The 72,089-nt window shown below is 42.3% G+C and overlaps 1 protein-coding gene across 1 annotated transcript; it reads left to right on the top strand.

The window, feature by feature from the left end:
• The first annotated feature begins 34,890 nt into the window (after nt 1-34,890).
• On the top strand, nt 34,891-42,515 carry LOC132111838 (bone morphogenetic protein 4-like). The gene is made up of 4 exons (XM_059519465.1): nt 34,891-35,157; nt 37,951-38,073; nt 39,340-39,695; nt 41,501-42,515. The coding sequence occupies exons 3-4, from the start codon at nt 39,347-39,349 to the stop codon at nt 42,352-42,354; spliced, it is 1,203 nt and encodes a 400-aa protein (XP_059375448.1). The 5' UTR covers nt 34,891-35,157; nt 37,951-38,073; nt 39,340-39,346; the 3' UTR covers nt 42,355-42,515.
• Nucleotides 42,516-72,089: the final 29,574 nt, after the last annotated feature.

Here is a 72,089-nt window from a genome sequence, read left to right as displayed (position 1 = left end):
AGCAGTCTATTTAAATTCCCATTCTTCAGCGTCTCTTCCATTGCATCACTGCTTGCAACTAACTCCCTCTTCCAACCCCAACTCCACTAACTTAAACCTGTAATCCGATCTGACTTTTGTTCTTCCTTTATAGTCACTTCATCAGAAGCATTCTCTATCATGCTTTGTGTTACAACATATGTAATTGTGAATTGTAATCATATATGCATATAACGGTTCTGTTCTGTACCCCAGGGGGGTTGTCTTGCTGCTCTCCCTGCTCTGTTCAAGCATGGCTGCATGGAAAGGCGTGCGGAGTGTGGCCCAGAACATAACCATACCACTAACACTAACTGAATGCAATATAACTTTAATAAATATACAGTACTTGACGAAAGTAGTCCTAATTGAACTACACTTATCTGTCCAAAATAAAAATAAAAAAGAATAATAAATGCAAAAGCTGCTTTTGAAATTTGTTACTTCTTAACATATTTCCTATTTATTAGAATCAGAATCAGAATCAGAAAGAGCTTTATTGCCAAGTATGCTTGCACATACAAGGAATTTGTTTTAGTGACATAAGCTTCCAGTAAACAGAGACAACAACACACAGACAAAAAAAAAAATAAAAAAAATTTCCAGGAGAATTACAAATTGGCAAATAAATAAGTGTATAAACAATTGTGCTATAAATGATAATGGAATAGGATTGAGTGAGATGCAGGAATGTTCTAGGATGGAGGGGTAACAAATAAACATAAGGATATTGCACATTTTTGCATAAGCATAAGTTTAAGTGGGAAACATTTAACTGTTCATGAGGTAGATTGCCTGGGGGAAGAAACTATTCTTGTGCTTTGCTGTTCTTGTATTTGCGGCTCTGAGGCGCCAGCCAGATGGCAAAAGTTCAAAGATGGGGTGACTTGGATGTGAGGGATCCAGAGTGATTTTCTGAGTCCTTTTCCTCACTCTGGATGTGTACAGTTCTTGGAGGGTGGGCAGGGGAGCACCAATAATCCTTTCAGCAGTCCGAACAGTTCTCTGTAGTCTTCTGATATCTGATTTTGTAGCTGAACCAAACCAGACAGTAATTGAAGTACACAGAACTGACTCAATGACGGCTGAGTAGAACTGTTTCAGCAGCTCCTGTGGCAGGTTAAATTTCCTCAGCTGGCGAAGGAAGTACAACCTTTGTTGGGCTTTTTTCACAATGGAGCCAATGTGATTGTCCAACTTCAGGTCCTGAGAGATGGTGGTTCCCAGGAATCTGAATGACTCCACTGCAGCCACAGTGCTGTTCATGATGGTGAGTGGGGAAAGTGCAGGGGGGTTTCTCCTAAAGACCACAGTCATCTCCACTGTTTTGAGCGTGTTCAGCTCCAGGTTGTTAAGACTGCACCAGACAGCCAGCTGCTCAACCTCCTGTCTGTAAGCAGACTCGTCACCGTCCTGGATGAGGCCGATGACTGTAGTGTCTTCTGCAAACTTCAGGAGCTTGACAGAGGGGTCTTTAGAGGTGCAGTCGTTGGTGTACAGGGAGAAGAGCAGAGGGGAGAGAACACATCCCTGAGGGGCACCAGTGTTGGTGGAGCAGCTGTTTGACATGAATTTCCCCAGTCTCACTAACTGTTGCCTATCTGTCAGAAAGCTGGTGATCCACTGACAGATAGAGCTAGGAACAGAGAGCTGGGTCAGTTTGGTCTGGAGGGTTGTTGGGATGATGGTGTTGAAAGCCGAACTAAAGTCCACAAACAGGATCCTCACATAAGTCCCTGTTTTGTCCAGATGTTGCAGGATGAAGTGCAATGCCATGTTGATTGCATCATCTACGGACCTGTTTGCTCGGTACGCAAACTGCAGGGGGTCCAGTAAGGGTCCAGTGATGTCCTTCAGATAAGCCAGAACCAGTTTTTCAAACGACTTCATGACGACAGACGTTAGAGCCACAGGTCTGTAGTCGTTAAGTCCTGTTATCTTGGGTTTCTTTGGAATGGGGATTATGGTGGAGCGTTTGAAGCAGGAAGGCACTTCACACAACTCCAGAGATCTGTTGAAGATCTGTGAAAAGATGGGGGCCAGCTGGTCAGCACAGATTTTCAGACAGGCTGGTGTAACGCCATCTGGGCCTGGTGCTTTTCTTCTTTTGTTTTTCTTGAAGACCTGGCGCACATCATCTTCACAGATTTGAAGAGCAGGAGGTATGGAGAGGGGGATTGCAGGAGGTGTTAATGGTTGTGTAGGGAGATGGTCAGAGTGGGTGTTGGGGGTTTCAAATCTACAATAAAACTCATTCAGATCGTTAGCAAGTCGTTGATTAGCCTCAGTGCAAGGGGATGGTGTCTTGTAGTTTGTGATGGCTCTCAGTCCTCTCCAAACTGAAGTAGAGTCGTTGGAAGTAAACTGGTCTTCCAACTTTTTAGCGTAGGTCTTTTTAGCCGCTCTAATCTCTTTGTTCAGTGTGTTCCTGGCCTGATTGTACAAGACCCTGTCCCCATTTCTGTAGGCATCCTCTTTGGCCTGACGAAGGTGTCTGAGTTTTACTGTAAACCATGGCTTATCATTGTTGAATGTTAAATAAGTCCTGGTAGGAATGCATATATCCTCACAGAAACTAATATAGGATGTTACAGTCTCTGTGAGTTCGTCCAGATCGGTGGTAGCAGCTTCAAAAACGCTCCAGTCTGTGATGTCAAAACAAGATTGTAAATCCTGCTCTGTTTCGCTGGTCCATCTCTTCACAGTCCTTACTACAGGTTTAGCAGATTTAAGTTTCTGCTTGTAGGATGGTATAAGATGAACCAGACAGTGATCAGAACGTCCCAAAGCTGCTCGTGGAACAGAGTGATATGCATCCTTTATTGTGGTGTAACAGTGATCCAGTATATTACTGTCTCTGGTGGGACAGGTAACATGATGTCTGTATTTTGGCAGTTCACGGGAGAGATTGGCTTTATTAAAGTCCCCAAGAATGATTAAAACAGAGTCCGGGTGTTGTTGTTCTGTGTCTGTGATCTGCTCAGCGAGTTTCTGTAAAGCTGAGCTCACATGCGCTTGAGGTGGAATGTAAACACTAACCAGATTGAAATTCCCGCGGCAAATAGAACGGCTTGCAGTTGATAACCTGCGTTTCTAGATCAGGACAGCACATCTTCTTTAACACAGTTACATCTGTACACCACCGTTCATTGATGTAAAAGCATGTCCCGCCGCCGCGCGATTTCCCCGTTGATTCTGCGTCACGATCCGCTCTGAACAGCTGAAAGCCCGGCAGATGGAGCGCGCTGTCCGGTATGGCGTCATTCAGCCAGGTTTCCGTTTTGTTGGGTAGAGAGCGGAGATTTGCGAGATGGATGCTAGGCAACGGCGTTCGAAATCCGCGCTTCCTGAGTCTGACGAGCGCTCCCGCTCGCTTTCCCCGCCTGCGCGTCCTGAAGCGCTTGATCAGCGCCGCTGCTCCTCCGATAACAATGTTCAGTAAAACGTCTGTATAATAGAAATCCGGAAAAATATCATGTGGTGTGTTCTGCCGAATGTTCAGCAGTTCATCCCTGGTGAAACTGATCGTGTTTGTTGAACAAAAAACAGGAAAAACGAACAAAAACAGTACAAACACTGGAGAGCCAAGCACTGAAGCAGCCATGTGCGGCGCCATCTTGGATTTTTTCTGGAAAATTGGCCTATTGTGTGTTGTATAGGGAATAGTGAACGATTCAGACAGTGTTAATATGCTTTCTGTTGGGGTTCTTTCTGAAGTGTGGCTTCGTGTCACTACCACTTGGTCTGGTTTTCTGCAGAAGTGTATGTTTGTACAACACATTTCTGTTCACAAAGATAAATGCATACATCCTCATGCACCTTCTGTTTGCCTGTGTAATGGCTGGTATATTTTGTGTTTAGCTCCTGGGAGGCCAATAAATGCTTGGCCATAGTGTTGTTATCCACCTTGCTGAAAAGCTGCTATTGACACCATGCACTTTAGAGGAAGAATAACACAGTGAGGAAACTTAAAATATCTGCACTTGCTTTTGTTATCATGCACCTTCCTTCATCCCAACTAATTCCTATCATGTACTGTCAACGTACACCAAATTACTTGCTAAGACTGACAAAAGTGTCTTAGAGAGAAGCTGATACCTTCAAGAATCTCTCTCTCTCTCTTTCTCTCTCACACACACACACACACGCCAGACGAAACCAGCAGTTCAATTCCAGGCTGCAGCAAAGTCAGATTGTGCAAAAGAATCATCTGTTTCCTGTGGTCTTGTCCCTGTGGTCATTTGAGACAAGGTCTTTACAGGGGATCTGTATCTGGGGCTCTAGTTGTACTGGTCTTCGCTGTCTTTTAGGGCTGTAAAGGTCCTCTCTAGGTGCTGATCCACCATCTGGGCTAGATACATACTGGATCCAGGTGACTGCAGTGACCATCTTATCTGGATGCAGAGTGGATCTGGTGGCTACGGTGACCTCGGAATAAGAAAGAAACACACTAATATTAGCGTAGATGCCATTCTTTTAACGATGTACCAAGTACATCGGGTGTTATGGGAAGTGTTCTCTGTTCCGGTTTACCTTATTAATGCAGCCTAAAAATAATTTAACGGATTTGGATATTAGAAGCGTATTAGTGTGTTATGTGTAAACCAGGTTAAAGAGATGGGTCTTTAATCTAGATTTAAACTGCAAGAATGTGTCTGCCTCCTGAACAATGTTAGGTAGGTTATTCCAGAGTTTAGGCACTAAATAGGAAAAGCATTTGCCGCCAGCAGTTGATTTTGATATTCTAAGTATTATCAAATTGCCAGAGTTTTGAGAACGCACGAACATGGAGGACTATAATGTAACAAGCTCGTTCAAATACTGAGGTGCTAAACCATTAAGGGCTTTATAAGAAATAAGCAAGATTTTTAAATCTATACAATGTTTAATAGGGAGCCAGTGCAGTGTTGACAGAACCGGGCTAATATGGTCATACTTCCTGGTTCCCTTTCAGTCGGTCACATTCGATGTTACGAATGGGATCTCGTCCGAGAGCCCAATCACCTTCGAGTGGTACAAAACGAGCCAATGGTACACAAAGTACCTTGGTCTGCGGCATTTGCATCGCGAGCTCCGCCCCGCAGAGCGGGTATATAAGGAGCAACTCGAGCAACTCGCATTCAAGCTTTCGCTTCGGAGCCGAGCACATCGTGTGCTGCTTTCACCGGAGTGCTACAAGCAAGAGTCACTGGTGTTGGTGTGACGGCGTGATTCAGCGGTTCGTTTGGGTTTCCTGCGACAGCTCCCGCGTTCCCCTGAGCGCTTCAACACCTCTGAAAGAGCAAATTTCTTTCACAAAAGAGATACGGGCCGATTTGCGTCTTTTTGAAGATGTCATTTCGCCCGTGTGTTTCTGGGTGCGGTTGATACATCGCTCCTCATGACGGCCACGATCATTGTGTCACATATCTGGGCTTCCAGCACGCTGAGACTGCATTCGTGGATAGCTCATGTTCTCATTGCGGGGACATGACCATCTCGGCGTTGAGATCGAGACTCGATTACCTTAAAGGTATAGAGTCCCCTCTGCCACACCCCATTCTAGCTCTTCTTCTCGTAAGAGGGCTACTTTGGCTGGTGGCCAGGGTGGTTTGCAGGGATCTGGTGCGCAGACACCTTGCCTGACTGGGTCTTCAGGTAAACTGGGGAAAGAGCAAGCTCTCCCCTGTGCAGATGATCTCTTTTCTCGGTATGGAAATAGACTCGGTCGCCATGTTCGCGCGGCTTACGAACAAGCGCTCGCAGTCACTGCTGAATTGCCTGAGACAATTCTAGGGCAAGAGAGCGGTTCCACTGAAACTGTTTCAGAGGATCCTGGGGCATATGGCGTCCGCAGCGGCGGTCATACCACCCGTGCTACTCCATATGAGACCGCTTCAGCACTGGCTTCACGACCGAGTCCCGAGATGGGCATGGCAACAGGGCACGCTCCGAGTGACCATCACTCCGGCCTGCCGCCGATACTTCACCCCATGGTTGGACCCCTCGTTTCTATGGGCAGGCTCAATCGTGCAGCCGAAGAGCTCTCATGGCAGCAGTCTCGCCCCGGGGAATGGAGACTGAACTCAGTCGGTTCAGCTGATTTGGGAACAATTCGGAGACGCTCAGGTAGACCTGTTTGCCTCTCCAGAAAATTCCCACTGCCAGTTGTTTTTCTCCCTGACCGAGGGCACTCTCGGCACGGACGCCCTGGCACACAGCTGGCCGCTGGGCCTGCGCAAGTCCTCATGGTTGCGCCTTTTTGGCCCAGCCGGACCTGGTTCCCCGAACTTGTACTCCTCGCGACAGCCCCTCCCTGGCCAATTCCTCTGAGGAATGACCTTCTTTCTCAGAGACGGAGCACCCTCTGGCACCTACGTCCCGATCTGTGGAACCTACATGTGTGGGTCCTGGACGGGTCACAGAAGGTTTAGGTACCTTGCCACCACAGGTGGTAGCCACCATCACTTCAGCTAGAGCCATGTCCATCAGACACGCCTATGCTTTGAAGTGGAACCTCTTCGTCAGTTGGTGTTCTTCACGGCGTGAGGACCCCTGGAAATGTCCGATTGGGTCAGTGCTTTCCTTTCTTCAGGAGGGGTTGGAACGAAGGCTGTCTCCTTCCACCCTCAAGGTCTATGTGGCCGCCATTTCGGCTCACCATGACCCTGTTGAAGGTAAGTCTCTGGGGAGGCACGATCTGATCATCAGATTCCTGAGAGGAGCAAGGAGGCTCAATCCGCCTCGCCCTCAGCAAGTCCCCTCTTGGGACCTCGCAGTGGTTCTATCGGCACTGCAGAGGGTTCCCTTCGAAGGAGGAGGCAAACCCAGCCTTGGTGCTGCTCTGTCCAGTACGTGCGCTCCGCACCTACGTGAACAGAACTCAGTGCCTTAGGACCTCAGACCAGCTCTTTGTCTGTTACGGAGGCCAGCAGAAGGGAAAGGCTGTCTCCAAGCAGAGGTTATTCCACTGGAGAGTGGATGCTATTGACCTGGCTTCTCAGACTCAAGACCTGCCATGCCCCCTAGGGGTGAGAGCTCACTCAACTAGGAGTGTAGCTTCCTCCTGGGCGCTGGCACCTCGCTAACAGACATCTGTAGAGCTGCGGGCTGGGCAACACCTAACACATTCGCGAGATTTTATAATCTCCGTGTAGAGCCCGTGTCCTCCCGGGTACTCGCCCCTTCGGGCCAGTAAGGACCTGCTCTGTGTCAATCCGCTTGCTGTGTCATTCCACTCTGCGGACTGGATGCGTGCGCTATTCCCCTCAGGTGAGTTCCTCAGTCAGAACCCTGGGTTCCTCCAGCACTGTTAATGTTCAACACTTGTGTACATGCCCCTTGGTCAGCCCTGTGTGGGACTAGGTGCCTCCATGTGGTGTGATTCCCCTTTCTGGGCAATCCCACGTGTGTATGTCCACAGTAAGTCTCTCCACAGCATGTGACTTTCCCTTGGCAAGCCCCTTGCCACCTCTGTCGTTGAAACTTCCACCCTGTGGGCTGGGTACCTCAGAGTTCTTATGGATCACCACCTGGGTGGATACCTGCCTTCTGTAAGTCCTCCCATGGGCAGGCAGCCTGATAGCATATGGCCAGCTGGAATATTCTACCCAGTGTATTCTGTGTAAGTTATGAGCCCTCACTCGTGCTGGCCTTGTGACAGGGTGCTATCACTCACACGGGTCGCTGGAAGACAGCCATGTGGCGTTTTGTAAGGGACCCCATTCATAACGTTGAACGTGACCGACTGAAAGGGAACTTCTTGGTTACGTATGTAACCCTCGTTCCCTGAAGGAGGGAACGGAGACGTTAGGTCCTCTTGCCACATTGCTGTTCCGCTGAACGGCCGGGTCACTGGCTCGGCTCCTCAGCGAAGACTTGAATGCGAGTTGCTCACGTTGCTCCTTATATACCCGCTCTGCGGGGCGGAGATCGCGATGCAAATCCCGCAGACCAAGGTACTTTGTGTACCATTGGCTCGTTTTGTACCACTCGAAGGTGATTGGGCTTTCGGGCGAGATCCCATTCGTAATGTCTCCATTCCCTCCTTCAGGGAACGAGGGTTACATACATAACCAAGACGTTCTAGTAAGAACTCTAGCAGCTGCATTTTGGACCAGTTGGAGTCATACTGCTTTTGTGATCAATATGATATTCACTGCTACGAATTGATGGCGGTCATATATGTATGATTTAAACCATACTAATGCACTTCAATTAATGCCAACAAAGTTTTCTAGTCTATGCAAAAGAATGTTGTGGTCAATAGTGTCGAACACAGCGCTAAGATCCAATAGCACTAATAGAGAGATACAACCACGATCAGATGATAAGAGCAGGTCATTTGTAACTCTGGGGAGAGCGGTCTCAGTACTATGATACGGTCTAAATCCTGACTGGAAATCCTCACAGATACCATTTTTCTCTAAGGAATATATTTGTGAGGATACTACCTTTTCTAGTATCTTGGACAGAAAAGGGAGATTCAAGATCAGTCTGTAATTTACTAGTTATTTGGGGTCAAGTTGTGTTTTTTTGATGAGAGGCTTAATATCAGCCAGTTTGAAGGTTTTGGGGACATATCCTAATGACAATGAGGAATTAATAATAGTCAGAATAGGATCTATGACTTCTGGAAAGCACCTCTTTTAGGAGCTTAGATGTAATAGGGTCTTACATACATTGATGGTTTAGATGATTTAACAAGTTAAACAATTCTTCCTCTCCTATAGTAGAGAATGAGTGGAACTATTCCTCTGGGAATCTATAGTCTTTTCTCCATTTTCCGGGCTGCTCTCTTTAGGGTGCAAATGTGCTCATTAAGCCACACTGTCAGACTATTTTCCCTAATCTTCAAGTTCAAGTTCAAGTTCAAGTCCGCTTTATTGTCAATTCTTCCACATGTACAGTACATACATACAGAGAATCGAAATTGCGTTACTCTCAGACCCCCGGTGCACACAGATAACATTAACATTAAAGCCTAAAAATCTAGATCAAAATATAAAATGTAGATACAACTATACAATAAGGGAATGTTAAAAAAAGACATATAATAAAATTTAAAATAAAGTTAAATAAAGCAGCGCAAGGCAAAAGGCAGATAGAGTGCAAATCAATGAAGTGAACAACAGTGCAGATAAAAGATTATTTAGTGCAAAAACAAAAGCTTATTAAGTCTGATTAAAGTGGCAAAGGGCTCAAGAGCAGTTATTTTATTTAACAATAAAATGCTTTACAAAGTGACTGGTGCATGTCAACGTATATTAGTGGGGGGGGGGGTCTGGGGGGCAGGGTTTCAGTAGTTCAGTGGTGCCTGGGACAGAAGAGGGGAGGGGGGGGGCAAGTTCGGGAGTGAGTTCAGCTTCCTGACATCCTGGTGGATGAAGCTGTCCTTCAGTCTTCTGGTCCTGGCCTGGAGACTCCGCAGTCTCCTCCCTGATGGCAGCAGGCTGAAGAAGCTGTGTGATGGGTGGGTGGGATCACCTGCGATGCAGAGGGCTTTGTGGGTGAGACGGGTTCCATGTCCTGGAGGGAGGGGAGAGAGACACCAATGATCTTCTCAGCTGCTCTCACTATGCGTTGCAGAGTCTTTCGGCAGGACGCGTTGCAGGCGCCATACCACACAGTGATGCAGCTCGACAGGATGCTCTCGATGGTGCCTCTGTAGAAGGTGTACATGATGGGGGGTGGGGCTCTGGCTCTCCTCAGTTTGCGGAGGAAGTAGAGATGCTGATTTGATTTCTTGGCCAGTGCTGCTGTGTTTTCAGTCCAGGAGATGTCCTCTGTGATGTGCACACCCAGGAACTTGGTGCTGCTCACTCTCTCCACAGTCGCATCATTGATGGCCAGAGGAACGTGCTGAGTGTGTGCTCTCCTGAAGTCTACAACAATCTCCTTCGTCTTCTCCACGTTCAGAAAGAGATTGTTGTCACTGCACCACCCGGCCAGGCGGCTCACCTCGCTCCTGTAGTTTGCCTCATCTTTGTTGCTAATGAGACCCACCACAGTCGTGTCATCTGCAAACTTAATAAAAAGGTTGGAGTTGTGTGAAGGTGTGCAGTCATGGGTCAGCAGAGTGAAGAGGAGGGGGCTCAGCACACATCCTTGGGGGGCCCCAGTGTTTAGTGTGATGGTGCTGGATCTGTTGCTGCCGACCCGTACTGCCTGAGGTCTTCCAGTCAGAAAGTCCCACAGCCAGTTGCACAGCGAAGTGTTGAGCCCCAGTTGGATCAGTTTGTAAATGAGCTGTTGAGGGATGATTGTGTTGAATGCTGAACTGAAGTCAATGAACAGCATTCTGACATATGAGTCCTTTTTTGTCCAGATGTGTGAGTGCTGAGTGGAGGGTAGTGGAGATGGCATCATCGGTCGAGCGGTTGGACCGATATGCAAACTGGAAGGGGTCCAGGGAGGGGGGGGGGGGGCAGACTTGATGTGGTGCATGACTAGCCGTTCAAAGCACTTCATGAGGATGGGGGTAAGTGCAACAGGACGGTAGTCATTGAAGCAGGATGGAGATGGCTTCTTCTGAACTGGGATGATGGTGGTAGTTTTGAAACATGTGGGAACAACAGCCTGACTCAGTGAGATGTTGAAAATGTCTGTGAAGACATCAGTGAGTTCTGCTGCACAGTCTCTCAGTACACGCCCAGGGATGTTGTCAGGACCCGGAGCTTTGTGTGCATTGATCCTGCTGAAGGATCTCCTCACGCTGTCTGGGGTCAGCGTCATCACCTGGTTGCCGGGAGGAGGTGGAGTCTTCTGTGCAGTGGTGCTGTTTTGTTGCTCAAAGCGAGCAAAGAAGGTGTTCAGCTCATTTAGCAGAGAGATGTTGTTGTCACAGGTCAGTGGTGGGGGCTTGTAGTCCGTAATGGTCTGTATCCCCTGCCACAGGTTCCTAGTGTCTCTGCTGTCGCTGATTTGATGAGCTATCCTCCTGGAGTGTTGTCTCTTAGCCTCTCTGATGCCGCGGGACAGGTTGGCCCTGGCTGTTCTCAGGCCCAGCTCATCTCCAGCTCTGAAGGCAGCGTTCCATGTCTTCAGAAGTCTGTAGACCTCCCCTGTCATCCACGGCTTCTGGTTGGCACGGACAGTGATGGTTTTTGTGACCGTTACATCATCAATACACTTGTTGATGTAGGCAGTGACAGTCTCCGAGTATTCCTGGAGGTCAGTGGTGTTATTGAATGTGGCAGCCTGCTTAAACATGTCCCAGTCAGTTGTGTTGAAGCAGTCTTGAAGAACCTATGATGATCCTTCTGGCCACACTTTAATCTGTTTGTGAACTGGTTTGGCGACTTTAATGAGTGGTCTTTATGCAGGCATTAGCATGACAGTGATGTGGTCTGAGGCTCCGAGGTGGGGGAGGGGGAGGGCTTTGTAAGCTTCTCTTTGTGTGGTGTAAACAAAGTCCAAAATGTTATTACCTCGTGTTGGAAAGTTAATGTGTTGGTGTATTTTTGCAAACACACTCTTTAAGTCAGCATGGTTGAAATCCCCAGCTATGATGAGAAAAGCATCGGGGTGTGCTGTCTGCTGCTCACTGATGTGCTGGTACAGTTCATTTAGTGCGTCGTTCCTGTTGCTGATAATGTTGAACGGGGGAATGTACACCGAAATGAGCAGTATAGCATTATATTCCCTCGGCAAATAGAACGGCCGGCACTTAATAATCATAAACTCCACCAGGGGTGAGCAGTGTTTGCTGATCACAACAGTATCACGGCACCACGCGTCATTGATGTAAACACAAAGCCCGCCGCCGCGGGTTTTTCCTCCCGCGACGAGAGCTCTGTCCGCTCGATAGCACGTCAGCTGGTCGAGCTGAATATGTCTGGAACGCTGTTGCTGAGCCATGTTTCCGTGAACACAAAAACACAACAGTCTCTTACAGTCCTCTGAGTTGAGCGTAGTAATCGAATGTAGTCCAGTTTATTGTCCAACGAGCGTACGTTAGCCAGTACGATGGTGGGGATAGATGGCTTGTGTGGGTTAGCCGTTAGCCTAGCCCGGATACCTCCGCGCTTCCCCCTCTTCTGCTTCCTCTCACACCGCTTGTGGCACCTCCGCTGTGGGCGAGATGCAGTAGTGGGGGTCGGTGATGGTGAAGGCCTCCGTAGCAGACCAAGATCCCGTAGCTGTTCCGCTTGCGCGGAGTCTAACTGTAAAAATGCGGTTCTGCCGACATCGAGCAGAAACTCGCGACTGTATGCGCGCTTACAAACAGGTAGACGCGATGACGACGTACAAAAACACTGCGACTCACAAGACATAAAACACGAAAACACCGTTCTGTCGGGACAGAGAGAAGCCGCTGCGTGTGGACGCGCCACCATCTTGGTTTAGTTATCTTCCTTAAGCATAAAGGAGCAACTGTATTTAAAATGGTAGAAATGAGAAAGTCCATAGTTTCTGTTACATCATCAAGCTGTTCTGAGGTTTTGGATATGCTAAGGAATTGGGAAACATCAGGAAAATAATTTACAAAGCAGTCTTTTGTGGTAGAAGTGATTGTTCTACCATACTTGTAACAAGAAGTAGAATTTACAGTTTTAGCTATATGAAGTTTGCACAAAACTAAATAATGATCTGAGATATCATCACTTGGCTGCATAATTTCAACACCATCAACATCAATCTCATCTGAAAGCACTGAATCTAGAGTGTGATTTCGACAATGAGTAGGCCCTTAGATGTGTTGTCAAATCCCAGTATAGTTCAGAATGTCTATAAATGCTGTTCCCAATGCATCTTTTCAGTATCATCATGTTTATTAAAATCATCAACAATTAAAACTTTATCTGCAGCCAGCACTAACTCAGATATAAAATCAGCAAATGCTTTAATAAAGTCTGTATGGTGTCCTGGAGGCCTTTATACAGTAGCCAGTACAAACATCACAGGAGATTTATCATTAACACTTGTTTCTCTGGATAATGTTATATGAAGCATCATTACTACAAACGAGTTATACTTGAAGCCCGCCCTCTGAGAAATCCTGAAAACATTGTTAGAAATTGAAACAATACCTCCCCCTTCACCTTTTGGACATGGCTCGTGTTTATAACAGTAATCTTGGGGGGTAGACTAATTTAAAATAATTTAATCATCAGGTTTTAGCCAGATTTCTGTCAAACAGAGCACATCTAGGTTATGATCAGTGATCATATAATTTACAAAAAGTGCTTTCGTAGAAAGGGACCTGATATTCAATAAGCCAAGCTTTATCATTTGTTTATCCACATTGCATCATTTTTTTATTTGTTGTTTTTTTGCATTTTCTAGTTTGGGGAACAGACACAATCTCTATAGTGTGATATCTAGGTGAAAGACTCTCTTCTTCTGTGACATGAGGCGGCTAGCAGACGGTCGGTTTAGCCAGTCTGTCTGCTTTCTGACCTGAGTCTCTTATGCTCACCAAGGCTCAAGACGGAGCTGGCGGAGATGGAGAGTACCATGGGGGATCAGGTGACCATGGTGGAGCCGGCAGCTCTGAGGACCAAGGCAGTGGTGGATGAGACCATCACAGTGGTACTGGCAGTGCAGAGGATCATAGCAGAGCTGGTCCAGGTGGGACAAGCTGTGCCCTTTTAGAGAGGGAATGAAGGGATAGAGGTGCCAATGTAGCATGGGGAACACCAGAGAGGTGCCAGAAAGGGTAGGAGTACATCAGGGAGGCACCAGCAGGGCAGGAAAACACCAGGGTTGCACCAGTGGAGCAGGTGACCAAGGCTGAGCTGGCAGAGATGGAGAACAACACAGAGTGGGAAATCAAGGCTGCACCAGCACAGATTGAGAAGGTCAGGTGACCATGTTGGAGCTGGCTGTACACCTTAAGTCCTAAGAGGGAACATGTGGACAAATCGCACAATTTTTTGCAATGGACATACCAATAGACCAAGCCCAGGAAGAGGCCATGCCTCTAGTTTAATAGGTTCTTACTCCAATGGGGCATTGAAGGCCCAAAGAAGAGTATGCTAGCCTAATAATGTCAATTATCCACTTGGAAATTCTTTGTTTGTGACCGGAGACCCTTTGGTGCAGCCACCAAAGCATACAAACAGCTGATCAGACCGCCTGAATGGGGCGGAACACTAAACATAGACTTTCAGCGCCTTAATGGGTCATAGTAACTCTTGGTCTTGTTCTGAAGGATGAAGTGCCGATAGAGTTAGACTCTAAATGTAGTCAAAAGCACTTTAGGAACATAGCCATGCCTTGGTTTCACGATGACCTAGGAGTCATGGACCTGAACTCAAGGCAGGTGGGGCTCACTGATAGTGCCTGCAAATCTCCCATAAGCTTTACCAATGCTACTGCTAGCAGCAGAGCAATCTTAAGTGTCAGAGAACAAAGGTCAATGAATTGCAGTGGCTCAAATGGGTTCAGAGCCCTCAACACTGTGGGCAGATCTTATGTAGAGAAAGTGATGGGGCGAGACGGGTTGAGCCTTCTAGACCCCTTCAGAAAACAAGTTGTTCCTGCCCATTGATTGGCCAGCTATATGAACGTGAGAGGCTGCTCTGGCTGCTACATAGACCTTGCGCATGGAAGGGGAACAACCCTTATCCAACAGCTCTTGCGGGAAGGACAATATCAGAGATATGTTGCATGAGATAGGGTATATGCCCTCCTCAGGCTGAGAAGAAAGACCAATCAAGGGCGTAGAGGCATCTTGTAGATGATATATACATCTGAGATATAGTGTTTAGCACGCTCTCAGGGAGGTTCACAAGCTCCCTCCGAGAGGCCAAATGTGCAGGGCTCACAGCTCGGGCTGGGGATGCCATAACATAACAACGCCTCCCTGTCCTTTGAAAAGTAAGTTTGGCAATGAGAGTTGTCTTCTGAGGTGAAGAGGTCGATCTCTGCTCTGCCGAAGATCTCCTAGGTTTTATGAACCATTTGGGGTGGAGCATCCACTACTCCGAGGAGACGTTGCTCCGGCACAGCATGTCTGCTCCTAGCTTCAACCTGCCTGGTATATGCGCTGCTCTCAACGAGCACAAGTTGAGTTGAGCCCATACCAAGAGGTGCTAATGTGAAGAGGTGCCTCGAGGAGAGACCGCTGGGCGATTTATATAGGACACCACCTTCATGCTGTGTGAACGGACCAGGACATGGTGACCTTTCAGGTCTGGCAAAAAGGTTTGAAAGCCCAAGCATACTGCCAGAATTTCCAGGCAGTTGATGTGAAGCCAGCCTTCTTCGGTTTGCCATCATACAGCGCTCCCCGACCAATGTTGGAGGTATCCATGAGGACCACCTTCCTTCTGCAGACCATTCCTAGGGGCACGTCCTGTTCCATCCACTGACGATCTTTCCAAGGGGCCAGGGCTGCTATACAGGCCCGGTTTACCCTGATGCGAAAGCATCCAAGATGCCAGGCATAGGATGGAACTCATGGTTTCAGCAAGTACTGAAAGGGCCGTGTACAGAGCAGGCCCAGCTGTAGTAACGGAGACACAGAGGCCATGAGTCTGAGCAGTTTCTGAAATGCTTTGAGAGGGCGAGTGTCTCCAACTCGGAATGATGCCATGAGCTGCTGGATGGCCAGCACTCGTTCAGGTGCGGCTATTGCCCTCATTTGGGCTGAATCCAAAACTGTTCCCCGGAACAATATCCGCTCTAGGCAAAATTGACCCTGAGTCCAAGGCACTCCAGGTGACTGAGGAGGAGGGATCTGTAAGATATTAGCTTTTCCTCTTACTGGGCCAGAATGTGCCAGTCGTTGAGGTAATTCTGAATCAGATTCCCATCTGTCTCAGCGGGGAAAGAGCCGCATCCATGCACTTTGTAAAATTGCGAGGAGCTAGGGACAACCCATAGGGAAGGACCATGTATTGATAAGCCACTCCCTTGAAGGCGAATCGCCTGTGACGGCGGGCTATCTGGATGTGAAAGTAAGTGTCTTTCAGGTCAAGATAAATGAACCAGTCTCCTGGGCATACATGCGAGAGGATCTGTTTCAATGTTATCATTTTGAACGCCCATCTCATGAGGGCCCGATTCAAGTGTCTGAGGTCGAGGATGTGCCTTAGGCGACCATTCTTCTTGGGGAGGTGGAAGTAATGGCTGTAAACAACTGACTCGCTCTCGGCTGGGCGAACCATTTCTATGGCTCCTTTTGCCAGCAAATACACGAGCTTGACAGCTCTTCCGCATCTGAAGCCTCTAACGACATGTTGTCGTCCATGGGGTCACACTCACTCCCTCCAAATGAGACCATGTCGCTCGCATTCAAAGAGGGATGCTCTGAGGCACGTGGGTGTTCATTTTGCATCGGCCCATTCTTTGCCCAGTAATGAGTTTCTCTGCCCTGCTGCTTTTTCCTCACAGGCTCCTGAGTGTACGAGTACCTCACAGTATGAGTGAGGTATCGACAGGGAACTAAAGTGTTTTTGCAATCAGAGTAATGACTACTGAAAATTCAGCTTTGCTTTACATGAATAAATAACATCTTAAATATATAGAAAACAGAACAGAAAACAGAACTTCAAACTGAATGTCAGAATGGGAAAGAAAGGTGATTTAAGCAATTTTGAGCGTGGCATGGTTGTTGGTGCCAGACGGGCCGGTCTGAGTATTTCACAATCTGCTCAGTTACTGGGATTTTCATGCACAACAATTTCTAGGGTTTACAAAGAATGGTGTGAAAAGGGAAAAACATCCAGTATGCGGCAGTCCTTTGGGCGAAAAATGCCTTGTTGACGCTAGAGGTCAGAATAGAATGGGCTGACTGATTCAAGCAGATAGAAGAGCAACTTTGACTGAAATAACCACTCATTACAACCGAGGTATGCAGCAAAGCATTTGTGAAGCCACAACATGCACAACCTTGAGGCGGATCATATCCATCCTTTTATGACCACCATGTACCCATCCTCTGATGGCTACTTCCAGCAGGATAATGCACCATGTCACAAAGCTCGAATCATTTCAAATTGGTTTCTTGAACATGACAATGAGTTCACTGTACTAAAATGGCCCCCACAGTCACCAGATCTCAACCCAATAGAGCATCTTTGGGATGTGGTGGAACGAGAGCTTTGTGCCCTGGATGTGCATCCCACAAATCTCCATCAACTGCAAGATCCTATCCTATCAATATGGGCCAACATTTCTAAAGAATGCTTTCAGCACCTTGTTGAATCAATGCCACGTAGAATTAAGGCAGTTCTGAAGGCGAAAGGGGGTCAAACACAGTATTAGTATGGTGTTCCTAATAATCCTTTAGGTGAGTGTATATTAGTAGTATGATATATAGTATGATATATTATCATCTACATCTTCAATGGTCTGAAAGTAAGTGACTTTTCAGCAAATTTTCATCTTTAATGATAGTGTAAAAGTATGCAAGATGTCTTTAGTTAATGTATTTTTCTAATAAAAAAAAGTAAAATTATCACGGTGCGTGTCACGCACACGCACCGCCTTCTCTGCTCTCCTCCGATGGCCGGGTTCTTCCGCATCTTGCACAGCCTTGATTGACTCAGGGGCCGAGGGGAATTTTGTGGATGAGACCTGGGCTCGGGAACAGGGGATTCCTTTCATAGCACGCGGGGACTCCACACCAGTCCACGCTCTTGATGGTAGTATCCTCTCTAGAGTGCGTTTTATCACAGCCCCGGTGAGTCTCACCGTCTCTGGAAACCATCAAGAGACTATTTCATTTTTTTAATCTCCATATAGCCCATTAGTTTTAGGCCATCCTTGGTTAGTTGAACATAATCCACAGATAAACTGGTCTAGAGGCTCAATCCTTTCCTGGAGGTTGTCTTGTCATGCTAAGTGTTTAATGTCTGCTGTTCCCCCTGTCTCCTCTGTCTCTGTTTTTCAGGAGGATACAGGTGATTTGTCTGGGGTCCCGGAGGAGTACCATGATCTGCGAGCGGTTTTCAGTCGTTCCAGGGCCACTTCTCTTCCTCCCCATCGAGCCTATGACTGCAGTATTGACCTTCTGCCGGGTACCACTCCCCCTCGTGGGAGACTTTATTCTCTTTCTGCCCCCGAGCGCGAGGCCTTAGAGAGGTATCTATCCGAGTCACTTGACGCAGGTACCATCGTCCCCTCCTCCTCTCCGGCCGGTGCGGGTTTTTTCTTTGTAAAGAAGAAGGACAGTTCCTTACGCCCCTGTATAGATTATCGAGGGCTGAATGACATCACGGTCAAGAACCGTTATCCCTTGCCGCTCATGTCTTCCGCCTTCGAAATCCTGCGGGGGGCCAAGTTTTTTTTCGAAGTTAGATCTCCGTAATGCTTACCATCTTATCCGCATAAAGGAGGGGGACGAATGGAAGACGGCGTTTAACACACCCTTAGGGCACTTTGAATATCGTGAATATCGGTTTATCCTTAACTATAGTATGATCGCCGCCCCGCTCACTGCCCTCACGTCTGTCAGAGTCCTTTTTCGCCGGACAGAGGAGGCTCAGGCCGCTTTCACCTGTCCAGTAAACGCACTTGGAGAAGGGTCAGATCCGTCCTGTCCGAGACTCGTTCTCGTACTCGGCGAGAACCGCCGTGGTCGTGGTCACCAGTTCTTGGTCGATTGGGAGGGATGCGGTCCTGAGGAGAGAAGTTGGATTCCATCCCGGGACGTCCTGGACCGCTCGCTGATTGATGACTTCTACCGCTCCGGCCAGTCCTCCTCTATCGCGCCAGGAGGCGCTCCTTGAGGGGAAGGTACTGTCATGATCCTGGTATTCTCTCTCTCTTGCTTTCGCCTCCACCCGCTCTTGCTCATTAGTCTTTCATTTCACGCTCTCACATTTTAGCTCATTATCCCACTCACCTTCAGCTGTTCTCTATCATCTCATCTCTGCGCTCTCTCTGCACCTGTTCCCTACCTTCTCTGATTAGACTCTCTATTTCAAGGCTTTCCTTTCCTCTGCTCTTTGTCAGATTATTGCCTGATGTTGTTTACCCATAACCTTTCTCCTTACCTTTGTGTAGTCCCGTCGTGTCGTGTAGTGTCCTGTCTGAAGAGTCACCTGATTTACTGCCTTATCACCTCGCCTCTGCTCTGTTCATCCTCCAGGAACGTGAGTGGTCCATGGTTGGTGTATCCGTGCTCTGAACGCACCCAGCCGCTCTCTCTCTCTGCCTCCCGGGATCTCCCGTGGCCGGTCCAGTCTGCAGTTTTCTGTTACTTCTCTGTAAAGTACCTTCTGTTCCTGTGGGGCTGAGACTATTATCAGTTGGAGTTATACCCAGAGACTTTGTGTTGGATCAATCCGCCTCAACGGCAACCTGTGTTTCCTTTGAATACTGTGAAGCTTCATTAAAGACTGTTAAATCGCCTTTTGCTCTTGGGTCCTCTCTCTATATCCATGACAGTTGGCTGTGATTATCTGCAAAAGCCTCACACATTAAAGGTGGATGATTGCCATGCCCTTCATTCATGCCTCCCCTTTCATCTTCAGTTAAGGTGTGTTTAAGAATGAACTACAGGTCAGTTTCTTATGTTGCATGTGTTTCTACAGCTGATTACCAGTGCAGTAAGTCACATAAGGAGAAGGAGGTGATGGCAGGCCATGCTAAAGCTGCTGCAGGACAACTGCCAAAGGCCGACATTTCAACAAAGCCTTACTGCCTGATATGGAGAATTTTCAGCCTTGTCTTTACAATAAATAAATAATCAGCAAGGCTCAACCTTCGAAAAATTAATTCTCAAAATGCCCTAACCAGAACACTAAGCCACAACTATAAAGCTAGCTAGACAAACTTTGGTTGGTCGTCCAGGTGAATGTCATGGAATGTAAATTTGTTAATTAGAATTTGTATGCCCTAGAGTAACTCTTTAAAAATCTTTTTACCTATTGTGACAACTAATATTAACTAACTAATATTAAAAACTAATATCTCAAAGATTATACTGTAAAATCAATTTAATATTCAGTGTGAATTTGAATTATCCACAATACACCGTATGTTGAACTGGAATTTAACTGGAAGAGATTCAAAGACATTCAACCTACTGTAAATTCAAGCCTGCTTCATTTTTTTTTTTTTTTGGGTTCATTTTAAAGAATTAGGGGCAGTTTAGGAGCAATTTAAGGAAGACAGCTTCAGCCACAGAATATTATTTTATTTTCCCAAAAAGCCTGAATTGTGAGATAAAAAGTCGCAATGACCTCTTTAAGTTATCCTGTGGTGGAAACAAGCATCCATTAGAATTATAGCATCCTGGAAATGTATTAATATAAATCAATGCTTCTGGAAATAGCATCTGGAAACATACTACCCATTGTGATGTTTATGGGCAATTCATAACGAGCAAATAATTATAATTATTAAGTTTTTTTTTTTTTATAGTCCTTTACATTATACACACTGTGTCCCACTGAGAAATTATAAGCTTGGAAATGCTGAAAGCTTTAAACTGCTGTTTTTAATCTGACTGATCGCACACACATGAAAATTAAACATCAGCATCATTAAACTAAACATCATTAAACAAATCTAATGAATGCAAATATAGAACTGAAATTGTATGTAAGAAGTTTTATTTTCTTGTTTTCTTTAAAAAAAAAGATGACTTTTTAAAAATTAGATTCAACTTTATTGTCATTGTGCACAGTACAACATATTTACATATATTTGTATAATAAAATGTTTTTAAAAGCTTATTTTATTGCAGCTAATTGACAAGGCAACATCTCTCATTTTTTGTTTAGTTTAAATTGATGTACTAAAATAACTAAAACTAAAACTGAAATAAAAACTAATATAAATGAAAACTGACATTAAACTAAAAATTAAAATGAAAACAGAAATTTTAAAACTAATTCAAAATAGTTATATAAACTATAATAGAATTTCAGTTATACTTCTACAAAGCTATTATGCATTTCTATCGTGCATTTTTGTGTTTGTCATAATTAATCAAGAGCTGCTTGCACAACAGTTGTCACTTGTCTTGTATTTAGTGCAAATGCAAATAGTAATTTTCTAATTTTAAAATTGTAATTTCTAATTTTATTTCTAATTTTATTAATTTCTATTAATTCACTATTATCATTATCATTTTCTTTTGTTTTATGTTCTGTGTATCAACAGTCATTTCTGGTTCCCTATAAGTGCACAACAAGCGACTGTTGTAAGGAAAAACTGTAAACATTCAAGCAGCAATATTTTCTTGTTAGTCAGGCTACTTGAATCAAAAGAGGATTAATTGTCTCTGTATTTTGTATAACTAGCAAAGTCTCAGGCAACTAATACTATGTTATTCTGGCAAGGGCCCGTGGTTCACACACACTGAGATGTTAGCATATTCCAACTGCTTGGAATTCCTTCCCGCCGTCCAGAGAGCACACACTGTGTTTTAAAACTTGTTAGGCCCTTTCAAGTTTTATTTGAAAGTATGTAATTACATTCTTGAAAAAATAACAGGTCTCTGGAGAGATTTATATTGAGTATTAAATGTCAAGGTTTGAAAAGACACAGTTAATGCTCGCTTATTCCCTTAAGAGCTTCTCAATGGCCTGAAATGTTAAGAGGGCTTAAGGATATGGATATGCAATAAAAATAAATATGCTGAGGAAAAAGAAAGAAAGGTGGAGGAGCTTGAGCAGACAAACACGAGAGCAAGGAAGTGCCTGGCCTTCCTTAAAAGTTTCAGCAAGATTTTTTTTCCCTTGACTTGTAATGCTTGTTGTTTTGGAATTTGGTCACAGAAGGTCTGCACTTCAAGGATCTGGAGTTCAAGCAAAAAGTTTATGTATGAACAATTTTTATTACAAAACAGACGCTAAATACTGATTGAATGAGCGGCGTTTGACATCGTTGTAAACACACACCTCTGAACGCATGGTTTATGTAAATGTTGAGAACTGCTCATTCTGATTATTCATTTTAATAAATATAACTTTCTATTGTGTCTTTTTGCAGTTTCCATTGTTACAATTTTTCATGGTTAAAGACCTAGCTAACAGCTCTCTGAATGTGATATTTTTTATTATTAATATTATAATTTTTTTACTTAGCCTTTTAGAGTATTATTAATCATAAGTTTAAACTTCACAAAAATTTTATTCACAAAAGTGTGTTTATTCATAACTTTGACAGAACCCTGCAAGAACATTAGCCAAAGTTCTGAGAATGTTCTCTGATAGCTGGGGGGAAAAACATAAATAATGTTTTTGTGCTAGTGTTTTAAAAACATTATTAAAGAACAGATAACTTTGAACTTTCTATTAACAGTTTTGAAGAAAATTTTAAACTACGATAAACCCTTGCCATAATGTTAGACAAAGTTCTGAGAACAATCCCTGTTGCCTGTTGAGGTTTTGGTCAAATTTGGTATAATTGCTATAACTGTAGCCTCTCTTATTGTTTTATTAGCAAATACAATGAGAAGCCCTTTGTGTTTAGTTTGGATCATATGTACGACTTTCATGCAATCATTTTGTGTATTCATTTTCCAAGACCACTTTGGTAGCAATTCTTCATTTTATAGGAAAATAATCAAATGAATAATTTTAATATAAATCAAAAAGTAATAAAAAAAAAAGAAAAAAAACATTCTTCGTGTCTTTCACATAGCTATGGGTCGCAATACCAACAGTAATAATTGCTTCCAAGTAGCAATACGTCCTCTTAGATTAAAGGAGTATTCTCAAGTGCTGGCCCATCTTCTGAAAAAACAAAAACAAAAAAAGAAACTTTTAAATCTTTCGAGACATTTCTCCTTTGTGACCTCCGGTGGTCCAACAGGTACTGCAGCACTCAGGAAAGGGTCTGGACAATGTTGCAGCAAGAGTGTCTTCCAACACTTACAAAGCAAACTAAAAAAAGGCCCGGGGTCCAACACACTTCAGCAAAAACTTTGATAAGTCCATCCACACATCTTCTGCTCAGCTGTCTAGGAGGAAGAGAGATAGCCATGTTTGTGTTTGAGGGATAGAGACTCATCTGGATTTATGGCCGTTTGAAAGTCACAATAGATGTAAAGAATTGGGTGAAGACAATTTAAACATGTTGTATATATATATATATATATATAGATAGATAGATAGATAGATACACACACACACACACACACAAACACAGAAACACACACAATAGGGACAGTACAATATTATCGGAAGTGGAACATTATCAGAATCGGACGATAATTGCTTAAAATGTAAACATCAGCCCGATATGAAAAATGATGCCGATAAGACGAATATGTGCTCAGGGTGTGCTAGTGATGAGATCACATTAGCAGTGTTCTAATGCCCCTCTGGTGAGGCTTTTTATTTATTTAGGGGGTGCTGTTGGCCTACTTGTATAAAATGAAAGCAAAATACAAAAAACATTGTGTTTCTGATTTTGACGAGTGGGGCGGGGCCGAGGGATGTGGGAACGAGCGAGGCCGGTGGAGTGATTGGGAAATGAGCGACACCTGCGACCCACCACCGGTCTTGAGTCCCACAGAGGAGATGGAAGGATATAAAACGGGAGCGACGACAGTGAAGGACGAGAGAGGACCAGGCCTGGGCTTTATTTTATGTTTTGGTTTTTATTTGTTTTGTGTTTATTTTGTTATTAAAGTCTTTCATTTGATTGTCCGCCGGTTCCCGCCTCCTTCTTCCCGAAGATTACGGAGTTTTTATTATTACAGTGGTGCCGAAACCCGGGAGAAGGAGGGACGCGCTGCTGAAGATCCCTTGCCGCTGGGGTGAATCCGCGGTGCCATCGAGCAGGCGAGGAGTGTGCCGTCATGGACGCTTGAGGCGGTGGGCTGGAGTGAGTTGCCGGGGACGCGCGAGCTCGCTACCGGCCACCCGCGATGTGGAGGGGCGGCTGCCGTCCGTGAGGGAGCGGAGGAGTCGGCGCCGTTCGCCAGGGGGCCGGAGCCTGCTGCCTCCGTGAAGGTATCCGGAGGAGCAGGGAAAGGGGGACTCCTGCCGGCTGCCCAAAATCAGAGGAGCCGTCGCCGTCCACCGGGCGGTGGAGGAGTGTTGTGCCGTCCGCCGAGGGCCGTCCAGTGCCACCGCCAGGCACAGCGGAAGAGATCACCCAGCTGGTGGAGGACCGAGCAGCAGTGCATTTGGGAACCGGAATTTTTTTTTTTTCCTCTCTCCCCTCTCTCGTCTCTGTCGCTTCTCCTTTCATCTCCTTTTCTCTCGCCTCGTCTGTCCTACCCCCAGGTTCCCGCAGGAGGGAGGGGGGGGGGGGGGTAGAGCGCAGTCTCGGGGGTACCCCCCGGCCTGCGAGGGGCGATGGGGGTATGTGACGAGTGGGGCGGGGCCGAGGGATGTGGGAACGAGCGAGGCCGGTGGAGTGATTGGGAAACGGGAGCGACGACAGTGAAGGACGAGAGAGGACCAGGCCTGGGCTTTATTTTATGTCTTGGTTTTTATTTGTGCGCATCAGTTGTCCGTGAGGGGCTGATGTGCTGTTTTGTGTTTATTTTGTTTTTAAAGTCTTTGTTTGATTGTCCGCCGGTTCCCGCCTCCTTCTTCCGGATGAATATGAAGGTTTTATTATTACACTGATTAAAGCAGTAATTGATAATAATTAATAATAATTAATAATTCATTACATTTTATATAGTGCTTTTCTAGGCACTCAAAGCGCTTTACATAGTAAGGGGGTATCTCCTCATCCACCACCAGTCTGCAGCATCCACCTGGATGATGCGACGGCAGACATATTGCGCCAGAATGCCCACCACACACCAGCTTACTGGTGGAGAGGAGACAGAGTGATGAAGCAAATCAGCAGATATAAATAGGAGGCCATGATGGTCAGAGGCCAATGGGCGAATTTAGCCAGGATGCCGAGGTCACACCTCTACTCTTTACGAAAGACATCCTGGGATTTTTAATGACCACAGAGAGTCAGGACCTCGGTTTAACGTCTCATCCGAAGGACGGTGGACAGTATAGTGTCCCCATCACTACACTGGGTTGCTAGGACCCACACAGACCACAGGGTGAGCACCCCCTGCTGGCCTCACTAGCACCTGTTCCAGCAGCAACCTAGTTTTCCCAGGAGGTCTCCCATCCAGGTACTGACCAGGCTCAGCCCTGCTTAGCTTCAGTGGGAAACCGGTCTTGGGCTCCAGGGTGATATGGCTGCCAGTAATGTGATATCACATTACAGAGTATGTTTTGATTTAAAGGGGGGCATATGATGCGATTTCTAGTTTTCCTTTCTCTTTGGAGTGTTACAAGCTCTTGGTACATTAAGAAGATCTGTAAAGTTGCAAAGACTTAAGTCTCAAATCCAAAGAGATATTCTTTATAAAATTAAGAGTCAACCATGCCTTCCTGAAACAGCTCAATTGCCGATTGTTGGTGGGAGGAGTGTGGCCCAGATCAGTCAGGTGATATGTGGCCCAAATCAGGCTAAGATCTGGCAGCATATTATGTGACCCATGATAAACAAGATAAATACAATATTGCATGATAATGGTTAAATGATCACATACATTTTAATGTACAGTGTAGTATAGTTAAAATGTAGTCTTTGAAATGGCAAGTCAAAACAGAATGAAACATATCATTTAAAATTTAAGCAAATCAGTCAAGTGCATTAAACTGCACTTAATTATAATTTTATTAAATTTTATATTATTATTCTTGGTACAAATAATCTTAGAATCCTTACATGAAAAGAATAAAAAATTAATATTTATTTGGTTTACCATGGGACACACACTGATCTATAATAGAGAGTGGGGGCACATCATTTTTATTACTATGCTGTCATGCACAAGCATTAAATAAAATGATCATGAAAGTGTTTTATTTTTATTTAAATCCTGTATCTGTGTGGTGCTTGGTGTGAGCAACAGATCCAAATTCCAACCACATTCATTGTCGATATGTATCTCCTTCCTCTGTTGCTATAGTAACTATTTAAAAATGTGCCGTTAAGAAGTTTTACAACAAGTTTTACGGCAGCGATATCGAACGGTCATTGGCTCTCGTTGGTTTCGTCAGAGATTGCGACATGCTGTGTTTCCGGTGATGCGTGTTTTGAATGAGAAACGCGGGCCTTGACGGAGTGAATCGGGATAGTATTTTCAGCGTTTAACAACTTAAATTATGCCCTGCTCTTCACACTACTATTATATTCTGCCAGAGGGGACTGCAACTGCAATGTATCATCATTTGGACAACTGTGGTACTGCTCTTTGTCACATCTGTAATAAATTATTATGATTAAGTTACATGTGTCTATCTGTTACGTTTCTCTTATAGACTTTACTCTTTACTGGTTGATTTGTTCTTTATGAAAATAAATAGAAAAACCAATGCAATACATTTTTTATTACATAGTTACATGATGTGTGGGTTTTAAGTCTGATTTTCTATTCAGTTTAATGTACTTTATTGCCATAGTTTGTGTCTACATTAAAGCATGTCACGAAATGAATAATTGTGATCATAGTAATATACAAGGTAATAATATGAAATATTAAAATTCCCAAACAGAAATATAGTGTTGTCCCAGATCTGGCCCACATCTGGCCCGCGTGAAATCCATTCGGGCCGGATCTGGGCCGACACTGCTTGCTGTCTGGGTTGGGTCTGGGCTATATAAGGCTCAGGTGTGGCTCAGATTTGGAAATATGCTTTTACTTAAGGCTGAGAATTGGTACCAATAATACCAGCTTTGGCCCAGATCAGGGCCAGCTAAGGCTGATTAACTGGCTGAGACTCGGGCCGGTTATGGCCCATGTGTGGCCCGAGTCTTTAATCCAGTTCTGGGCCACTTTTGGACCGTCATTCTTTGCGGTATTTGGGCCGAGGGAAAAGTCATCGTTTGGCCCGGATCTGGGCCAGAAGACATTTGCTATGTGGGTTGCTGCTGGCGGCATGTTGTGGAGATGATGTGTGTTTCATTGTGAAAGCAAAACTACATTGTTTGGCCTTCCAAAAGAAGACGATATTCACTTTGTCATGCCTCGAGCTGATCCATGCTGGTCGCTGAGGAAATACATCAATTTTGCGCTGTGGATTGCCGGATCGGCTTTCACCATGGATGAAGCCCGGAATCATCACATGTGATTGCCACAAGCCTGCCGGCCACTTCTTCATCAAATTTCTATAAAGTGGGGCAGTTCCAACTTTGCAAGGACAGTCTGGCGCTCCTTTCTCTCAGCCTGTATGTTTTTTTATATTTAAGGAATTTGCCACTGATGACACAAAAGCAAGTTTAGAGTAGCGCATGTTGTTTGTTATTTCTCTGATCACAAATGCAGACATGGTTTTATGTTTACACAGTGCAATATGTAAAAATACGGTATAAGTACATCAGGCCCGGGAGACGGCATCACTGTCTAGTAAGGGGCATAACATTTCCATCACATACTTGAGGTATTCAGCCAATCACAATGCACCTGATATTTGGCCAATCGGCGTACACCTCACTTTTCAGAACGATGAGCTTTTTAAAAATCGACGCATTTCAGAAAGGAAGGGCATAAAGGAGAAACAATAATGTACATTATGTGGAAAATAATGTTTTTTTTATTTGTTTACCTTAAACAGCATTAAACACATTTCATTACACCAAATACACAACATAATGTTATTTTTAGCAACATCATATGGAAGCTTTGGCACTGTGTGCAGGGGCCAAGTCCTGTTGGAAAATGAAATCTGCATCTCTATAAAGTTGGTCAGCAGCAGGAAGCATGAAGTGCTCTAAAAATTCCTGGTATATGGCGTGTTGACCTTGGACCTCAGAAAACACAGTGGACCAAAACCAGCAGATGACATGGCACCCCAAACCATCACTGACTGTGGAAACTTTACACTGGACCTCAAGCAACGTGGGTTGTGTGCCTCTCCTCTCTTCCTCCAGACTCTGGGACCCTTTCATCAGAGCACATAACTTTGGACCACTCAGCAGCAGTCCAGTCCTTTTTGAAGCGGGACGCTTCTGATGCTGTCTGTTGTTCAAGAGTGGCTGGACACAAGGAATGCGACAGCTGAAACCCATGTTTTGCATACGTCTGCGTGTAGTGGTTCTTGAAGCACTGACTCCAGCTGCAGTCCACTCTTTGTGAATCTCCACCACATTTTTGAATGGGTTTTGTTTCACAATCCTCTCCAGGGAGCGGTTATCCCTATTGCTTGTACACTTTTTTTCTACCACATCTTTTCCTTCCCTTCACCTCTATTAATGTGCTTGGACACAGAGCTCTGTGAAGAGCCAGCCTCTTTTGCAATGACCTTTTGTGTCTTGCCCTCCTTGTGCAAGGAGTCAATGGTCATCTTTGGGACAACTGTCAAGTCAGCAGTCTTCCCCATGATTGTGTAGCCTACAGAACTAGACTGAGAGACCATTTAAAGGCCTTCGCGGGTGTTTTGAGTTAATTAGCAGATTAGAGTGTGGCACCAGGTGTCTTCAATATTGAACCTTTTCAAAATATTCTAATTTTCTGAAATACTGAATTTGGCATTTTACTTAGTTGTCCGTTATAATCATCAAAATAAAAAGAAATAAACATTTGAAATATATCAGTCTGTGTGTAATAAATTAATATAATATACAAGTTTCACTTTATGAATGGAATTAGTGAAATTTTTTTGATGATTATCTAATTATCTAGATTATCTAATCTAATTATATGACCAGCACCTGTATATATATATATATATATATATATATATATATATATATATATATATATATATATATATATATATATATATATATATATATATATATATATATATATATACAGTACAGACCAAAAGTTTGGACACACCTTCTCATTCAGAGTTTTCTTTATTTTCATGACTATGAAAATTGTAGTCACACTGAAGGCATCAAAACTATGAATTAACACATGTGGAATTATATATGGAATTATATACATAACAAAAAAGTGTGAAACAACTGAAAATATGTCATATTGTAGGTTCTTCAAAGTAGCCACCTTTTGCTTTGATTACTGCTTTGCACACTCTTGGCTTTCTCTTGATGAGCTTCAAGAGGTAGTCACCTGAAATGGTCTTCCAACAGTCTTGAAGGAGTTCCCCGAGAGATGCTTAGCACTTGTTGGCCCTTTTGCCTTCTCTCTGCGGTCCAGCTCACCCCTAAACCATCTCGATTGGGTCCAGGTCCGGGTGACTGTGGAGGCCAGGTCATCTGGCGCAGCACCCCATCACTCTCCTTCTTGGTCAAATAGCCCTTGATGCCTTCAGTGTGACTCTACAATTTTCATAGTCATGAAAATAAAGAAAACTCTTTGAATGAGAAGGTGTGTCCAAACTTTTGGTCTGTACTGTGTGTGTGTGTATATATATATATATATATATATATATATATATATATATATATATATATATATATATATATATATATATATATTGTTTTTTTGCTTTTGTTGTTTAATAAAAAGAAAAGCAGTTAGTTAATGAATAGAGTGCATGTCTTATAAAGAATACAATTAGAATAGAGACTGATAGAATTAGACGGTCAAATACAGATGGAAGAGATGTGTTTTTAGCCTGATTTTTGAAGATGGCTAAGGACTCAGCTGCTCAGATTCAGTTGGGCAGGTCATTCCACCTCATTCCATTTTGTTTAGTTTTTTTTGTTATTAACAAAAGGAAATATATCAGTATTAGCCAAAATAAGTTGAAAAAAAAATATCAGCAAATTGCCAAAAAAAAAAACAATTTGGCACATTGTGCATCCCTAACACACACACAAATACATGTATACATATGTCAGCAATTACACAGGAGGATGAGTCGATGATAACCCAAATTACACAGTCTTTATTTATAAGCAGTTCAAGACAGCTGAGATGCAAGCAGGTGAGTTGGTAGATCATAGAATAACGTGGAACTTAACTGAATGTTAAAGAGTCCTCATGTTTTACAGGTTCTGGCTGGCATGGCTGAAGACAGGCTGTATACACGTAAGTATCATAGATGAGAAGATGGGTCAATCCTTTAGTACAGGGTTTTCAAACCTCTCTATGGTGTAGCACTGCACGTTTTGTGTCTCCCTATATCTGACACACCCACTTCAGGTCCTGCAGTCTCCGCTAATGACCTGATGAGCTGAATCAGTGTGATAGATGAGGGAGCCATACAAAATATGTAGGGCAGGGGGTACTCCAGGACAGGTTTGAGAACCACTGTATTAGTATGAAACAACATTTGTTAGTGATTTAACAATGACAATATAATAGTCTTAGAAGTGACGTGACCAGACAATGAGTGACAATGAATGAGTGTTTGGTTCTTGCAAATATAGGGAAACTGATGAGGTTTATGGCTAACAGGTGTGAAGATTCCCACATGGAAAAAACCTATATAAACATATATGTTTCAATATAGGTTTTGATATAGGATTTAATATATGTGACATATATAAAATTGGCCGTTTTCCTATATTATATGTACATATATGCACACATATATATGTGCATACATATACCTGTATAGGTACATATATGCACCTATATGTTCACCTATAATAGTAAAATTAAAATCCATAGCTGCTAGGCAACATAAATAAAAGTCCAAAATGTAGAAATGTACATTATTTACTTACTCAAGATCAATCAAATAGTACAAAACAAAAAATATAGTACAAGAACAAAAATAAGACAAAAAAACTGCTAGGCAACATAAATAAAAGTCCAAAATATAGAAATGTACATTATGTATTTACAAGAACAATCAAATAGTACAAGAACAAAAATAAGACAAAAAAACTGCACAAAAAAAAAATTATCTTTGTTATTCATTGAAGGTCTGTCATGACGCGTCTCATCCTCCTCCTCTTCTTCTTCTTCCTTCCTGCACTTTCCAATGACGTTTGATAGGGTGTCCGAGATTTTTATTTTTTCCTCTCTTTTTTTCGGCGCACAAATTTTTTAGCAGATCTGGCGTTTTGGAAGAGTGAAACCGATGTTTTGAAACCGGGTCCCAGAGTGGATATATTTGAAAACGCCGCCTTTGCGTTTTATCTGGACGGCGAATCCGTACATTTTCTGAAAATATGGCGTCATCAGCCCACGTCTCGCCCCTAGTCAAACACCACTACATCACGTAACAGCAACAAAAACATGAACAAACACTGAACGCTAACATTAACAAGGATTAATAAATGTATTGTTCCATGTTCGTTTGTGTACCACGCGCAGCAAATCCATGTCTTCTTCTCCGTTTTAAGTGTATCTCTGTGGCAGAATTAGTCTGGCATGTATACTACATCGGTTTCGTGTGGACGCGGATATTTCTTGAGACGAGGGAAAAAAAGATCGGGGTTCCGTCTCCGTGTGGACGGGGCCGAAGATGTAACGGGTACTTACGGTTATGGATAGAAATGTAGCGGAGTAAAGAGTACAATATTTGCCTCTCAAATGTACTTGAGTAAAGTCATGAGTAGGTACTCCCCAAAAATGATACTCGAGTAAAGTACAGATCCCTCAAAATTGTACTTAAGTACTGTACTCAAGTAAATGTACTCCGTTACTGTCCGACTCTGTATATCATGTTAATATATTGCAATAGTTAAATTCCATAACATGCGAATTACATGTGATACCAATTTAACATGTTCGCACATACATAAGTTCTTGCATAATTTTTTTCGTTAATTCTTAGTTTTTGCCTTGATAATAGAAAATATGAGCTAGGCATCATGTATGACAGTCAAACATGGGATATGAGCTACAAAATGACCAGATCCTGCCATTAACTATATAGAAGACATATCTTGTATGTATAGGGCTTATATGAAGAAGCAATACAGGAGACCTATATTTCCTGTATATGCACATATATGCACCTCAATGTTGCCTATATGTGGCATATATACGCATATATGCAGCATATATAATCATATATGTGCATATACACTGCATAAAGGTTTCATATATGCGCATATATCCACATATAAGTTCTTTCCATGTGGGTTAAACTGAGTTTGCAGGTGATGTACAGGGAGGATTATGGAAAATGTAGTGTATTGTTATGATAGCATAGGCATAGTGAATGGAGATTGTCACAATGCACATACACACACACAAACCCAAAAAAGTACTTGAAGAACCACTTCCAGATTCAAATCTCAATCTCAAATCTCAATATCACCATCACAAACACACACACACACACACACACATATACTGTAAATGCGCACACACACATACACTGTTTCTCAATACCGAATACTATTATAAAAAACGACTATGATTTATATTAAATATTATTTATTGAACAATAACATTTAATGAACCACAATATCCATTAACATAAAGGTCCCTAAAAAGGTCGCTAATTCAGTCAGGAGTACAAAGGCAGCACTCTGATACAACATTAAAGTTATATAAAAATATAAACTTTGAGACTTTGACTCAGCGAAAACTATTTGCTCTGGAACAATTATTAGATTAATGAGACCAAAGACTGCCCATTAATATACAAAACGCCCTGGCTCTCACATCACTTCAACTTTGAAACAAATTTTGAAAACAGTTTTGCTGCTTCATATTTTTGAGTAAATCATGGAACACTACCATTCAAAGGTTTGCGGTCAATAGAAATGAATACTTTCATTCATTCATTATAAGGGTGTATCAAAAGTGACGGTAAAGACTTTAATAATGTTCCAAACATTTTCTATTTCAAATAAATGCTGTTCAACTTTTTTGTATCAAAGGGTCCAGAAAAAATAAAATGTATCATAGTTTGCACAAAAATATTATGCACTGCTTTCAACATCGATAATAATTAGTAATATTTCTTGAGCAGCAAATCAGCATATTAGAATGATTTCTGAAGATCATGTGACACTGAAGACTGGAGGAATGATGCTGAAAATACAGATTTGATCACAGAAATAATGAAATCAGGGAAATCAAGATGGCAATGATGCATTTACAATGGAGGTCAATTTGTAGGATTTGAAACAGAAACATTAAGCTCATGTGGGGTTTGGCGCAGTGGATAAAGCGCATGCCTTTGGTGTGAGAGACCCTGGTTCGAATCCACTGTGAGATACCAATGTGTCCCTGAGCAAGACACTTAACCCCTAGTTGCTCCAGAGGCGTGCGACCTCTGACATATATAGCAATTGTAAGTCGCTTTGGATAAAAGCGTCAGCTAAATGAATAAATGTAAATAATATTATAAATGCACCAATCTAATTATTATATTAAAGCCATTTTTCATAACTATTGTTAGTGCCTCACTGTAAGAAAAAATCCATAAAAAATGGAAAAGGTACTGGTAGTTTTCTGCCAGGACATTAAGTTTATGTTAAGCTCATGGATATTTCATTCAACCCTGAAACAAAATTCAATGTGCAATTCAAAATACCGCAAAACTACCTGTGAAACAAATCTACTTTCCCTAGAGTGTGGATGTTTGCTTTTTTACAGAAAAGTTGAGACTATTTACAAACATTATGTCACAAATGTTGATGAAAAATGTTACATTGGTTGGATCATAAAAAATGCCCTTTCATACAAAAATGGACAAAGACGATCTAAAATAAAGGAACAAGGGCTTAATGACATCAGCTGAAGTTGCAAGTGATTTCAGAGGAAAGGCAAATTATTTTAATAAAGATTATGAAGACAAGCACAGAGAAGTCATGAACAGATAAGACCAGGAATCTGTATTAAGAAAGTCGGCAACGTCCTTTTTAATTTCAATTTTATTTTGCACCCAAAATGTTTCTCTGAATGTGTGATGACATTTCCTTGACTAAGGGCTTTGGGAAGGATGGCACTTTATTGCCTTGTGACTCAAAGCACTTGAGACAGACAGGTAAATAATATGGTAATGTGGGTGTCTGCGAGTACTTCTTCATACACTGGGGGTTAATTGTTATTATAGAGGCACGGGGTCAAATGGAGAAGGTTTCGGGCCTTGGAGAAATACAGTAATAGGAAACATTCACTGACCTCCATTGTAACATTACAGTTATCACGTTATTGAGTTTGAAAACTTTGAATAATATGACATTATTTCAGGCCACATCCCTTTAATATGCACCTATGTGAGTAGTATGAGACAAAACTCAGTGGCTGGCGTGCACAGAGCTCCGGAGGGGCAGGGGAGCAGCGGCGATACGAGGGCAGGACTTACTTCAGCGATTAAAGGGGAAGGACTTGAGCATATTTTTAAAACGTTTTAAAGACATTTTGGGGGTTATGCAAACAAAGGATGCATTCGATTTTAAAATGTATCAAACATACTTGGAACTTTACTTTTGTATGTTATATTTAAAAAAAACTTTAGATGTCCAACTTAAACATTTTAGAAATAAAACATTTAATGAACAATTCATAAATAGTGTTTTTGTGCTAATGTTTTGAGAAAATTTGTAAAGACAAAACAGCTGTTCTATTAACTTTACTGAAGAACTTTTGACAGAACCTTGCCAGAATGTTAACCAAAGTTCAGAGAACATTCCTTGTTTGCTGGGTTTCCACAAAGACTATTTATTTGTTTGATTGTTTAGCTCTCTATAAAAACATGTAAAACCAATGCACTGCTCTGAAGAGCTTTTGAACAACGTATTCCAAAAAACTCACCCATGTAACCTGTGATGCTGCACAGAACCATATTGAAGATCTTTTACTTTTGAGAGTTGCTCATTTTCATTTTAAGCTAATAACTTTTAGTTTTTCTGTGACTCAAAATAAACATGTTCCGTTTTGCAAGTGTGGTCAAACCATCTGATGACATCCCTGGAAGAAAAAAATGGTAACACATTAATAGATTGCATGTGCTTGCCAGTGCACTGATTACACACTCCGGAAGAAATCGCAGTGTCCATCCACAGTGTGGAGTTGCAGTGCATGCATGTAACTTAAAGAAGGAAACTGATCTTGTGTGTCTGTGTTCTCTGGGGTTTATCTGAGGTGCTGGTGAAGTGCGGTGGGTTGAGAGAGCAGGGGAGGAGGGTCAGCAGAGGAACTTCATAGGGCGGTCACATAAAAACTGCCTGGAGAACTGGATGCGGGATCAGACGGTGATGTCCTCCGTGCTCGACTCCTGGAGCTACACAGATCCGCGTTCGCATGGGACTCAGTTGGCTTCTTCTACGTGATGCGGAACTAATGATCTAAACATTCGCCTTAGGGTTGGACTTCTGCTGTCTGAGGTGAACTCCATTAAAAACTAATTTTTACCGTCTTCTCATCCAGGAATACCGCGCGCATCTCTACCAATGGTAAGCTGGCATTTCGTGTTTTGCATTCTGGTACTTTCATACAATAATAGTAAGAAGTGATTACCGACCGTATCTGAGGTATACGCAATTATTTAGACCCAATGACATGCGTTTTAGCCATTTGTGCCTAAAAGTATCTATTTTATTATTAGTATTTAATTATTTTTGCAGGCGGCATGACTAACTAGAACGCTCCCATTATATTCCACAAAGCTGTCTTCACTTCAACAGACGCAATTATAATCAACAAAGTGTGCACCGAGAACGGGAGCGCTCTGCTTTGTCGCGTAGCTAAAGAATTGCACTGGGGCCCGGAGTGTTGGGAATGTTACACAGGATTACAAAACTTTGCTTACATGATAGAATGCGTGAAAGTGTTTTTTTTTTTTTTTTTTCTCGCTCAGGTACGTGACCGCGCGCTCACCGGGTGGATGCGAGCTTCCACATCTGCTCGGAACGTACCATCATGGCGTTTCATTCAAACTGAATTGACATTCGGTTTAAATTATGTTTTAATGTGGTGGCTAAGTACAGTTTTACTTGCTGTATATGACCTTACCACAATGGTGGTATATTTTCTTTGGCTAGTATCAAGCAGCGTATCATATTCACTTTTGTATGAGTTTTTGGAATCAACAAAAAAAAAAAAAAAATCGGAGTGTCCTGAATCACTGGTTAAAATTTTTATTCTAACTCATTCCTAAATCAAGCACGGTTGACGCATGACAAATGTTAAGTTAGCGTTAAAAGCAATAGCTCTATCCTTCATTTGATTGATTAAGTTAAGGAAAACCGGTCCTCCACGAATGTTTTCGAAAACTCGTACTTTGTCTTAAATGAGTTGAAGTGAAGAGTGAAACGTCTGAAAGGTTTTACGAGGTACATTATGACATAAAGAGACACAACCCATGAGTCACTTAGCAGGGATGTTTATCTTTAGTTCAAGAAAATTTTTTTAAAATATCTTTCCATACCACATACTTATTAAAAAGTAAACACTAGCAAGAGTTATAGTCAGATAGTGCACATGATTACAGACCCACAGATGTTGTTGTCTAGACTAGAGCAGAGGTCTTGAGCCTTTTTCATGCCAAGAATGTGGTTCTTGATAGATGCTTATAGTACTATAGTACTGTATTTGCATGCTTTGTTATGATATTCAAAACTATTAAGAATCATTGGTTTTAATGGACAGAGGTCTTGTACATTGTATGGGAGGGACAATGACACAATTAGATGAAAACTTTAGTTGAATTTTTATCTTTAACTTAAAATAGTCATACTTCTCGAATGCAAATTTCCATTGTTTTGTTGTTGTTTTTCATGGAAATTAGTTTGGGGTCAATCAATAATTGGAGGACCCTGGTCTAGAGATTGTGTCAGTGCAATAGAGATTCTTTATTGTACATATGCATGAACTTTTTCTAACCGCACAGCAGGCTTTAAGCTATTCATTCTTCAAGCGGTCTCATTTTCCAAATGGACAGAATGCAACTTAGGTTTCCACAGATTTGATTTCTGAATTAAACTTGACAGAGGTTAGATCCTAACATTGGCTGGTACTGTGGTAACTTACTTCCCCATGCACATCTGAAGAAACATGTGCATAACCTAATCTCATTAAGCAGGGTTAAAGTCGAGCACTGTGAGCTTTACACAACTCTGCCAAATTAAAAGAAGCAAGCTGCACTATAAAAACCACTCTGTACAAAAGCACATGCATCACACTCCATCTTCAAACAGGGATTCTGTAAATATTTAGGGCAGTATCTGTAGGCTTTTAAGCAAGTGTAGGTGGTCGGAAGAAACCAATTGTTTGTGCTTTGTTACATGTTTTCTGGCATGGCTGATCAAAGTCTTTTAGTTACGCTCATTTTTATGGTTTGCTCTCGACATAATGAACTGTTTGAATAGCTGCGCTAGCTGCATTGTTGTTCAAACGGAAGATTTTATGAATCTAAAAACCACTGGACTCCTGTTAAGAATCTAATACAGTGTTTTGGTAAATCAGTCAAGAATCGCAACGCAAGCCATGTGAGTGCAACAACTGTGAAGACAGAGAGAGAAATAACTCTTATGACCACACACACACACACACACACACACACACACGGTGTTCTTGTTTAAATGCATCATTCCTGTTGTAATGGTTGGACTTGCTCCAGCAGAACTAAGTCCAAGAAGTGACAAAATGCATGCGTTGCCATGCTCAACTATTGAGTTCAGCTGTGGATTCAGTGATGACGTTGTTTTCTGAGACCTTTCACAAACACTTGTGACTGTTATTAGTGCAGTAACTCTGTTCTCAAATGAATCATTGAAAATCCTATTTGTGGAGTTGTACGGTGGTTGCAATGAAGATATCTCTTCAATCCATTCCACTTCTGGCACAAATCAGGTAACTACGTGGTTGGATGACAGATCATAAAGATGTAGGACCAGGACGGTGCCGCTTGTATGACCAGTCTGGGTTGGGGGATTTTAAAGACTCTTTAAGAAGGATTTACTAATAGACCATCAATAAAAGAGGTGGTCTGAGATCCCTTTGTTGACAAACGAACCTCTATTTGTATGTAAATTGAATTGCCATCTTGTCAGGTGATCACACCTGGCCGTCTTGTGCAACATGTTATCAGTGCTCGTTTACAAGCAGCATTTTAGTTGCTTTAAGATGTCTGTCTGGCCCAAACCTGCATTTTGCTCTTACTGAAATGATGCCATGCTTGTACTGAAATGTTAGCAGTAATTGGATTACATGAAGTATTGAGTGGCTAATATACTCTTGTATTTCAGGAAAGGAATCTCCCCGCTGTTGTTAAACAGCCTTCCAGGACCACATAACATTCACTTGAGGAACTCGTCCTGGATCAGCTCTCGACAAACATGGACTGTTTTCCCATGCTTTATTTTCTGTCGGTAAGTGGACCACGCCTATCCAGTCCTAATCGTGTGACGGGGTTGTTACATATTTGGAGCAAATTGAAGGCTTAGTCATTCTTTACAAGCACAGTTGTCATTAAGGAGTTTTGCTTTCAGCTTTTTTATGTTACGGTGCAAACACTTGAAAATTGTAGGTTGCTGTCCTTGTTTGACATTGGTTTTGACTACCACACTGTAGTTTGGATAGACACTTAAAGGGATAGTTCTCCCCAAAAAATTAACTATATCGTCATTTACTCACACTTATGTCATTCCAAACCATTCCAAGAAGTCTTTCATGGAACACAGAAAATGTGTGTTTTTCTGTTTTGTTTGTCCGTGCACTCTTAAATATAAAGGATCTTTATTGGCATCTATGATTGCATGGAGATCCTTTAACATCTATGGAATCTTTTCTTTGCTCTAAAAGACCTCTATAGTGGAAATATATTCTTTAGATATTTAAAATGTTCCTCACACTAAGAAAAAAATGGTTATATTAAGAACTGATCACAGGAGGGTTCTTTGAGGAACCCAAAATGAAAGCCATTGGAGTTATACTGGGTTGAAATGATATGAGGGTGAGTAAATAATGGCATCATTTTATTAAAAGTTTTGGTGAATGATGCCCTAAACTCACTATGTTGTTGCATGTATATACAGATTTTTAACTATTCAATTGTATGGCAGTTATCTGGAATAAATAAGGTCTAAAACATACTCTATACAAGTACACAAACCCAAACACTTCTATACTACACTGTTTAAAAAAAAAAGTAGTAGTAAACAAAGATTATTGGAGTGCATTTAGCAAGAAAACACTATTTCAGTCTTTCTTATTCAAAATTTAATGTAATTTCTTGCCAAATCTTTTTAATTAGTTGGGAAATTAATGACATTTACTAGAGGGAAAATTGTTACTACACCCAGCTGTTTTCAGTTTAAGAAGTATTAATGTTTGTAACAAGCTATTTAACTAAAAACACATATGATGTAATGATAATGACACAGACATCTGAAGGAAACTTTGTCGCCCCCTTGAGTACGGAGGTCTGTTACAGGACCACATACTTGCAAATCATTGACCAAGCATTCTTCCTTCGAGAACTTGCACAAAGCATGTTTCTGACCTAAATGTCAATGACATTTTAATGGTATCCAGATTAATTATTGAAAGCTAGGTGACAATGGGGAGTCAAAACATGTTTCATTGAAGTCTTGCTTTTCTCTTCTGCTTCCTCAAATTCCCCGCCTGCTCACCAGAGACATCATGATTCCTGGTAATCGAATGCTGATGGTCCTTTTATTATGCCAAGTCCTACTGGGAGAGAGCAGCTATGCTAGTCTAATACCTGAGGAAGGGAAGAAGAAAGCGTCGGCTCAGCACCTGGGTCAGAGTCATGAACTGCTGCGGGACTTTGAAGCCACGCTGCTGCACATGTTTGGGCTGCAGAGGCGACCGCGACCCAGCTACTCGGCTGTGGTGCCCCAGTATCTGCTGGACCTGTATCGCCTGCAGTCAGGGGAGGCCGAAGACGCCGGGGCCCAGGACGTGAGCTTCGACTATCCCGAGAGGTCCACGAGTCGAGCAAACACCGTGAGAGGATTCCATCATGAAGGTAAGACAACGGAGACATTGACACATGATAAATTCAGACCCAACCCGGCATTTAAAAGTCTCTGCACTGCCATACTTTGCAGATCCTGTCGAGGGAATTTCCTCAACATGCAATTATTTTTAATGCTACTCCAGAGATTTCTAAATAAACACCACAATGTGGTCTCTTAGGCAGACAGAATTCCTAGAAGGCTTTGGAAAAACACACATTTAGTTTCAAGAAGATAGAAGTCCGTCGGCATGGTTTAACAGTTTATTCCCTGTTATTTTACTTTTCTTTATCACTACATACTTAAATGAGTCAGAGTTTAGGCTACAATGAAAAATGGAAGAGGAATAAGTGGAGTGGATTCAGAGAGAGTCACCAAACAGAATACAATGACAACAACTTTTCTGCATTGAAAATTATACTTTATAATTGCCAAATATGCCAAATTTATTCGTTTTTCTTTATTATGAATTTACATTACAAAGGTTTTTTTTTTAAAGACAAAAACAATCATACAAAGTAAAAAGATTATTTTTGGCTTTTTACAAATGAATTTAACTGCAAACAAAAGCTAAATTAGCTCTAATATGAAAGTATAATTTTCACTTAATTTTAAATTTAAATAAAGACAACTTAAAAAGACCTTAATGTTTATTGTGATATTTTTTTTTAAATACACATCATATTTTCTGTTTTGCACTAACAAAAACAACAACAAAAACTGAAAAATGACTAGCCAGTATGTGCTCTGCATTTGAAAGGCAGAAATATAAATGACATGGTTATTGCAGTTTTTCTAAGTGTGTCTGAATGTCATTGGTGGGTCAAAAATCATCCCACCCCAAAACTCTCACTATTGGCTGAGCTAATATTTCTAGACAGCACAAAGATGCTGTTCAAGTAAACACTTTTCTTGAAAGAAAAGGGCATATTTGGCATTCAGTATGTGACAATCAGGTGAGACCAAACATTACAGCGTGAACATGGTATGATTGCAAGGCAAGAGTATTTGCCACGACTGTCAAAACCAAGTATTCAAAAAATCTGTGTAGTAAACTAAAATAAAAACTATGAAAAAAAACTATTGAAATAAACTAGTAGTGTAATAACAGGAATTAATATAAAAATAAAATCAAACAGTGATATCAATCTAGAAAATGCAGTGTATCTACATAAATTACTTCACAGCACTACATTGTATTGAACTGCATTGTAGTTCTTGCAAAATATCATTTTAGTAGATTATTGTATTATTAAGATTCATGTTTGTATACACTGAAAAAAGTAAAACAACGGTGTTATTTATTTAAAGTGCATTTTTTTTATATTGGTCTATTAATCGAAAACCATGGTCTCCATTTTTATTTTATTTTTCCAGTTTTTATGAGCACTCCTAAATAAACTATTCTGTTTAAGGATTTTAGTGTTGATGTGCATCATGTTTTTTTTAAGTTGTAAAAAGCAAAACTATATATATATAATAATAATAATAATAATAATTACATTGACTTACAACAAGTAATAATTTGGCTTATGTCTAAACTATATTAAGTAATATATGGTCTTTATAATAAATAATCTTTTTACTTTACATTGTTGCATTTTGTTTTTTGTGTCAAGGTACAAAAATATCAAACTTTAAAGCTTGATCCAAACCATTAATAGAATAAGTTTTTTATTTATTTATTTATTTTTGGTCCAAAGTATATATTTTTTCTCCGTCTACAGGTAATAAGAATGTGTTACTGTATAATTTGGATCATAATAGTGTATCTTTGTCCAGTTTCTTGAGCTGTCCTCTGATTTTCCTCCTCTAGAGCACATGGAGGAGATGCAGTCAGACGGCTCACCGGAGACTCCTCTGCGCTTCGTCTTCAATCTCAGCAGCATCCCAGAGGAGGAACTCATTTCTACCGCAGAGCTTCGTCTCTACAGGCAACAGATAGATGATGCAATCTTAGATCCCCAACCCATGGGAGACGACGGCCTACACCGGATAAACATATACGAGGTGCTGAAGCCCCCGCGGGCCGGGCAGCTCATCACACAGCTGCTGGACACTCGACTGGTGCGCCACAACACGACTCGATGGGAGAGCTTCGACGTGAGTCCGGCCGTGCTGCGCTGGACACGTGACAAGAGCTCCAATCACGGCCTGGCTGTGGAGGTGGTGCCCCTGAACCGAACCTCGCGTCACCAGGGACGCCACGTACGCGTCAGTCGCTCCTTGCATCCACTTCCAGACGCAGACTGGAGCCAGCTTCGCCCCCTGCTGGTCACGTTTGGACACGATGGAAAAAGTCACCCGCTGACGCGGCGAGCGAAGCGCAGCCCGAAGCAAAGAGGTCGCAAGCGCAACCGAAACTGTCGGCGACACGCGCTTTATGTGGACTTCAGCGATGTGGGCTGGAACGACTGGATCGTGGCGCCGCCCGGATATCAGGCGTACTACTGTCACGGGGAGTGTCCGTTCCCTTTGGCTGATCACCTGAACTCCACCAATCACGCTATTGTGCAGACACTGGTGAACTCGGTGAACACCAATATTCCCAAGGCCTGCTGCGTTCCCACAGAGCTCAGTGCAATCTCCATGCTCTACCTGGACGAGACGGACAGGGTGGTGCTGAAGAACTATCAGGAGATGGTGGTGGAGGGATGTGGCTGCCGCTGACCGGGCCACAGCTACACCCTGGACACTTATTTATAACCTCCGTGTTGAGATGTGTGTTTCTTGTCTCCTCGATCATATATTTTGACAAAATAGTATATATATAAATATATATTTATATCAACATAATTAAACAAATAAAACCTTCCTTATTTTAATTATAATTCAGCTGTACAGCTTTTCATAATGTATATAAGACTGTATAAGGGTTTTTCTATGAGCTAGAAGAATTAGCCACTAAAAAGTTTATTTACTGGTAGTATTTATTTTTTTAATACAATATACATTCACCAAATGCGTAGCCGAGCAATCCCCTCAGAAAGCATCGTTTGTGTACTTAAAATAGAGCACTGGGTGAAATGCTAGGAAAACTGATTGTCTTGCTATATCAGCTGAAGAGATCAGATGCGAGTTAAATGTTCTGCATCAGCATGTGATTTACATGGTCCCAAAATTTTTGTTTCGTTGTTAAATAATTTTTTTTACATTTTTTAAACATTTTAAACACAACAACAACGTAAGATTAATAAAAGGCAGTGTGATGCTCTGTTTCAAGAAAAAACATATTTGTTTTTCACTACTACACATACTGTCGTGCAGTAAAAAGTCTCTAAGTCTTCTAAAAAGTATCATTACAATGCTGCAATTAATTGCTTAAAATCAAGTTACAATACAATCAAAGAAATACATAAAGCCTGTCAAGAACATGTCTGGGTGATATAATACTCCATGTTAATAACAATTACATCCCACTTCTCACTATATTAATAAATAACAAAATGCAGTGGTGTTTTACATTACACTGATGAATAACTAATCACTCAGAATCATCACTGAAAATAATATGTGTGTGTGCTTGTATGTATATATATATTTATATATATATATATATATATATATATATATATATATATATATATATATAAGCAGTGATAATTTGGTGGGGAAATGTGCTTAAAGTCTTGTGAAGATAATGTCACCATATAAAATATTATTTAATTTCTAAACACAATATATACCCACACATTTCGATTTGGGGTGAAATGTAACCTGGACGTACATTTAGGGTGCTTTCACACTTGGTTCACTTGCCTGGTCCGAACCCGAGTTCGGTTGCTCCCCCTTACATTCAGTGAAGATAAAGTTTGCATATCAAAGAAATGATGATGAGTGTCATTATTATTATAAATGAATATGTTGTCTGGTTGGACATCAGAGGTCAGCACTGCGAAAAAAATAAATTAAATAAAACCTTGCGGTATATGTTATTAGCAGCAGACGCAGCTCACACCTGTCCTCATCCAGGTGCGTCTGTGATCCGCTCAATAGCGGCTAGACTCCGTGACTCGCGCGCACCGCTGGGACTGATGGGAGGGTCACGTGCGTGGATCTGGAGACGCGGCGCTGTGCACGTCGCGACGCGACAACTAATCAAAGGTGAGACGGCGTGTCTCCATCTGCAGACTGAATACAGACGCCTATCTGGTTGTAAATCGCCCATTTACTGCCCGTTTTCCATGATAACACCAACGGAAGCTCTTTGAGCGGTCAATAAGCGTCGTTTGACATTATTGTCCGGTCATCTTTTACTCTTTTGTTAAATGCTTTTCGGTTTTAAGACTTATATTGATCAAAACCTCTGGTGCACAGCTTGCGTGGAATGTCTTGTCAAAAATACTGTTGGATTCAATCATAATGGGATCCAATAAGAATCCGGGTAGGGTTGTGTTTCATTGGGGTTCTTTAGGAATGTTTCCAAATTATGATTGAATACGAATACTTTCGGTGTTTTCAGTAGATCCAAGAAAAGAAAAAAATAATCTAGTAGTATCACGTTTTTATAACAGGAATTAACTGGTTAATAAAATAATACTAATACTACTAATAAATGTTGGCCATATTTTTTGCCATGTACTTCCTTGGTTTACTACTGATATAATTAACAGGATCACACTCATACATGCATACATAAATAGTTTATTTACTTAATTTTAATAAAATTAAAGTGACATTTATTTAAAGTCTGAAAAAGAAACAATGATTTTTTTTGTCAGAAAAAAATTTGTTTTGGCACAAAGAATATTAGATTAAATAATTTGTTATGGTGCAGTATAGCTAGCATTTTGATGAACTTTGTTTTTTCTTTATCTTTTTAAGAATGTAAGAGGGTTGTCACAAAACATGATTATGTGGCATATTAGAAGGCATTCTGAATCTGGGTGATGCAGCCAGAATTTACTCTTATATCTACTATTAAATAGTATAAAAATAAAACTATGACGTTTTGAAATAATGCACTTTGCAAGGTTATAACTTCATATTTACGCCTGGATATGGTAAATATGATATAACAACCGTTATGTTTTAACATGGTTCTCCCCCAAGTTCTCAAGGTTATCAAAAAAATAAACTTTTTCATGTTTCCTGATATGACCCATTTACAGCGATTAACATGTAAAAGAAGGAGCATCACGCCTAATCTTCGGAGAGAAAAAAGAGCCCACAACATTTGTCTTCTCTCTTTGCAAAGCTTTAGTCAAATTACCTCAGCCTGGAGGTACACGCCTGCCACTTTTCCTTTGAAGACTATATCAGACACAGGTTTGTCTGATGAGGGAAGGTAGGAATTTCATTTTGAAGTGGCTTAGGGCAGAGGTTGAGCTTTTCCAAGTTTTCTTGGAGCAGATGCACATCCACTGGCCTCTCTCCATCAAGATAACATCGCTCATATCACACCAGACCCTCAGAAAGTTACACAGAATCACCTGCTACAGTTTCAACAAAATAACCAACAACTTTGGTGCGATCTTTGAAAGTAGCAATGACTAACTGTACATATTGAATGAATCCACACAGAGAGTCTCATCTAACGGGTGTCTTTAAGACCATTTTAGGAAAGTCATTGGTGGTTGGTTCTGATAAAGCAGGTTTGTTGTTAAGCAGGAGATTTCTCTCTGTGCGGTCTGCAGCTCAGACTTGTTTCATCATGCACCCTCGCAGCAGCTCTTAGTAAGCGGTGGATGTGTGGCTTGGTTTGATGGGAGGGGATCAGTTGGCTAATAACGGCTGATGTCAGTGCAGGTGGAGGTCAGATCCTCTTGTTTCACTCCTCCGCTCACAGCGCTGTATTCATGCATGGCCCCAAGTGTACGGAGCCGGAGCCAAGCGGGTGACACACTAGAAGTGGCTGCTTTGCATCTTTGTAACTACAGAGTTATTCATGTCACACAGTCTCGGCCTGGCCCTTTGCTCTGAGGTACTGCATAAGGGAACTGCAAGACCACTGCAAACAAAACTCAATCTTTCCCTTGAAGGATCACACGCCATGACCCCAGAAGACTCAGAATTTAAAAGCACTTAACAAGACAAGCAATTTTGTTAAAGTGCCTTTATGTATTTAGTCAAATCATGTTGGCAGAGCTTGAACCCACAGTGTTTCTTTAAAGCAATAGTTCACCCAAAAATTTATATTTGCTGAAAATGTGCTCAGCCTCAGGACATCTAAGATGAGTTTGTTTCTTCATGGAAACAGATTTGGAGGAATGCAGCATTGCATCAGTGTCTCAGCAATGGATGCTCTGTAGTGAATAGATGTCCTCAGACTGAGAACTGAGAATGCTTGGTTTTGGTCTGCTTGGTTTCTGTATGAGCTGTGCTACATACATCTCAACACTATTGACAACAGACAATGAATCATAACGATGCTGCATGCGATAGTTTGCTGAAATTCCGCTAATGTGATGGTATCCTTAGACTGTCGCACTGAGAAAATATTCCAAAATTGAAAATATTCCAAAACTTCTTTCTATTTGAATGTATTGTAAAATCAGAAATGTTTATTGAGCAGCAAATCAGCATATTAATATGATATCTGAAGGACCATGTGACACTGAATACTGAAGACAAAAAAAAAACGATCTAAAACTTTTAAACGGTAACAAAGATCATTTGATGAGAAAAACTTCCAACGAATTTATAAAAAAAAAAAAAAATTATCTATTTGACTTATTTATCTCCTTGCTGTCTACTAGAATAAAACTAAGATGTTAAAGAGTACTTATACATATTTTTTTCTTTCTGATCTTTTACTTTTACTCAGGTGCATTCTCATATCTCAGATATGGGAAAAAAGCTGCTCTATTGTCTGGTTTATGCACCTGCCAGCGATGGATTTGGCTGGAATACTCTTAGACGTACTAATTAGAAGGGCTTTTCACATACTTTTGACATGTAGCGTGTATATAAAACAGTAAAGATCTGAAATGACTGATCTTGTGGCAGTGATCACATTATGGTACCTTGCACTTGTTTCTGATTGCTCTAAACGACCTGTCATTTCTCTTTCAGTGGAAACACTTTGATGGGACCATGTAAAGGCTCTTTTGTTTTCGCTGTAATTTTGGAGCCAGTAGTGTGTCTCAGGGGTGGGGTTCTCTTCCCTGTTGTTTTGCAGTTTCATTAGGTACAACTAATGAAAAGATGGCCCTCGGATTTTCCCGCTGGTGACTGTCCACTGGCCTCTACTTATTTCCCATCATCCCTCTTAACCCTTCAAACAGGTGTGCTTCTCTCACGTTTGAAGTCCCTGTCCTTGGCTCTTAGACAGTCAACATGTCAAAAAAAGTTTGAGCACCTTCTTAAAAAGACTAATGGACATTTCTATTCACTCACTATTGTGTTGTTCCCTCTAGCATTTTTCTATGGAACATGAAAGGTGTTTTTTTTTCTTCTTCTTCTTCTTCTTCACACCGTTCCTTCCATTCAGGGACAGTTAAGAGTGACTGCATCTGTCAAGCTCAAAAAGAAGCAAAAAGCATGATAAGAGTGTTCTGAAAGATAGTATGTACCACTATTCTGCAACATTTCAAGTCTTCTGAAGCCTTTTCTGAAGTCTACTATGCTTTATATGAGGATCAGTGTTGGGCTCGTTACTCCAAAAAATGTAATTTATTACTCATTACCAGTTGCTGCTTTCAAAAGTAATATTATGCATTTACTTATTACTTATTAATTTACTAATAACAACAGTAATTAATTAGTTACATGACTTTTCCTTCACAGGCACAGAAGTTGTAATTGTGTATCTTTCCCATAAAATTATTTTAAAATGTTACTAGAAATATATTTTGAGGCATCAAAAGTAACTCAGTAACGAGCTGTTTTATGAATGAACTGTAATGCTATTACTGACATCTTTATGGTAATAAGTTACACCATAGCTACACTAGTGCAACAGTAATATTATTACTGAAACTAGGCACTAGTAACTAGTTACTGCCCAACACTAGTGAAGATCAAACCCAGCTGCATGTTTTCACTCAAAATATCCCCCTACATCAAAGCTAGTATGTAACTGATTTTAGATTTAAAGATGCCACCTTGGGTTGGGCAGCATTGATTGCCAAAACTCATCAAACGTGATGAAAATGCAGAATGGGGAATGAGAATTAAGTATTGCACTGGAGAAGATTTTCAGTGAATAATAGCTTAAATTTTTAAGTACATACAGTATTACACAAAGCATCATATGATTGGAATATAATGCAGAGCCATATACACTACTTTTCAGAAGTTTAGGGTTGGTCTGATATTTTTGTGTTTTTGAAACGTCTCTACTGCTCACCAAGGCTGCATTTATTTGATCAAAAATACAGTAAAAACAGTAAAATTGTGAAATATTATTACAGTTTAAAACATCTGTTTTCTATGTGATCAAAGCTGAATTTTCAGCAGTCTTTAGTGTCACATGATCTTCAGAAATCATGTTAATATGCCAATTTGCTGCTCAAGAAACATTTCTGGACTTCATAGAAAGTTCAAAAGAACAGCATTTATTTAAATCCAGATTTTTTTTATTTACTTTCTAAATCTGTTAACTGCCTTTTAATCAAGTTAATATGAAACCCCATTTCTACCATAAGAAAAAAAAACAGTTTTTTTCTAAATCATATGTCATAAAATATAATAACTCTAACATAACAATATCATAATTCTAATAATAAAATTCATATTTGTAAGACAAGGAAATAATGTCAAATTATGAGACAAAAAGAGAAAATTTTGACATTAAGTAAAGGTTCTGAGTTAATTTGAAACCCCATTTCCACCACATAAGATAAAACATGCATTTTCAAAATCATAAACATGTCATAAAATATAATAACTCTAACATTAATAGTCTAAATTTAAAGACAAGAAAATATGTCAAATTATAAGACAAAAAGAGAAAATTTTGACATTAAGTAAACGTTCTGATGAAAAAAGTCATAATTATAAATTATGAGATACTAAGATACAATTATGAATTCTAAAAGATAAAAAGTAAAAATTATGTAACAAAACTTTTTTCATAATTATGTTATCTAAAAATGTTGACTTTCTTATCTTATAAATTTATAAATAATATGATTTTTGACTGAACTATTCCTTTAAAATCACAAAATCAAGACAGTGAGCACACAGTTTAAGTTTGATTAAGACTAGTTTAACCTTGAGGTTTTGTTAAAATGTGGAGGAAAAAGATGTTCAGGGAGCCGTCTTGAATCAGTAGGCTTCTCAAGAGGTCCTCTGTGAAAGGGTTTTCTCCTCACAAACAGGTAAACTAGGCTTTGAATGCCGTGGTTTGAAAGCGCAGAAGCGAAACAAGATCTGTAACTTGACCTCGGGGCAATTAGAGACTCAATAGAACACTTTTTTATTTGACTTCCTTTGATTTTCAAATGATGTTTTTAGAAAACAAAATCTAAATGAGCTTCATTGGTGTAAATATGGACTCAGTGGATGTCATATTTGTCATTTGAATATTTTTTGTCTTCTTCGAGTTGGTGTCACCTAATTGCTCCATTCTTGAGCAGGGGTTAAAAGCGGTTTTGTTAGAGAAGGGTTCGAAGCGCACCACAGTCAACCTTTTTCTCATGTTTGTAGACAGACGGGGAGGGCAGTCAGAGGAGGGGGGACAATCCCAACCCTTTTCCTTTTTACTGCGAGTATTCTTCTCTGAAAGGAGTGTGACCACCGGATCCGCCTGGGATGAAATGTCATATCTCAGAGTGATCTTTATCGCTTAATTGCTTCCTTTGTCTCCCATGATTCCCCAGGCCCTACCGTGACTCTGTGGGCCGGCTGGGTTTGAAGAGTCGGGGAGGTTATAGGGATACGGACTGAGTCGTGATGCTGGCCGAGACTGGGAGGTGCTGTGATGTGTCTGACGGCTGCTGCTGCCGCATAAAAGTTACCCGTTGAAGAAGAAAAACACACAAAATACCATTAACTAACAGAGCCTTTACACAGCCAAACTTTGTAATGCATTTTTAATCGAAAAAGAGGTTGTTTCCAAATAATTCACACAAAAATACTTAAAGGGTACATAACATACACAGTTTCACCTAATCTCATGTTAATCTTGAGTACCTATAGAGTAGTACTGCATCCTTCATATATCCAATAAATCTTTAGTTTTATCATATTTATAAAAGAAAAATACAGCTTTCTGATTCTTTCCAGAAAAAGCCTAGCTCCTGGAGACGTGCCGTGAGTGGAGCTATAATACTGATGTTTCGTGTTGTTTCCATTAACATATATTCACTTATGTGCTGATTTCCAACAAAATACACAAATCTGATGCAGTTGTACTTACATGAATGGGATCTTTTACCACAGGGACGGATCCATATTTTAATAGCAAACGATGTGCAAATCCAGCGTTGACTTGGGCCTTTTATGTTTTATGTTATGTTTTATGTTTATAAAACATTCGTCACTCAAATGACCAGAACACACAAACGCACTTGATACACTCTGTTGCTGCCACGGAAAAACAAACTGCATCCTCTGTTCATGTAATGCTGGGTTCTTGGGGAAGCTGAACACGGTAAACTTTCCCTCGCATCCAAAAATGCATATATTTGGAGGCATTCTCGAACAAATCCTACGCAGCACTGCAGACGATTTTGAAGCACGTTGATGTGTGCAGTCTCACTCTCCTCCGGTCAGTGTGTGTGCGCGTGCGGGTGCGCTTTTCCGAGAGAAATGCTCATATAAGGACTTCCATTCTCGTCTACGTCATTAGATCCACGATTGAAAAAAAACAGACCGTTCTCATCCCAAGGCGTCATATACTGACCCTTTTGACATTTCGTCAACATCCTACGCACATGGCACCCTCTAGCGTCAATATTAGACGCAGATAAAAATGGGCCAGAAGGCGCCTCCTAGCGGTCTAACCCTAACCCTAACCTTAACCCATAGTCTGTGTCTCATATTGACGCTAGAGGGTGCCATATGCGTAGGATGTAGGGCTGTCAAAATTGCTCAAAATTGACGTTCGAATATTCCGTCTAAAAAATACACGAATATTCGAACTATTCGAACATCTGGTAGCGCATGTTGTCAATGATGCGCATTACGTCAATAACAGGCAAAAATAATACAAAGAGACATAACTACTTGTATAGATAGTCTATTTAAGTTTAAACATATATGACAACGTATTACCTACACAAAAACAAGGAAATCAACTAATGTCCAAGACTGCAGACCTCACGGTCTCTCACCCTCACGTTCTCTGCGCATAATGGTTTAAATGAACAAACACATTTTTGTGCAAGCAATTTAAGGTCGCGACTGTTGTCCCAAATATAGTAGGGCTTCATTCAGTGATTGAAACAAATATTATTAATATTAATTGAAGTTTTACAGCATACAGAACTGACATTGAATGCTCCGAGTGAGCTGTGCTGTGGTAAACATGGAACTTTTCCTTGACATGAAACGATAAATAATCAAACCTCGGATCCATTTCTTGACAGAACTCCCCGAAGTGTGCCCCGTCCGCGATACTGATCGGTCTCATTTCCTTAAAAATGAACGAAATTATTTGATCCGTTATGGCCTCTTGTCGTGTTGCAGACAAAGTGCTTGCGGCGGGCGATGCAAAGTAACATTAAGTGTCAAGACGTGACTGTTAAGCTGGAGTTCCACACATTATGCCATGCTCATTTGGGTGCACATTTTTTAGATGTGACCTCATGTTGCTAGTGGTCGAATGGTATGCTAACTGTATCTTAAATAGCTTGCATACAACTTTATCTCGTGAGTCAACAATTTTACCTCATTTTCTCTGCTGCGGTCGAGTTGGGCTCTGCACTTGCTGGCATCTTCCATGAAGACGTGTCAACTTTCAGCAGTGATGCTGTGCCAGACAGTGCGACTCCTGTGAGGCTGTGACCTGTCCCTGAACCCTCAGGCGCGCTAGCGGCCCACTCGCAAAGCAGACAATCACGCCTCTACTACCGCGGGCCTTTTTTCCACATTTTTTTTTTTAATTCGAATATTAATTTTCACCTTCGAAATTCGTTTTTTTAAAACTATTCGAATACATATTCGAATTTAGAATATTCGCTGACAGCCCTAGTAGGATGTTGACGAAATGTCAAAAGGGTCAGTATATGACGCCTTGGGATGAGAATGCGTTAAAAAAACAGCCGAAACCTGTACTGTACCAACCCGGAAGTAAGATTTTCAGCACAGAAATTCTCAGTCATTCTTCTAAATTATTTTTTTAAACTTTGGCCATGTTTAGCATGAGAATCCATCTCTTTAACACTGTGAACAACTCTGAATACATGAAACACAATTGTACACCCCCATTAATCTTCACTCCCCCTCATGTAAGTCCAGCGCCAGCGCCAGCACTTGCCCTCTTTTGGATTCAAAAAACTACTGTCAGGATTTACAGCAGTGTCCCTTTCAGATGCAAAATATATCAGTGAAGAATACTTAAATTAATCATGCAACATGATTTATTAAAGTTTGTGGTAGAACATTTACTGTTATTCCAGCATTATTTACTGACAAAAAAGCATGTCTCAACTAATTTTGAGGCACCACAGAGAACAGAGAGCACACAAAAATACTTTTGTGTAGAAGGGAGATAATTTTTTTCCCACTCGTATTCATTTATTTGGATTGCCAGAGGAAGTAGCTGAACATATTGTTTGGGACCTTATGCTAATTTGTGGTGCTCTGGGTACATTTGATCATGGAAATGAGATGTTGCATCAGTGTACTTTAATTTGCAGATTGTCTGTAGATCAACCGCAGAACTTTTCACTCCCATCAGCATTTTTATTTTTGGGAATTGCTCACACTAATTTACCATGTTTAGTTAATCTTGCACAAAACATCATGAAAAAGATACAAATTCCCAATTATGACAGAAAGCCAAAATTATGAGAATAATTATGAGATAAGAAATTTAATATTGTGTCAAAGTCAAAATTATTAGATAAAAGTGTAAATTATGAGCACAAAAAATATAATTAAAGTAAGAATTATGAAAACAGTATAATTATGAGATAAAAAGTAAATCATGAATTAAAAAGTAAAAAATGAAGACAGGTGACAAAAAATTTGATGAGATAAAAAAGTCAACATGAGACAAAACATTGAAAAATTATCACATAAAAACATAATTATGAGATAAAAATGAATTAAAATGCCATAATTTTGAAATTATGATTATAAGTCTAACTATGAGACAAATTCAAAATTATAAAACAAAAAATCAAAACTACCATATAAAATTTCAAAACTATGACTTACTAAGACAATAATTAACATAAATACTTACTATTAAACCCTCGCCCCCATCCGCAATTTGTTCCAAGCCAGTATTATTTTCTACAATATTATTCTAATTAGTTTATTATTTTTCTAATATTATCTTTTCTACAATGCAAAAAAAAAAAAAAAAAATATTTACTTAGTATTTACTATTTTTAACTACAAATGTCTAAACATACCAATTTAAAAAACCAACGGAATGCATAGTTGATATAAAAAAATGGATGGTACTGCTAAATTCTGAAAAAACAGAGGTGTTAATTATAGGACATAAAAACTCATCAGTTAGGAACCTAGGTGTGCTATTTGATCGCAGTCTTTCCTTAGAAAGCCACGTTTCTAGCATTTGTAAAACGTACTCGGTTACTAAACGTAACCTCGGTTCTCTCTAGAAGAGCGAACGAGTACTGCGTCTTAGCTAAGACGCTACGGGAAAAGTCTCTTTTCACGAAATACTGAAGCAAAAAATTATCCTTAATTTTGTATTTTTGTAAAGCGCATTTGCAGCAGTACACAGCCATAGGCGAGACGGCTCGTTCGCTCATTGGCTTGTTCTGCGGCAACTGCACAGCCTATCGAGCGCGGGCTGATGCAACATCAGACCAATAAGGGCGCTTCGCGCCCTTCTTGCCACTTCCCGCCGAAACGGGTGTGGCCCAACCTATAAAAGGAGCTCGAAAAGGCTGACTCACCTGATTTATTTCATCGCCGAAGCGAACCAGAGTGAATCGTGCGCACGGCAGAGAACGCAGTACTCGTTCGCTCTTCTAGAGAGAACCGAGGTTACGTTTAGTAACCGAGTACGTTCTCTTACGAGAGCTCTCTCGTACTGCGTCTTAGCTAAGACGCTACGGGAACCCAATGTAAAACGCCGTGCGCGCAGGGATCACACACCAATAAACCTGAAGCAACGCCCAGGATTTACAGTGCACAGTCACCTGAGGGACTCACAGAGAGTCCAGGACAGAAAAGGGAAAAAGCCCTCCGTCCCATATCTAGCAGCATCCGTAGATGCGGCAATATGACGTCACACAGCCGAGGCAAGGCCTGACCAATGTGGCAATGCGGGTCTTACGCAATACTGCCCATATAACAGTCGGCAGCGCATAGCGCTCGTGAACTCAGAATTCCCCTCAGGGCCCTGATTCGCCTATACCGACAGCAGCCTTGCTTGCAAGGCGGGAACCTCCAGGTTATAGAACCTGATAAATGTAGACGGCGAGGCCCAACCTGCCGCCATACATATATCCTGCAAGGAGATCCCAGTAGACCACGCCCACAACGAGGCGATGCCTCTTGTGGAGTGTGCTCTGACGCCCAACGGGCACTGAAGGCCCCTGGAAGCGTAAGCTAACGCTATGGCGTCAACTATCCATCTGGATAGAGTCTGTCTCGAAACAGCCATTCCCTTGGAACGCCCACCGAACGAGACAAATAGCTGCTCCGTCTGCCGAAAGGCAGCAGAGCGAGACACATAAGCTCTTAAAACCCTGACAGGGCAAAGAAGACTCGAGTCTCCATCCTCCCCTGACACCGGCAGGGCAGACAGGGCAATAACCTGAGCCCGAAACGGTGTGTTGAGGGATTTCGGCACATAACCGTGCCTAGGTTTGAGTATGACTCTTGAGTCATTGGGCCCAAACTCTAAGCACGACTGGCTCACCGAGAGCGCGTGCAAATCACCCACACACTTCACAGAAGCGAGAGCCAACAAGAATACTGTCTTGAACGACAGATGCTGAAGGCTAATCGATTGGATAGGCTTGAAAGGGGGACCTTTCAAGGCCTCCAAAACCGCCGCGAGGTCCCACATAGGGACTGACGGAGGTCTGGGAGGATTCAGCCTCCTAGCTCCTCTGAGGAACCGGATGACTAAATCATTCCTTCCTATTGACTGACCGGACGCCGTTTCAGAAAACGCCGCTATGGCAGCCACATAAACTTTGAGCGTGGATGGGGCTCTGCCCTTATCCAACAGCTCCTGAAGGAAGGAGAGGACCTCCGTCACCTCACAACTAAGGGGTGAATAACCTCGAGCTGTGCACCAGCTGGAGAACACCGACCACTTCGAGGCATACAGACGTCGTGTCGACGGAGCTCTAGCCTGAGTGATGGTATTTAGCACTCTCACTGCGAGATCAGCGGGTAACCATTGAGTGCCCATACATAGAGGGACCACAACTCCGGTTGAGGGTGCCAAATCGAGCCCCTGGCCTGCGAGAGGAGGTCTCTCCTCAATGGTACCGGCCACGGGGCGACATCTGCTAACTGCATCAAATCTGGGAACCATGGTTGGTTCTTCCAAAGAGGTGCTACAAGCAGTATTGAACATCTCGTTTCTCTCACCCGTTCTATCACCTGCGGAAGGAGGGAGACGGGAGGGAACGCATAAAGCGGGCAGCACGGCCATCTCCGTGACAGCGCGCTTTCGTTCTTGGAAAAGAACGCGGGGCAGTGAGCGTCTTCGTGGGACGCAAAGAGGTCCACCTCCGCCATGCCAAATCTCTGCCACAACAGCCGGACTGTTTGCGGGTGTTGAGACCATTCGCCCGTAGGAACATTGCCTCTGGACAGCCTGTCTGGACCCAGATTCTGCAGTCCAGGCACATGCACTGCTCTCAGCGAGCACACGTTGCGCTGAGCCCAAATCAGGAGGCGTTCCATCAGCCTGCACAGGTTTCGGGACCCGAGACCGACCTGGCGATTTATGTAGGACACCACGGACATGTTGTCCGAACGGACTATGACGTGGTGATCCTTGATATGGGGACAAAAGCAGGTCAGCGCGTTCTCCACTGCCAGCATTTCCAGGCAGTTGATATGATGGAGCTTTTCCCATTCTGACCATAGGCCTTCGAGCAGCGCTCCCCATCCCGAAGTGGAGGCGTCCGTCGACACCATTTTCACACTCGGGGAAGTCCCCAGGCTTACACCTGATCGGTACCAGCCGTTCGCTGTCCAAGGTGCTAGAGCCGCAACACAGCTCTGATCGACCTTGAAATGCAGCCGGCCAGACGCCCACGCTCTGCGCGGCACCCGAGCCTTCAGCCAGAACTGCAGGGGGCGCATGCGGAGCAGGCCCAGCCGCAGAACCGGAGATGCTGAGGCCATGAAACCCAGCATCTTTTGACAGTGTTTGAGCGACACAGTCGCGCCACAGCGGAAAGAACTCGCTGCACGCTGAATGCCCATCGCGCGCTGTGGTGACAGCCGCGCCGTCATGGAACACGAGTTCAGAACTATACCCAGAAACAGGATCGTCTGACTGGGGTTCAGCGAACTCTTCACCCAATTGACACTGAGGCCGAGCTTCTCGAGGTGATCGAGTAAAACGGCTCTGTGGTCCATGAGCTCCGCTCATGATCGGGCCAGAACCAGCCAGTCGTCCAAATAATTCAGCACTCGTGTGCCTCTGAGTCTAAGAGGAGCGAGCGCTACATCCATGCACCTCGTAAGCGTACGAGGAGCTACGGACAAGCCGAATGGCAGGACTGCAAACTGGTATGCCTGGCCCTCGAAGGCGAATCTCAAATATCGCCTGTGGTTTGACGCTATCTGTATTTGAAAATACGCGTCCTTCAGATCTATTGACATGAACCAGTCCCCTCTGCGAATCTGCGCGAGGAGCTTCCTGGTCGTGAGCATTTTGAAACTGCGTTTCATCAATGCCTGTTCAGCTGTCTTAGATCCAGTATGGGCCGGAGACCCCCGTCTCTCTTGGGCACCAGAAAGTATCTGCTGTACAGCCCCCCCTCGCTTTGAGACACAGGCTCTACAGCCCCTTTGCTCAACAGTTTTGATATTTCGGCCCGAAGTATGTGTGCTACTTCTGTTTTGACCGTAGTTTCGACACGCGCTGAAAAGCACGGTGGGCGTCGAGAAAACTGTAGCGTGTAGCCTCTCTTTATAATGCCTAGCACCCAATCCGAAACCCCTGGAAGCACTGACCATGCATTTGCATGAATGGCTAAGGGCTGGATGCGAAACGCGCTCTGTTGACTGGGCAACGGCGGCGCTCGAGTGTGCTGCGCATCTGAGGCGGGGAGCGCGCTGATCACAGCGGGCAGATCGCTCTTCCTCGACCCCGTTCCGGCGCTTAACCGACTGGAGGGAGGCTGAGCGGGTCCCGTGGGACTCGATATATCTGCGAGTAACCGTGGGCTGCATGTGTGCACTTTTACCACTTTAAACTCGCTGTCTGCCTGTGCAGAATGTACGTGCACGGGCCTCGTTTTTACAGAAGCCCCGCGCCGTATGTGACATAGTGTATGTGGGCACTGGGAAGTGGGCACGTTTACTATGCGGCGCGCTCGACTGATCTGTGTCGATCTTATGTGCGCTAGCCCTGTGTGCAGGGCTGTGCTTATATGTGGAGATGGGCACTGGGTAGTGGGCATCGTCACTGCATTTATAGCACCATCGGCCGTGGCCGGACGAGCATGCACGGGTTTCGTTTTTACAGAAACCACATGACGCGTGTGACATAGTAATTGTGGGCACTGAGAGGTGGGCACGTTTACTATGCAGTGTGCGCGACCGACTTGAGTCGACATTATGGGCGCAGGCCCTGTGTGCAGGGCTGTGCTTACATGTGGAGATGGGCACTGAGGAGTGGGCATCGTCACTACATTTATAGCACCATCGGCCGTGGCCGGACGAACGTGCACGGGTTTCGTTTTTACAGAAACCACATGACGCGTGTGACATAGTGATTGTGGGCACTGAGGAGTGGGCACGTCTACTATGTAGTGCGCGTGATCGACTTGAGTCGCTTTTATAGGCGCGAGCCCTGTGTGAAGGGCTGTGCTTATATGCGGAGATGGGCACTGAGCAGTGGGCATCGTCACTACATTTATAGCACCATCGGCCGTGGCCGGGACACCAGAAATTACACCTTTTTCGGGAAATATCTGGGTAGCCGTGATAACGGTTTTCGTGTGCAGGCAAGCGGGCAACCGTACAGGCTTGCGCATTGCAAACAACGCTGAAATAGTCACAATCTCTGGAAACTGAAACAGCGGCGCGCTTAGGTGAGAGCCCGGCCGCAGCGGAACTCGTACACTGGCGCTTCGATGAAGCAGCCATCGTGTGTAGTGCCGACGCAGCGTCATGCAGCATGCGTAGATGGCTTTCCCAGGATGGCTTCGGGGCTCCCGGCCTCACCGTAATCCTCTGCCGCGGTCCCCGCGGCGCGGGGCGACGGCCAGTAGAGCGAGAACGGGGGTCTCGAGCTGCGTTGCTGAAGCTGTTGTGATAACGGCTTTTGTGTGCAGGCAAGCGGGCAACTGTGCAGGCTTGCGCATTGCAGAAAACGCTGAGACAGTCACAATTCCTGGAACTGAAACAGCGGCGCGCTTGGGTGAGAGCTCGGCCACAGCGGAACTCGTACACCTGCGCTTCGATGAAGCAGCCATCGTTAGTAGCGCCGACGCAGCGTCACACAGGAGGCTTTAGATGGCAACACCGCTTTTGCCGCCGTCCAGCAGAGGGCGGACAAAGGTGCGTCGCTATCGCCTGTTCCACCGGCGGAAGTGAGTGGTAGTTCCTGTTTTTAGCATCATCAGTGTGGAGAATGCTAGTGAGACAGACGAACGAGTTCGTGCTGAATATGGAGCGTTCCAAGCCTTCGCCACCTCTTCGTGAAGCTCAGGAAGAAATGAGGCGGGCTTTGAGAAGTACGCTCATCCGAAAGGGAAATACCATCCAGCCGGGAACGAGAGGGGGGGGCGCTGGTGCAAACCACTCGCGGCCGAGACTCATCGCGGCCAACACGATCATTCGCCCCGGCTCCTTCTCGATGTCAGCTCGTCTGCTGGGGTTCTGAGCAGAAGGCGCGAGATCCTCGGAGCTCGCCCAGCCCTCACTGCCCGAAGCTAGCAGAGAGCGCGTGTCCTCTTCCCCCGACGCGGCCCTGAGATCGACTTCCTCGGACGACGCGCCGGCAAACAGCGGGCGCTGCCCACCGGGAAGCGATGCAGGGGGGGCCGGTGAAGCAGGGCGAACCGGCGAGCTCGGTTGAGCTGAAGACGGTTCCGGAATCCGCTGGAAGCGATGCTTTTACGGCGCCTCAGCGCAGCGGAGAATGCAGGCTCAGAGAAAAAGGCCAGGCGAGTCCTCAGAGTCACCATGGCAACAGCTCGCAGTGGGGGCATCCGCCGTCAGCGAGCGAGCGCTGCATGATCTTCACCCAGGCAGGAGACACAGATGACGTACCGGTCTCCCTCGCTGAGTGGGGCTCTGACGAGCCGCAGGAAGGCATCTTAAAAAAGACGCGAGCTCTTTTACGAGTGTGTGTCGCAGGGCGAACACACACACACACATAAAGAACAGCTTGTATATAACAGGATTGAAAGGATATAGGCGCCGGATAGCGCAGCAGGAACGGCAATGGAAGGCGGCGATGCCAGCAGCTTCAGAATGGCTCGTCCTGCTGATGTGCTTTCTCAGACGGCGCTTGCTTCCTCCGTGATCCAGCGATGCGTGAGCTTCGCTGAAGAGATGAAAAATCAGGTGAGTCAGCCTTTTCGAGCTCCTTTTATAGGTTGGGCCACACCCGTTTCGGCGGGAAGTGGCAAGAAGGGCGCGAAGCGCCCTTATTGGTCTGATGTTGCATCAGCCCGCGCTCGATAGGCTGTGCAGTTGCCGTAGAACAAGCCAATGAGCGAACGAGCCGTCTCGCCTATGGCTGTGTACTGCTGCAAATGCGCTTTACAAAAATACAAAATTAAGGATAATTTTTTGCTTCAGTATTTCGTGAAAAGAGACTTTTCCCGTAGCGTCTTAGCTAAGACGCAGTACGAGAGAGCTCTCGTAAGAGAACTGCATTTTTCCATCTCAAAAATATATCTAAATTACGGCCTATGCTCTCAATGTCAAATGCAGAAATGTTAATTTATGCATTTATGACCTCAAGGTTAGATTATTGTAATGCTTTATTGGGTGGTTGTTCTGCACGCTTAGTAAACAAACTACAGCTGGTCCAAAATGCAGCAGCAAGAGTTCTTACTAGAACCAGGAAGTATGACCATATTAGCCCGGTCCTGTCAACACTGCACTGGCTCCCTATCAAACATCGTAAAGATTTTAAAATATTGCTTATTACTTATAAAGCCCTGAATGGTTTAGCACCTCAGTATTTGAATGAGCTCCTTTTACATTATAATCCTCTACGTCCGCTACGTTCTCAAAACTCAGGCAATTTGATAATACCTAGACTTTATTAGGCTGCATTAATTAGGTAAACCAGAACCGGGAACACTTCCCATAACACCCTATGTACTTGATACATCATTAGAAGAATGGCATCTACGCTAATATTTGTCTGTTTCTCTCTTATTCCGAGGTCACCGTAGCCACCAGATCCAGTCTGTGTCCAGATCAGAGGGTCACTGCAGTCACCCGGATCCAGTACCAGACCAGATGGTGGATCAGCACCTAGAAAGGACCTCTACTGCCCTGAAAGACAGCAGAGACCAGGACAACTAGAGCCCCAGATACAGATCCCCTGTAAAGACCTTGTCTCAGAGGAGCACCAGGACAAGACCACAGGAAACAGATGATTCTTCTGCACAATCTGACTTTGCTGCAGCCTGGAATTGAACTACTGGTTTCGTCTGGTCAGAGGAGAACTGGCCCCCCAACTGAGCCTGGTTTCTCCCAAGGTTTTTTTCTCCATTCTGTCACCGATGGAGTTTCGGTTCCTTGCCGCTGTCGCCTCTGGCTTGCTTAGTTGGGGTCACTTCATCTACAGCGATATCGTTGACTTGTGTATAGTGGTGTATGTTCCTGGATTCCTTTGTCCAGTGTTAGTCATTTTATATATCTATGTGTTGTGTGTGTGTGTTCTTGCCTGCCCGGTGTTCCCCCTTATTCGGGGGAAAAGACTGTTAAAGACTGTTATTCATGTATCTCCTGCATCTCCACATCCTTCGCTTCTGCATCGCAGACAGTCATGAACTTAGATCCCTTAATCTCTACCTCATACATAAATTAACAATGACCTTACTAACTATTAATAAGCAGTAAACTAGGAGTTTATTGAGAAAAAAACTCTTATAAGGAAACATTGAACATTGAAACATAATACGTTTTGTTTTCTAATTTAAGTCATAAGGACTACTTAATGATACCTTTATAATACTTATTTGATGCTCAAGTTCTTCTGGAGCAATGTGATCAGGAAATGAGTTGAGTGAAGGTTGTTAAAAAAATATACTTTTATACTTCAAAAAAAGAAAATAAAAATACTTGTTTGGACTAGCATGAGGGTGAGCACATAAGTGTTCAGTAAATGCATTCATTTGTATACTGTCCATCTTATTACAGTACAGTCATGCAGCTCAAACTAAAGGTCAGCCCAATCCCTCCACAGGGCCACGAGCAGATGTTCACTTTGGTGTGGGAGCGAGCCAAATATGAAACAAATGTGAAAAATTTTACCCAAGAAAAAAAATCTAAGTAGGGAGGAGTGCTGTACTGCTTTCAAACATCAGTTGGGACGTATTTAAGGAAACACAGCTGGATTGGTGCTGTGATGAACATAAGACTGATGTAGCAGCCTGACGCAACCAGGCCTTGAACACATTAATCACCACTCACAGAAAAACAGCAATGTATTTGAAACACTGTTTGTCATGTATGTGTGAAAGTGCAGTCTAAAATTAACAAAACAGTATTTGTGGAATAAGCAACAGTTGGTGATGGGTCAGATTTTTGCACCATCTGGTGGCAGGATGAAATACTTCAGCTTGTTCTTACAAACAATAGGATTATGTTGTAAAATAGTCTATACACAGGCTTCAAAGCATATGAGATAATTGGTCAGCAGGATAGTTCAAATGGACTAAAGCTTCCACTTTTAAAATCTGGTGTTTTGCTGTCAAAATGAATCATTTATAAAGAACATGCAATTTTTTTGGCTAGTAAAGAAAATGTACCAACAAGCAGTGTACAGTAGTTTTTCAGACAAGAGGCAGATGCTTCGAGAGGTCAGCAGCAAAAGGATTGATTTTAAAACTGTATCTCACATGCCATTACATTCTGAAATTCATAATGCAGTACATGTATGCTTTACACTTTCAGTTTTGCTTTAAAAAGGGCACTATACAGATATTTGTCTAAGAATGCACAGTAGTCACTCCAGGTTTCAACTGAAATGACCATTGGTGAAAGTAAAATGCCATCAACTTTATTCCTTTTGCACAGAAATTATGATTACTGGGCAAATTATCAGTTGATAAAGGCTTATTTTCATGTAGTTCTTTGTACAATACTATATTGTGACCTCAGAATACATTTGCTAATACTTTTGGATGTTGGCATCACATATCCAGCTCAATAGGTTTGGCTTTTCTGATTAGTAAACTTGCTTGGCAGCACACCTGGTACAGCATTGTACTGATGTGAAGCACTCAGGTACAAGTCCCGTAAAACATGAGTCACAATCAGAGAGTTCAAAGACTTGGAGAAGCAAGCTAAAACAGTTGCTTCACAGATCTCACATTTGCTTGTGTTAACACTATCATGTCAAGTTGTGTGTAGGTGATTTCAAACACGATATGGTATTAATTTAGTGACACTCACCTGACACTTATTTTTTTAACTGCTGTGATATGTACAACAACCAGTAGAATAAAACACTGCCATATTCATAGTCATTATAACAGTAGTTCATATGATTTGTGCACTGTATTCCCTTGTGAATATGTAAAAGTGTACTAAATGTGCAGTTTTGTAAAAAAAAAAATTTAATTTTAGCTTTAAATCATTGTCTTCACATTCTTTTTTCTGCTTTAAAGAAGTATACTTATTTCGATGTGTTGACTAACATTCTAAAGCACACGTCAAGTACTTGATTAGAATTTTAACTAATTGTCAGGGATCTAGGAAGGAGGACCCAATTGCAGAGAGAGATAACAAGGTTTTGACAAGACGGACTGATACAAGAGGTAGTGAAGTGCACAACAGATACCACAACAGGAACACAAACAGAACAGCTAGGGAAGGCCACTGGGAAGGCTTCAGGAAACAACTGGCAGAATACTTGGGCAACAGAGGGGCAGCAAGACCAGGCTGATAGAGAAGGCCACACAAGGCACCATAGAGCAGAGCTCAGAAACTTGTTGACTACTGACTCTGGAGACAGACCAGATGGGGACAGGTCAGGAACTCGAACACAAGCCTAGACAGGACAAAGCTCCACATAAACACAAATTAAATCCAAAACAAAGAATATAAACCAATGAACTAATAAAAGTAATAAAAGAAATTACCAAATGAACCAACTTAAGACAATGATCAAACAAAACCAAGAATCAAGACTAGAAAACTAAATAAATATTACAAATGAAAGCAAAGGGCAAGAACAAATTACTAAAACAAGGAGCAAGACAAGAACACAGAATCACAAGGACTAGACAAAACAAGGGCACAAGACCGACCAACCAACCAACCAGACAGGGAGACACAGACACATATTCAGACACATAACCGGACACAGACAGAGGAGATGAGAATGACAACAGACCAGCAAACACAAAAGGGTAAGGTGCACTATAAATAGGGAGGAAAATACATGAGGGACAGGTGAGCACAATTAGACCAACTAGGGTAACAAGAGGGTGTGGTAAATAGGAAACAAGGAGGAGGGGCTAAAGGGGCACATGGCCGAGAAAATAACAAGGCCATGTGCTGACACTAGACACAAGAAACAAACATAAAACAAGGTGACAGTGCAAAACCCTGACATGTAATGTGTTATTTAATATTACATTTTAGGTTAATATATTTTAAAATGTATTGAATTGCAACTTCGTTGCAAATGTGTATTTATAAATATATTTAAAAAAAAACATGACACAATTTCAGTAGAAATTGCATGAGATTTTATTTGAGTGTACCATAGGTGCATACTTTAAACATACTTTAAAGATAATTATGGAATAACATATAAAGGTGTACTGCTGTGGGTTAAGTGGGTTAAAAAGTCTAAAAACATTACTTTCAGTTCACACTTAAGTATATTTTTCCAGTATATTTTCCATAATAAGTCTTATTTTTAAAAGTATGCTGAAGCGTACTTCTTTTAAGGGCTTTGTTTGAGGATCCAAGTAAAGTTAAAGCCCAGAAGTTCATTTTTGTCCATTTTAGAGCTTGACATATGTGATGACTAGTTGTATGGAAGAGATCCTGCATGTTTGGAACAGTCTGAGTGAACTAGTACAGACGATTGGTTCAGCTCTCTCCTAATGAGGGAGATTCCTGACATGTCTCTTTGTTTTTGCCTGTGGGTTTATTTGAAGGTCACTGTACTGTTTTTTTCTACTCCATAATGCTGAGCAGAATTAGACAGAGGGTTGAGAGAAATGTGGCTTAATGAAGACCAGACATTGGCGAAGGGTTCTCTCAGGATTATCACCCGTTCTGATTTACCTCGGGAGTTTCTTGATGCTATAGAGCACTGAGAGTTTGCGCCGTCAGACTGAACGTCTGATCTGAACCCGAGTGCTCTTATCAGCTGCCTGTGTGTGTCTGGTTGCCATGTGTGAGGTGGCTTGTGGCCGCGGTCTTGCCCGGAAAGGCTCAGAGCGAATCGAGTCATTAGGAAGTGCGGCTGTCTGGAGTGCATTAGGGCGCAGGTAATGTAACTCTTACAAGCACAGAGTCGGCCGGGTGGGGGTGTAATCTGAGAGGGCTCATGGGGGAAAAACGACAAACAGCCTGTCCAGGGAAAGCCAGCACTAAAATGTTACCCACAGCTCCAGTTTTGACTGCATATCTCAACTGTTTGACAGCATTTGGTGTTTCTCATCATGGTTCTGCTTACATTGGCTCTGTGTGAGTTTCATCAAACATTCATGATTCACTCCGGACAGCGAGATGAAGAGGCCAAGCGGATCCAATCTGCATTCCTGCTCCATGTTTCCCTGGACCTTGGCTTGAATGTGAGGAATAACTGAGCTGGTTTTTAGACAGATTGTGTGATAAACATTGCTGTACTTTAGTCGTCAGCACTGGACCGATCGACCTGGTAAGTGAAGAAGAAGAGTGATTCTTCTGCCCGCGTGTGTTTACACCTGCCATTGACATTTTGATTTGAAGTGGTCAGGACTACATCCAGGTGTAAACAGGGTCCAAACCGTTTTGTGATCAGATCACTCGAGCCATAATCTGGGTTAGAAACACAGGTAAGACTCAACAAGTGGCAGCAATAAAGAAATAGGAAAAATCTTGTAGTTTGCCATTTTCTTTGAAACATATTCTTTGTTTTCATATAGTTTTGAAAAATCTTTATACCTTTCGGGGAACTTTCAGTTGATTCACTCTAAAACTTTTGTGTGGTGTAACCATTAAAGGGATGCAAAACCACAAATGAAGATATTTTGAAAACTGATGGGAAAAACTGATCTTTTTTAAAAAAAATTTAGGTTTAGAATGACGTTGAGGGAGATTTTGGGGTGAATTTTGATTGATTGATTAATTGATTGAAGGACGCACCACACCAACCTGAACTTTTATTGTTTTGTCATATAAATATATTAATATATTATAAAGGTATAGTATAGGTGAACTACTTAACTTTTTAACAAGGTTTTCATTTTAATAATTTCATTCTTTTGCAAAATTTGTGCACTCAACATTGATCTTCTGCTTGAAATGTTGGGTTTATGGTAGGATATTAAAAATCAAGTTTGCTGACTTTTTTTTTGTCAACCTGCAGCAATGTACGGAAGTAGTCTTGAAATTGGAGACCTTTCATCCAATCAAAATGAGAAATTGTATGAAGAGAAATCTGTTTCAGTCACGCACTTGTCATCAGATCACCAGAGACGGAGTTATTATAAGGTGTCTTATGATGGTTTTTATTTTCATTCACATACACATAAGCAAGCACTCTTGGCCAGTCGTGCACGTACATTACATGAGCTCAGTGCTGGAGAGGTTGCAGGTGTTTAGAGCGACTCTTAATCACTCCACAAGTCTGACCTTCCACATCCTCACACGCTTTTACTGAACACATATGGAAACATCTAAGTGGTGCATATAAAAACTAAAACCACAAAATAAATAAATCAATGCACCCCAATATGAAAATTCTGTCATCATTTACCCACCCTTATGTAGTTCCTGCTGAATGAAAGTCTTATGGGTTCAAAATGACATGAGAGTAAATTATCACAAAATTTAAATTTCTGGGTGAACTAACTCTGAAAATTTATTTTAGATAGCTGCCAAGACAATGCTTTTAATTTGTATTTTATTTTATGGATGTAGAAATTATAATTATAATATATATATATATATAACTATTTAAACATATTTCTAAATAATAATAAAGACAAAAAATGAAAATATAAAAATAAAAACTAATTAAATTAAATTAATTACATAAGCAAAACTATAATAGTATCTCAATGAAACTAAAATAATACTTGGAGCAAAAGACAATTATAATATGCATGTGGCTATTTTATTTCTACTCTATTTCCTAAATAGTTTCTACTTCGTAAATAGTTTGATCTTATGCTCACTCAGAGTTGAATGATAAGTTTCTTATTTCACGTAAAAATACAAATGTCTGCTTTATATAAAATTATACTACGGGGCCGCTGAATGCTTGAATCTGTTTGGCTGATGAAGGTTCTGAGGTGTGCAATTATTTTTAGGGAAATGCACGGCGAATGTAAGCATTACAGTTCCATATCACTTCTTATAGTTAACTGTAATGACGGAAATTAGCATACAGTACCTATAAAGCACACAAGATATTACTGCAATCCCAAGTGCTCACACACGCACAATATGCCCATGCAGTTTGCACATAAAGGTGTTGTCAGTTCATTTTCACTTTCACTTTCACTTTCATTGCCTTAAATATCCAGCGTTTGGCTATTTGCACTGTGCAGGTTGATCGTTGTGTAACATTCATAAGAGCTATAAAATGCAGAGCAGACGGCTCCTTATGCTTTCTAATCAATTTCACGTGTTTGTTCATTCATTTGACTTGAACCATTGTGGCGTACTTAGATTTTTTTATGATTTATGGGATGTGTGATCCCACCCACCCGTCACACAGTTTCTTCAGTCTGCTGCTATCAGGGAGGAGACTGCAGAGTTTCCAGGCCAGGACCAGCAGACCGAAGGACAGCTTCATCCACCGGGCTGTCAGGAAGCTGAACTCGCTCCCGAACTTGCCCCCCCCCCCCATCCCTCTTCTGCCCCAGGCACCACTGAACTATAACTTTATTTTTTAATTTTATTACATGTTGTGACGGCCCTTGTGTGATTGTTAATTATCTTTGTTCTGTTGAGGTGATTGCTGATTTGGTGCACCTGGAACCTGTGAGTGGTGCACCTGGAACCTATGAACCAGTGGAGATAAAGCTCCACTTGGTCAAACTACACGGGCATTCTCTTCTCTGCAACCCAGACGTCATCCATGGCCTGATCACTCCGACTATTATATTTTGTTTTGGGTTTATTTGTGTTATAGAGACTTACAATCTGCATTTAAATAGTTATGTTTGGTGACTCTTTTGTTAAATAAATCACTTTTGATTATTTATGCTGCCTCGTTCCCTCTTTTGTCATGACCCTTGAGCCAGGTTGTGACAAAATGGGGGCTCGTCTCGGTCTTAGAATTCGGGCAATTTAATAAGATATCAATGTTTAATACGTAGGCCTATGTATGAGGATCTAGTTGTTGGGAGCGTGGCAGCCCGTGGGAATGGTAAGAAGTTTGTTTTACTTTGGTAATTGTTTGTTTGCTTGATTGTTAATTTGGGGTAGTGCTGTGGTGATAGGTTTGTTGGTTGAGCAGGGTAAGTGAAGGTTTGTTTTGGCATTTCAAAAACTTGTAGGTGATTTTTTTTTTTTTTTTTACAAATTATGTATTGTTGCTACAGTCAACAGATAATCCAGGTGACTGTTGTGGGACCTTGTGTGCATATTGTTGTCAAAAGCAGTTGGAGTTTTCGCTTGTAGGCTGTAGCGATGGTCCACTTTTGGGCTTGTTGTGCGGGTCCTTGGTAGTGTTGTGGTGAACGTGGGTGAAGCTTTTAGCTTGGGAGCATGTCCGTGGTTTTGGGAGGGTCGCTAGTGTGCTAGTTGCTCTTCCAAGCCAGCGGTCATTAGTGCATAAATACCCACCACAAGTAGCTGCATGAAGACTAGGGATGAGTTAGTTAGCTGGGTTGATCAAGATAGCGGGAAAACTCCATACCACGTGAGGTTTAGTCCTTTTAGTACGCATGAGGAAGCTACACTGTCTTGCTGGGTCTGTTGCTGTGGTTTTGATGTGCCAATTGTAATTAGGTGTAATGGCAAATTGTGATTCATTTATTGCAGCTCTGTCTGAAGAGGCGTTGGAGCGTTGTACTAGAGAGCAGCTACTGAAGATTGCAGAGCACTTCTCTATAGTGGTAGGGGAAAAACTCCTTAAAGAGAACATTAAGGTAGTTTTGAAGTCAGAGTTGAGGGAGAAGGGTGTGTTGGCTGTAGATGAGAAAGATGATTCTCCAGTTTCTGCTGGTGTACTTATCCAGTCTCAGGTCTTAACGTTTGACCAACAAAAAGAACTGTTGTTGATTCAGCTTGATCATGACAAATGTAAACATGAGTTGCAAACTAAAAAGCCGATTGAGGTGGAGAGGATTTTGCAATAAATCGAGCAGGCCAAATTAGATCTGGAAGGGCACCGCTTATCATTGGCAAATAATAGTAAGGGGTCCACTGAAGATCAGAGTGGGCAGTTGTCTAGAGCTATGTGTTCCTCTGATATTAATAATTTAAGACTACTGCCACAGTTTAATGAAAAGGACCAGGATACTTTTTTTTATATTGAGCGTGTTGCTAAAGCTAGAGGTTGGCCTGATGCAGATTGTGCTTTGATGCTTCAGTGTGTGCTGACAGGACGAGTGCAGGAAGCTTATTCATCCTTGAGCGCAGAAGATAGCTCTAGCTTTGTAAAAATCAAGTCTGCTGTGTTAAAGGCGTATGAGCTGGTACCAGAAGCATATCGCCAACGTTTTAGGTCCTGGGAAAGTCTCACTGGTCAAACTTATATGGAGTTTGCTTGGGACGTAACTGGTCATTTTAAACGTTGGTTGGATGCGCTGGAGGTCACTACTTTTGGGCATTTGTGTGACCTTGTTGTTTTGGAGCAGTTTAAAAACATGCTTCCTGGCTACATTGCAACATATGTTAGTGAGAGAAAGTGTGTCACGGCGGCAGGTGCGGCTGCATTAGCAGATGAGTATTTGTTACTCCATAAAGGGAGTTTTAGAGAGCGTGCTATAACATGTGAGCGTTCTTGGAGAGCTGGTGCACCGAAGTTAGAAGCAGTATCGCGAGGTAATGTTGACACTAACTGTAACTATTGTCAGGAAGAGGGTCACTGGAAGGCTGATTGTCCGCTGCTGCATTTTAGAAATAAAAAAGTACTATCTAAGGTTAATTCTGTGGCAGCAGCTGCACCGGTTGTTACGGACTGTGTGTCTGAGTTACTTACAGCGGAGCTTGAACCGGATGTCTTGGCAGCTTATTCCCATTTTATTAGAGATGGGTTTGTGTCACTGGTAGGAAGTGAGGTTAGGGTTCCAGTAAAAATTCTGAGGGACACAGGGGCCTATGACTCTTATATTGTGGGATCTGTGTAGTTGTTGTCAGAAGAAACTGATACGGGTGACTGCATACGAAGTCGTGGCATGGGTTTAACTGTTTTGCCCATACCGTTACATAAGTTGATCTTGGACTGTGAACTGGTAAAAGGAGAGGTAGATGTAGGAGTGCGTCCAGCGTTGCCCATTTAGGGGATTCATTTCATTCTGGGTAACGGGCTGGCCGGTAGCCATGTTTGGGCTGACACTACTCCCTTGCCAGTCATTGCATCTTTCCCAGTTAAGTCTGTTGTTGACCATATTGCCGCTGATTTAGCTCAAGTTTTCTCAGCCTGTGTAAGTACACGAGCTATGAGTAAAGCTGAGTATGAGAGGGAATCTGATGAGAGTGAAGTAGAGTTTGTGACTCAATCGATGTCGGACTTTCCACTATCTGTGTCAAAAATTGAGTTGATACAGTAACAGCAAAGTGACTCTTCCCTTAAAGAAATGTTTAATTGTGTTGTATCTGCTAAGGAGATCAACAGTGTAGCAAGTGGGTATTTTGTACAAAAAGGCTTGTTGCTTAGGAAATGGTTGATTCTGGGTACTGACTTTGTTGGGGATGCTATCGTGCAGTTGGTGGTACCGACTAAATTTTGTCCCCTTGTCTTAAAAGTCGCTCATGATGAGAGTGGGCACTTTAGTGTGAAAAAGACTTATCTTAGTGTCTTGAAGCATTTCTTTTGGCCACGGCTGAAAAAAGATGTTGCAGCATACATTAAGACATGTCACGTGTGTCAGTTAACGGGTAAGCCCAATCAGTATGTTAAACCTGCTCTATTACAACCCATTTTGGTTAGGAATGAGCCATTTAAGCACCTGATTGTGGACTGTGTGGGTCCGTTACCATGCTCTAAGTCTGGCTGTAAATACCTGCTGTCTGTTATGTGTCAGAATACTCTGTATCCTGCTGCGTATCCATTGAGGGCAATTACCACTAAGGCGGTAGTGAAAGCTCTAAGTAAGTTCATTTTGGTCTTTGGCATTCCGAAGGTCATCCAGAGCGATCAGGGGTCCAATTTTTCTTCACACATGTTTGGTCAAATTTTGAAGTTGTTGCGTGTCCGTCATAACCAGTCATCAGCCTATCATGCACAGAGTCAGGGGGCCTTGGAAAGATTCCATCAGACTTTGAAGTCTCTCCTGCGTGCATATTGCACAGAGCTGGATAGAGACTGGGAGGAGGGTCTTCCCTGGCTTATGTTGGCTGCAAGAGAAGCTGTGCAGGAAAGTATAGGTTTTAGTCCTAAGGACTTGGTTTTTGGACACAAAGTGTTTGAACCCTTGGCTGTTTTAAAGGATGGTCTAGTGGAGGCAGAACCGCCCAGAAATTTGGTTGATTTTGTCAATGGCTTTAAACATCGTCTGTTTGTATCAGGTGAGATGGCGAGGGAGAAATTGCAAGTGTCACAGAGTGAAAAATATCTATGATCGCCGTGCGGAGCATCAAGAGTATAGTCCGGGAGATCAAGTGCTTGCACTGATGCCTGTTGTAAGCTCGCCATTTCAGGCTAAATATGCTGGTCCTTATACAGTTGTTGAGAGAAGGTCTGACCTGAATTATATAATAGCAACACCAGGACGGATATGTCATGTCAACCTTCTCAAACCATATTATAAACGTGAGGCTGAGGTAAGCCAGACAGTAAGAGACAAGGTGTATCCGGTTCTGCTTGTGAGTTCGATGTCAGAATAACAGGAGGTAGATGGAGTGCCAGAACTAGATGACAGTTTGTTATATGGTCGTCTAAAAATTTCTGAGACACTTCTTAACCTTGATAGTCTTTTGTTGCATTTGACTGAATCTAAGCATGGTGAGTTGTCTGATCTGATACAGAAATATCCATGTCTGTTTGATGTTCCTACATGCACAAATTGGATCGAACATGTTGATGTTGGAAACGCACAACCAATTAAACAGCGTTTTTACAGCATGTCTCCAGAGAAACTTAAATATCTAGACTCTGAAGTTGCTTACATGTTGGAAAATAATATTGCAATCCCGTCACCTTCTAGTTGGTCTTCACCGTGTATTTTGGTTCCAAAGGCTGATAAATCGCCTAGATTATGCACAGACTTCAGAAAGGTAAACTCAGTCACTAAACCAGATTCCTTTCCGTTGCCACGTATGGACGACTGTATAGATCAGGTTGGTTCTGCCAAATTTGTTAGCAAGTTTGACTTGCTTAAAGGATATTGGCAGGTTCCGCTGTCTGCGCGTGCTCAGGAAGTGTCGGCATTTATTACACCATCTGGACTCTATTCTTATAGAGTCATGCCGTTTGGTTTGAAGAACGCTCCAGCGACATTCCAACGTTTGATGAATCGCATTGTGTCAGGTTTAGAATGTGGTTCCGTTTATCTAGATGATCTGGTTATTTATAGTGACACATGGCATGCTCATCTTAAACGCATTCGAGCTTTGTTTGACAGGTTGTCTGAGGCACGTTTGACTGT

The sequence above is a fragment of the Carassius carassius genome, chromosome 31 (genome assembly GCF_963082965.1).
Source record: "Carassius carassius chromosome 31, fCarCar2.1, whole genome shotgun sequence".
NCBI classification, from domain to species: domain Eukaryota; kingdom Metazoa; phylum Chordata; class Actinopteri; order Cypriniformes; family Cyprinidae; genus Carassius; species Carassius carassius.
This window is presented reverse-complemented; position numbering and strand designations above follow the sequence as displayed.

Excerpts from the sequence above, each read along its gene's own strand:
- LOC132111838 (XM_059519465.1), top strand. The coding sequence starts at position 39,347 with ATGATTCCTGGTAATCGAATGCTGATGGTCCTTTTATTATGCCAAGTC. Across the intron at positions 39,696-41,500 it reads GAGAGGATTCCATCATGAAG|AGCACATGGAGGAGATGCAG; the intron begins GTAAGACAACGG and ends TTCCTCCTCTAG.